This window comes from Antennarius striatus, chromosome 5 (genome assembly GCF_040054535.1).
Source record: "Antennarius striatus isolate MH-2024 chromosome 5, ASM4005453v1, whole genome shotgun sequence".
NCBI lineage: Eukaryota > Metazoa > Chordata > Actinopteri > Lophiiformes > Antennariidae > Antennarius > Antennarius striatus.
Window position 1 is genome coordinate 16046148 of NC_090780.1, and position 72089 is coordinate 16118236.

Genomic DNA, 72089 nt, shown 5'->3' on the forward strand with positions numbered 1-72089 from the left:
GTAGACAGAACTAGAAATATGACTAAGGTCAAGTCTGTTACATCAAATAGGACACAAATCCAGACAGTAACCATTAGTGAAACACAAGCAGCACTAGCCCTTCTTATTCTGGTTAATGTACAAGTTAAAATAACTGGGAATGATGGCTTCTGCATTGCTACTTTACCTGTTTGTTGTCACAGGCGCTGATGTAATCAGTCTGAGATTGTAGATCCAAGGGTACCAATTTCAGGTGCGGCTGGTGGAATGGGAGGCTGCTTGTTTATCACCTGTGAATTCAGATCAAAACAATCGTTTGCAAGCTGGTAAAGATAAAACCTGCTATTTGTAGATATTTCTGTGTTAAAAGCACTAGTTCGAGTGAAAGCAGCTTCTGAAATGACATGTGAACTCAAAAATAACAGCATTGTTCAGTCTATGCTAGAGGAACAAGGAAATAAAACAACAAATGAAAGAGTAACATGGGTTACATTCAACATAGCCATGTCAAACCTCTAATACTTAATAAAGTGCTATTTTATGACAGTAATGACTTGACTTGGTTGTTGACAGGTGTTGCCAATTGTTTATAAAGTAATATATTATAAGTTACAGACGGAAGGGCCCCACAAGGATAAGACTAGAAACGGAGTGTGTAAAGTTAACTGGCTGCAACAAAAGAGAAAACTGTGTGTCCAGGATTTCAAGACCCCACAAGGACAAGACCAGGGACACATGAGTGTGTAAATGCATAGAGGTGAATGTAGACAGAACTAGAAATATGACTAAGGTCAAGTCTGTTACTTCAAATAGGACACAAATCCAGGCAGTAACCATTAGTGAAACACAAGCAGCACTAGCCCTTCTTATTCTGGTTAATGTACAAGTTAAAATAACTGGGAATGATGGCTTCAGCATTGCTACTTTACCTGTATGCTGTCACAGGCGCTGATGTAATCAGTCTGAGATTGTAGATCCAAGGGTACCATCTCTGGTGCGGATGTTGGAATGGGAGGCTGCTTATTTATCACCTGTGAATTCAGATCAAAACAATCGTTTGCAAGCTGGTAAACATAAAACCTGCTATTTGTAGATATTTCTGTCTTAAAAGCACTAGTTCAAGTGAAAGCAGCTTCTGAAATGACATGTAAACTCAAAAATAACAGCATTGTTCAGTCTATGCTAGAGGAACAAGAAAATAAAACAACAAATGAAAGAGTAACATGGGTTACATTCAACATAGCCATGTCAAACCTCTAATACTTAATAAAGTGCTATTTTATGACAGTAATGACTTGACTTGGTTGTTGACAGGTGTTGCCAATTGTTTATAAAGTAATATATTATAAGTTACAGACGGAAGGGCCCCACAAGGATAAGACTAGAAACGGAGTGTGTAAAGTTAACTGGCTGCAACAAAAGAGAAAACTGTGTGTCCAGGATTTCAAGACCCCACAAGGACAAGACCAGGGACACATGAGTGTGTAAATGCATAGAGGTGAATGTAGACAGAACTAGAAATATGACTAAGGTCAAGTCTGTTACTTCAAATAGGACACAAATCCAGGCAGTAACCATTAGTGAAACACAAGCAGCACTAGCCCTTCTTATTCTGGTTAATGTACAAGTTAAAATAACTGGGAATGATGGCTTCAGCATTGCTACTTTACCTGTATGCTGTCACAGGCGCTGATGTAATCAGTCTGAGATTGTAGATCCAAGGGTACCATCTCTGGTGCGGATGTTGGAATGGGAGGCTGCTTGTTTATCACCTGTGAATTCAGATCAAAACAATCGTTTGCAAGCTGGTAAACATAAAACCTGCTATTTGTAGATATTTCTGTCTTAAAAGCACTAGTTCAAGTGAAAGCAGCTTCTGAAATGACATGTAAACTCAAAAATAACAGCATTGTTCAGTCTATACTAGTGGAACAAGGATATAAAACAACAAATGAAGGAGTAACATGGGTTACATTCAACATAGCCATGTCAAATCTCTAATACTTAATAAAGTGCTATTTTATGACAGTAATGACTTGACTTGGTTGTTGACAGGTGTTGCCAATTGTTTATAAAGTAATATATTATAAGTTACAGACGGAAGGGCCCCACAAGGATAAGACTAGAAACGGAGTGTGTAAAGTTAACTGGCTGCAACAAAAGAGAAAACTGTGTGACCAGGATTTCAAGACCCCACAAGGACAAGACCAGGGACACATGAGTGTGTAAATACATAGAGGTGAATGTAGACAGAACTAGAAATATGACTAAGGTCAAGTCTGTTACATCAAATAGGACACAAATCCAGACAGTAACCATTAGTGAAACACAAGCAGCACTAGCCCTTCTTATTCTGGTTAATGTACAAGTTAAAATAACTGGGAATGATGGCTTCTGCATTGCTACTTTACCTGTTTGTTGTCACAGGCGCTGATGTAATCAGTCTGAGATTGTAGATCCAAGGGTACCAATTTCAGGTGCGGCTGGTGGAATGGGAGGCTGCTTGTTTATCACCTGTGAATTCAGATCAAAACAATCGTTTGCAAGCTGGTAAAGATAAAACCTGCTATTTGTAGATATTTCTGTGTTAAAAGCACTAGTTCGAGTGAAAGCAGCTTCTGAAATGACATGTGAACTCAAAAATAACAGCATTGTTCAGTCTATGCTAGAGGAACAAGGAAATAAAACAACAAATGAAAGAGTAACATGGGTTACATTCAACATAGCCATGTCAAACCTCTAATACTTAATAAAGTGCTATTTTATGACAGTAATGACTTGACTTGGTTGTTGACAGGTGTTGCCAATTGTTTATAAAGTAATATATTATAAGTTACAGACGGAAGGGCCCCACAAGGATAAGACTAGAAACGGAGTGTGTAAAGTTAACTGGCTGCAACAAAAGAGAAAACTGTGTGTCCAGGATTTCAAGACCCCACAAGGACAAGACCAGGGACACATGAGTGTGTAAATGCATAGAGGTGAATGTAGACAGAACTAGAAATATGACTAAGGTCAAGTCTGTTACTTCAAATAGGACACAAATCCAGGCAGTAACCATTAGTGAAACACAAGCAGCACTAGCCCTTCTTATTCTGGTTAATGTACAAGTTAAAATAACTGGGAATGATGGCTTCAGCATTGCTACTTTACCTGTATGCTGTCACAGGCGCTGATGTAATCAGTCTGAGATTGTAGATCCAAGGGTACCATCTCTGGTGCGGATGTTGGAATGGGAGGCTGCTTGTTTATCACCTGTGAATTCAGATCAAAACAATCGTTTGCAAGCTGGTAAACATAAAACCTGCTATTTGTAGATATTTCTGTCTTAAAAGCACTAGTTCAAGTGAAAGCAGCTTCTGAAATGACATGTAAACTCAAAAATAACAGCATTGTTCAGTCTATACTAGTGGAACAAGGAAATAAAACAACAAATGAAGGAGTAACATGGGTTACATTCAACATAGCCATGTCAAACCTCTAATACTTAATAAAGTGCTATTTTATGACAGTAATGACTTGACTTGGTTGTTGACAGGTGTTGCCAATTGTTTATAAAGTAATATATTATAAGTTACAGACGGAAGGGCCCCACAAGGATAAGACTAGAAACGGAGTGTGTAAAGTTAACTGGCTGCAACAAAAGAGAAAACTGTGTGTCCAGGATTTCAAGACCCCACAAGGACAAGACCAGGGACACATGAGTGTGTAAATGCATAGAGGTGAGTGTAGACAGAACTAGAAATATGACTGTAAGGTAAAGAACTTAATTATTTTACATTGAATAATTAGCAGTTGAAATGAAGTTTGTTCCCAAAGATATGTTTTTGCTATGCATCCTAAATATCAACTTTATAACAGTGTATTGTGCACCCAAATAATGCCCTGTACCTTTATTGGCGTCAATATGTCATTCAATAAATGCTGGTTTGTCCCTCGCAGACAGAATGTATGATTTTGCATCATCTGCAGGCCCTAATCCTGGTTCTCCTTGTTGACATTAGGCCTCTGTGAAAATATTGTTAAATTGTTTCAAATGTATCCAACAACACAAACAACATCCTTCCAAACTAATAACTGATTTAAAGACATATTCATAATCATAGTTCATAATCATCTGGAATAGTCATGTTGATGTATACTTGGAAGTTGCACAAATTTTAAGGTACTGTGATAGAGCCAGCCTGTCCTTACCACAATTTTTTCCAATCTCCTACATTCATTACTATTAGTTTAGTGTATTCTAATTCATTTGAACATTTTTTATATCAACATGACCTTGTATTACAACGCGTACACTACAACATCCAATTTAAGTCCTAATTATTTCAGTAGGTTGCTCCACATGGTCAGCACCTCACCAAACATTTGTTTGCTCCACATGGCACACCCTGAACATTTGATGCTGCTAGGCCAGTTATGTATTACATTTTTTTCAGTTTGTCCCAATTTTTATTATGTTACAGGTATACCAAAGTATACCTGGCCCTCATCAAAAGAACTTTACAGGCACTGTCCTTTATAATGGTTAAATATCTGTTTTGTCAAGGTGCACACACAGGGAGACACAAATGTAAACACATTCCAGCTTCAATAGATCAATATTCAGAACTGGATTCACTCAACCCATAACCAGATATAGTACATTCCCTGATAAACATTTCTACTTATCCCCCAAAAGAGAAGGCAATACATGTTCTTGTTGATTGCTCATATCCATTTTGTCAAGCAAAGATCAATATACTTTTATAGGAATTTCCACCTCAATGCTTCTCACAAGCAAAATGCCACATCATCTACAAATTCTATTGTTGTCACCAGAGCATCTGTATTCACCCAAAACCACAATTTAAAGCAAAATGAATATTTTATTTTTTCCCAAAACTGCACTGTAACTCAAAGTACAGTTAGAGAAAAGTCAGCTATATATATAATCAAATGATGTCATTCAAAAAGCATTCGTAAGTTGAGAAGTGCTCCTTTGGGGTAAAAACATGCATGTAGAAGGGTTGCTGAATCAACCATTCTGAAATCACCACAAACTCAAATTTACATTTCTGCAGTTTGTATGATGGGCTGTATCACACACAAATGGACAGTATCCAAACACCCTGAATGCATCACTAACATTGCATACGGCCTCAAGTCAGTAAATTAAATTACTACAATCACTTTCTGCATATCTCCAAGAAACTACAGATGTATCCAGTAGGATCAGTCACCTGAACATCAGCCTCAGACTCTGGATGAGTGTGAACTACGTTGACACGCCTTCCAAAACGAGCGTTACATGCATGCTAGCATATACGTGCACGACACGTGCACGCAGGTTAAATATATAAAAATAGCATTAATATTTGTATTATTCTGGCTATCAGTCAAAAATAATGTGTAATTACACACATATACGACCAAATACCACACACAAAAACTTTTAAAACGTGATTTACGCACACGGGTACATACACTCATCGCGCACAAAAACTAGCATCAGTACTGGTTATTATTCTTGCTGTCAAAAACCGTGCAGTGACGCATCGCCTGTCTGACAACTTTCTGTTAAAGCCATGTTAGATTCGTGACGTATTAACACACTTACCTCGGATTTCACCACAGGAATGTGCTTTCAGCCACAACAGAAACAGAACTTCCGTGTCCGCTGCTCTTCATCCAACTTCTCTCCGTGACTCTAATGAGATGCGGACGTCTGAGGAGTTGACTGGCAGCGCCGGCAGTCGCGCGCGTCTGAGCGTCACGTGCCTGTCACGTGTCAGGGGACTGTCTCCCTGCAGCCACACTGATCACGTGACAGCGGACTGGCTCCCTGCAGCCACACTGATCACGTGACAGCGGACTGGCTCTCTGCAGCCACACTGATCACGTGACAGCGGACTGGCTCTCTGCAGCCACACTGATCACGTGACAGCGGACCGGCTCCCTGCAGCCACACTGACGCCTTGAATACATGAAGGAGTTCAGGAGGGAAACCAGGTCTGGTAGCCCAACAGCTACATGACCTCTGAATGTATGCTCACAAGTTAAACGCGGTCTTGTGGTCTGTGTAATATTGTAAATTCTGTGATTGTATGACAGCAGATAGTAGATAATTTCTGCCCAGGATTAATAAAGTAAATTTATATACTTTATTAATCCCTGTAGGAAAATTATTAGTAGCACAGTATAGACCCCACTATTAGTTCTGGTGTTATGCATACAGGCCCGTAACACTCAGAGACACACAAGGGGCCTTCCTGCATTCAGTGACATCTCCCGCTGTCAGCTCACACTCAGAAGTGACCGCCAGTCTCTCACAGCGGAGGGGGGGGAGCGGGGGTGGGGGAGGGGCGGCGGCAGCTCCACACCGCAGGTCAGGACAGCAGAGTCAGGGGAGGCCAGACAGAGGAGCAACAGGGAGGGACAAGGATATTCCTAAACACGGTAAAAAGTAGTGCTGTCAGGCGATTACAAAAATAATCTCATTAATACCAGGATTTGTAATTAATCTAATTAATCACATTTTAATCTCATACCTGCTAAAGGCCCCCAAATAAAGAATTTGAATTCTAGGACATTACAAAATTGTAGCGCATGACTAATCAATAGAATACACCAAGAAGAGATCACGTGTACAACATTCCAAGCATGAAAACCCTCTCTCAAAAAAATCATCCCTGCAAGAGAGGGTTAATAAAGCCCTCTCTAACAACCAACAGCTGGACATCCTGAACCCCCACATCCTTCTCGTCAGTTACCTGTCATTTTATTGAAGACGATAAAATGGTGTCCTGCCTTCTGAATTGTTTTGAGTTCAGTGACAGACACACATCTGAGAACTTAGCAGGGGAACTGCTCAGAGTGGCAAAAGAGTGGAATGTTATAAACAAAGTAGGTGGTTGTGTTATTGACAATGCAGCGAACATAACCAAAGCAGTTAAAACCCTGAAATGAACCCAGCACAATTATGAAATGTCTTGCACACACAATTAACCTGATTGTGAGAGATGCTCTGAAGGTGATGAAGCCTGCTGTGGAGAAAGTCAATAGTGGAATATTTCCACAGGAGCACAACAGCCACACACAGGCTCAAAATAACACAACGACAGATGGACATGCCTGAGCTGAAGCTCAGAGAAGATTGTATGATAAGGTGGAACTCCACCTTTCATATGATAAAACGGATTCTGGAGTCCAAGGATGCAGTCATCTCTAACCTAGCTGTTATCAATGTACCGGTCGATCCTCCGAGCCAAGAGGAATGGGAGGTACTGCAGGAGGCATGCACTGTTCTGGAGCAATTTGAGGAGGTCGCTGTGGAGATCAGTGCAGACAGGTGCAGTATACAAATGTTGTTACATTATTATTAGTATTATTATTATTAGTAGTAGTAATTGTTGTTGCATTACTGGAATAAAAGGCTGAGTATACATGAAATAATTTTAATACACCTGCACATAAAACAAAGCGTAATATTAACACCCATTGTTTATTCTTTTTCAGCTATGTTACAGCCTCCAAAATGTTAATCCTGCGCAGGGTTCTGCAGAGAGTGACAGCTCAGAACCAGACCAGCGTAACCACAGCATGTGAAAGAGCTAGTAGAGGCTCCCTGTGCATCCATGGACAGAAAGTTCCATAGAATGGAATATAACACTGTTCTGTCAGAAACCAACATTCTTTATCCAAGATTCAAGAAACTGACCTTCAATGACACTAAAGCAGTTGATGAAGCTATTCAGAGAATAACTGCAGCAGCAGCAAGGTTCAACCAGCCAGCTCCACTTCCAGGGGGCCAAGATGGAGCAGAGGATGAGCAAGAGGGGCCACAAGCATCTGCTGTTTGGAGATTCTTTGAAGAAAGAGCAAGTGAAGACACTACAAGAAGGAAGCCTTCAGCAGATGCAATACTGGAAGTGAGACCCTACCTTGAGGAGCCCCTTTGCCAGTTACGTGCAGATCCACTAAACTGGTGGGAAAACAAGGCTTCACTTTGCCCACACCTCACACACGTGATGACATGGAGACTGTGCATTGGTGCAACGTCATTTCCCTCCCAGAGAATTTTCTCCAAAACCAGGCAGATCATGACTGACAGAAGAAGCCGAATCAGTCCCTCAAAGCGGACACACATGGTGTTTCTGAATGCCAATCTTCACTAAACACATTATTTGGATGCTGATCTTTTTCTTTTGTTTTACATATTTTCATTTATATTTTGTTGTGTTACGAGTTTTTAAGGGATTCTGTGTTGTTTGACTGTCGATTTGTTTTATATAAAATAAGTTTTAAGTTTAAATTCATTTAAAGTGCACTGTAGAGTGAAAAAAATAAAGGCATACTTATATAATAAACATATATAAATAAAAAGTATAACGAGATTTTTACATTATTAATTCATTTGTACATAATTTTACATTATAATTTTATATTATTGGTATAATATATTGATGAAAGCAACAAAAAAAAGAGCTGGAATTCCCATCACTTAAAGGGACAGTAAAGTTAATTTTAAGTGACATATATGTTATTCATCATTATGAAAAATAGAAGAACATTTTTTATATCTGTATCATCATCCGTTTGGTCAAAAAAAGCTTAAAATCTGCACTGCAGCAGCTTCCGCATTCAGTGGTCACGTGGGCGTCATACGTCACTGGGGCCAAACATAGCTTAGCAGCCATAAGAAACAATGCAATCCACGTCGCGATTAACTCCAAAAATATCATGGTTACCTGCATGGTGAACGGTTGTGTCAACAGACTTGACACAACAGACGCGACTTTCGAATAAATTCACTGTGGAATGAATAACAACTAGAGTTGTTATTCATTCCACACAGTCCAATAGTAATAAATGCAGTTAGCTCAATGCTATCATAATATGTACAATCTCATTGATGGGCTAGCGCATTAGCATTTTTAGCGCGATACCTTCCCAGAAGGTATTCTAAAGAACGACAGGTCCTTGTCTTCGCGTCTTTTTGCTGTTCTGTTGACACAACTGTTCACTGCGCAGGTAATCATGATATTTTTGGAGTTAACCGCGACGTGGATTGTATTGTTTCTTATGGCCGCTAAGCTATGTTCGGCCCCAGTGACGCCCACGTGACCACTGAATGCGGAAGCTGCTGCGGTGCAGATTTTAAGCTTTTTTGACCAAACTGATGATGCTACACATTTAAAATTTATTTTTTCTTCTATTTTTCATTATGATAAATAACATATATGTCATTTAAAATTAACTTTACTGTCCTTTAATAACTTTCATTTTCTGGCGCTGGTTGTGAGCTCTTATAAGTTGACACTAGTTTAACAAGTTAAGAAAGTTTTAAATATTGAAACAGCAAAATTATAACTTCTAACCATTAATGTACCTGCAGCGTTTGTCTTTCTCCCCATGTCCCCTCTCGCGTTGCCCGACTGACTTTCTGTAACACCACTTTAGGGAGACAGATAGGCTGCGCGCGGTTCACAGATAGGCTGTGCGCCTATTTACAATCAGGTCCTTTCGAAACTCCAAAAAAGATTGTCTCAGCAGATTAACCCAGGTGATGTGTCTCATGCTAATGACCCTCAATAGCATACAAAGGCTCGGTGAAACTAGCATTTCAACATTTTTGTTTATTTATCATCTATCTATCCATCTATCCATCCATTGGTCTGTGTCTGTTTCAACAATGTCTGCATTTTATATAAAACCACTGCGGAGGATTTATTATTAGACAACAGTTGTCCTGGCAACATTAACAATTATCGAGCAAATGAAGACCGGTCTGTGAAAATATTGTCTTAGATGAAACCGGTCAGTGGCGCAAAAAAGGTTGGGGACCGCTGCTCTAAAGCATAAGCAAGAGATCCATGTATTGTGGTTTTGGGGCAGCAGTTGCTCAGTGGTAAAGCAAGCGGTAGAGCGGGTCGTCCAATGTTCTGAGATGGGGGTTCAGATTCCCGCTCGTGCCCAAAAACACCCAAAGTGTGAGCTGATGGTGGGAGGTGTTAGCTCACGTCTGGAGCACTGCTGAGGTGCCTTTGAGCAAGGCGCCATCATCTTAGAAGTTGCGCATTGGATGCGCACCACGACGGAGCTGCCCGCCACTCTACCTCCCTCTCACCTGCATGCCCAAAGGCCCCTTGTGTGTGTTACAGGCCTGTACACACTATTTAGATGCATGTAACTACTAACCTGTGTGTAGAGTGGAGTCTTAATTTCCCTTTGGGGATTAATACACTTAATAAAAACTTTTTTTTTTAAATTAAAATGAAAACCTTTTCATGAGAGTTCTAATGAAACATTCAACCAGCTATCCACCCATCTATCTATCATCTGCCCATTTATCTATAATCCATTCATCCATCCATGTATGTGTTTTAAAAATCATGATCATCATGCCCGGCAGTTAACAAAAGAAAGCGAGCCAACCTTAGCTTGTAGCTAGCTAAAAAGCTCTGAAGCACAGGCAATAGATCCATTTGAAGTTGTGGTTAAACATGTGCTGCAGAGGTTTATTGAAATATCCATCCATCAATCCATCCATCTGTCTATCATTGTCATTTAACAATCATCATCATGACCAGCAGTTAGCAATACAAGCTAATGCTAACGCTAGCTAACGTTAGTTAACATTAGCTAACATTAACATTTGCTTCAGAGTTGGATTAAACACAATGGCATAGAAAAACTATCAATGTACAAATGTCATCCATCCATTCATCCATCTTCTGTTTATCTATCATCCATCCATCTATCAATCCATCCATCCATCCATCCAATGATCATCAAGACCAGCAGTTAACAATAGAGTGCTAACACTAGCTTGTAGCTAGCTAACATAAAGCATAAACAAGAGATCCATGTATTGTGGTTAAAACATTTGCATGAGCGTTCCATTGAAATGTCCATCCATCTTTCCACCCATCCATCTCTACATTTCTACTGAAATATCCATCCATCCATCTGTTTATTTTTATGTCATTTAACTATCATCATTATGACCAGCAGTTAGCAATAAAAGCTAATACTAATGTTAGCTATTTCTAGCTAACGCTAACGCTAGCTAACGCTAACGCTAGCTAACGTTATTTAACGCTAACGCTAGCGCTAGCTAACGCTCGTTAGCTAGCGTTAGCATTAATGTTGGCGTTAGCTACCGTTAGCATTAGCTAACATTATCTAACATTAACATTTGCTGTAGAGTTGGATTAAACACAATGGCATTGAAAAAATATGTCCATATATGCAGCTCAGCAGCACTTCCTGCTTTTCCTGCTCTTGCAGGAAGTTGGGATACACACTTCCTGGAGTGTGTGTGCGATGCAGTACCATTTCCTACCACCAGGGTGAAAATGCACACACACCTGTACCCAACTTTTGCTACCTTATGGGACATGTCAAAAAAAAGGCAGGGGGCATATCAGGAGTGTCCCCTGAGCCTTTTGCAATGAAAAACCTTGTGGGGCCCACCATTTTGGGGTGCCTAAGGTCTTTGGGCCCCACAACGTTGGTCTAATCCAGGTCTGAAATCACCCTAAGGTAATATAAGTTAGTTCACACACACACACACACACACACACACACACACACACACACACACACACACACACACACACACACACACACACACACACACATCCCCATTAATTTAGTCCCAATTTGTGTTGTCTTCAGCTGCTTTGATGCATGGCACACACTCTTGGATTCACGTTCACAAATGCTCAGCAGTACACACACTAAAAACACTCTCACACTCCCTCACTGAGTCCATGCCTTTGCTTTAAACATCTGATGGAGCAAAATGCACAATCAAGATCTCATGCGATATATTACATCCACATGGCCTCTATGTCTCCTACATAAGGTTCTTGCAGAATGCTAACCTGACAGAAGCTAAGCCCTGCAGCACCCAGAGAAGGAAAGGCAAATTAACCAACTTCACTCTAACACTGAGGGACCATTAAAGTGGAAACGCCTGATCTCCCTGGCTGGTTTTTCCTCTCTATCCTCTCCCTTGTTCCTTTCTGATTTCCTCATCTCCAGCTGGAAAGGCTAACCGTGAGAGGCTCTCAGAGACACTCGAGCAGACACACAAGTGATCTCTCCTTTAATTGGCTTTTCCACTCCCCTTCTCCTCCTCTCCTTTCCCTTGCAGGTCAGCACCGTCCACTGCAGGGTCCAGCTGAGCCAACACAGACACACACACACACACACACACACACACACACACACACACACACACACACACACACACACACACACACACACACACACACGTACACGTACACGTACACACATATGCAACGACACAGAGGCGGTGAGGCTGAACTGTGGACTTGATGCTTTGGGTAAGGTGTGTGTGTGTGTGTGTGTGTGTGTGTGTGTGTGTGTGTGTGTGTGTGTGTGTGTGTGTGTGTGTGTGTGTGTGTGTGTGTCTGTACCCTTTAAATATCTCCATCCGACCAGTCACATCTGTTGTTAGTAGTACAGGAGCAGTGAAGCTGTGTAATTGAGCTATCTAGCTTTCGGGCCATCATGATGTTCTCATCCATGAAGCAGCTGACAAGGCAGTCCTGCCTCTCACTGTCACCGACAGGACACACAGGAAATTCATAATGTGAACACTGACAGGTGTGCAACCATTATCAGCCACAACACTAACCTCTGGTAGACCTCCTAAAATTAAAAAAAAAAAAAAAAATCTGTAAACTGGAAGTTGAGAAGCACAGATTTAAAAAGCAAAAATATTAGTTTTTTTTAAAAAAGGTAATAATTTTGCTTTCTGGACACTGTTGTCTCTGACCTATATTTGAGGCTGAGTTGATCTTGTGCTATTGAAAACACATTGTGGAAAAGTTACCTAGTCCTATAATTTCTCATGACACTAGGAAAAATACTTAATTATGTTCCTCTAAACTCAATCTGGCAGTGAGCAGATCTTGATAGGAGAAAGAGAATTGCAGTGCGAAATGAGCTACACGCCACCCCGACATCCTTAGTAGCTTCGAATCAGACCAGATGACTAGACAAGGCAGTTCAGATGATTGCACCCTGGACTCAGTTACTCCAACTATTCTGCTTCATCTCGCTCGGGTTTTGCCACAGCTATTATCCACAGGGTGAGGTGTGTGAGAGGACATCATTAAAGGCTGTCTGTGGAGCTGCCTCCCAGCCCTATCTCTGCAGAGACCATCTATTGCTTGGTCTGAGGAGAAGCACAGTGGGTCTCGTGACTGAGAACGGTTTCATTCCCACCTGCCACAAAAAGAGATAGGACCCTGAGATAGCTGAAGACTGCTGGTTGGTTCTCCATACTCTGTTAGGTCGATAATGGATTCGTCATGATTCGTCAGGTCAAAAAATTCAGTTCCCTTTACTGTCATCAGACTCTCTGAGTTTAATCACAACACAACCAGAACCACTATGGTGCGTGAAACAGGAGACCAGTCAAAAGCCATCGAATACTGTCTCCGTTCATCCCCTCAAAGTCTCATGAAGACAGTTAGATTTTATATACCCCGACTTTGACATATGCATTCTTGAGACTTTTCCCTTATGTTAAATTGGTTTTTGGTTGGATAGACCACCATTAAAGATTAGGCTGGATTACATGATAGGAGCTAGCAATATTTTCCCTGCAATATATAAAACTTCAACCATATACCCTCTTAATTTGTTTCTCTCTACTACTGAATATGATCTTACCTGCCCTCTTAATTCACCATTAAAACAAATTGAATTTACATTAAATAAACCCACACCCATCCTGATTTGTCCTTCATGAATCACCTTAGTTCTGGTTGGAATAAACCTCAATTAATAAAGCAAGATATAGGAACATATCAGTTACACGTGTAACCTGTTGGTGATGCCCAAATCGTCCTCACTTTATGGCTCGCCCTATCCCTTCCTTTTTTGGTCATGGTTGCCAGAAGTCACCTCCACACTATTCATTGTGGTTAAACTGGCCTCCACCAGCCCCTGAGGCCATGGTGATCCCAGTCTTGCAGTATATCTGGCTGTTTTCACAAGGAGTTTACTAAACCTGTTCGAGCTGAGCGTCTTCGTCCATGGTGACTCCCCTAGTCATGGTCCAGGCGGGTTCAGGGCCATTATCTCCAAGGCTAACTGCTTTGGGCGGTAACTTTGGTCATAAAGACAGCATAATGAGCAACAGTTGATGGTGGCTCAGGTGATTTTCTGCTTCCTAGATTTTTGGAGATACCTTCAAATTCTGGTCATATTTTACAAAGTGGCACTTTCATTGTTTTCTGAATTGGTTATGACTCATCTTAATCATCATTCAGGGGAACGTAAAAGTCAGTTTCAAATCACATGGTAATCCATTCAGTAGTTTTGGGTGTATTTCAGTTGGTACCCAACGACTGACCTTTCTTTGAGACATACACACTTGCTTCATTTCAGTCAGGAGAGACAAAGCAATGGAGTAAAGATAATTGTATCTGACATCAGATGAAATGTGGCACTTTATCTGTCAGAAAGGCTTCGGCATTTAGACATTTACAAATTGTAGTTCAGACACTGGTGGTGGCGGCGGCTGATGAATCTGCTGAGGCTGATGAGACTGATGAAATGATGAAGTAGGCCTCGAAAGGTAGGCAGACACTCATAGCAGCAATTAGAAGCCCAGAGAAAACAGCAGCAAGATGGGCCTAGTCTATAACAGCAGAAATTCGGGCAGAACATGTATGAGGTGTGAATTATTGCATGGTATGAGAGATAATTATGGCCAAATAACAAACTACAAAAGACATACCAGAATTTGTCCTTTAAAATCGATACAAACAAGTCAAACCCATTGAAGGAAACTGCAGCCATAAAATACAAAATTTAATTTTTCACTATTATTTCTTTCACATGAATGAAAACACAGAAGAAGTCTGTGATCTCGCCTTGGGAAAGACAGATTCTGATTGTAGGATACAGGGTTTGATAGAGTGCTGGGTTTGATAGAGTGCTGCAGTCCCACCGTGTTTGAAAGCTGCCTTTTCTCCGGTGGACGTGTGACAGCAGGTGGGCAACTACACAAAAGCAGCAGGCGCCAAAAGGAAATGGACTTTGAGGTTGCCATGGTAACGAAAGCGTTATGACCCAAACAGGCTCTGGGCCCCAACCCACACTGCTGCCCGTCACCTGACCCCAACCTCCTACCGCCTCAACCAGACACACACAAACACTCGTGCACACATCTCACTTCTCACTTTGTTGAGGTGAGGGACTCGTGTCAAGGACAACTGGACCAGATCTTTTTATGATTACTTGCAGCCACCCTTTCTGTAAGTGATCTGTTAGCGTGTTCCTTTTTTTTTTACTCACATGTACACAGACAATAGTCCAAGCCACTCTGTCTGACACAAAACAGGAAGTACTTGTTTATGGGGATGAGGCGCCCCTTCCTGTGCAAACCCTGAGGGCTACCAAACCCCTAATCCAGGCTTTATGTGTGTTTCAGGGTTTTACCTTCCCCAAAATACACTAAAACTGGATATAATCCTGTCTGAAAGCTCGCTTCACACTTGATTTTCCATATTTTCCTTCCTTTCAAACTTCACTATTTCACTCCATCCTGCCCTCCACTGGCTGTGGAAAACAATTGGGTTTTGTTAGTGGGTTTTACCTATAAGAGCAGAGTGTTTTCATATAATTTTTTTCCTCCCAGTGACCCAATAACCGTGTTCACATTGGGGTTTTCATCTGACAACACTGGGCTCCAGTTCTGCAGTTGGTCTCTGGTGAAGTATAGGGAACTGTGTGTGTCAAAGCCCTATGAGATGAGATGTTGACTTGTTACCATTTCATTCTGTGCGTGTGTGTGTGTGTGTGTGTGTGTGTGTGTGTGTGTGTGTGTGTGTGTGTGTGTGTGTGTGTCAGGACAAGGCTCTGGTCTGTGCTCCCTGCTTGCTTAAGGCGGCATGAGTCAGCTTGACTCGAAAACAGGAGCCTGTTTTTGTGAGGCCTGCCAACTGCCTGTCTGACATTTAGCAAACTCGCTCTTTCTCTTTCTCTCTCTCTCTCTCTCTCTCTCTCTCTCTCTCTCTCTCTCTCTCTCTCTCTCTCTCTCTCTCTCTCTCTCTCTCTCTCTCTCACACACACACACACACACACACACACACACACACACACACACACACACACACACACACACACACACACACACACACACACACACACACACACACACACACCAATTTAGCTGCATGTCAACATCAGTCTGGACAAAACTGTCCCTTGGCTCGTCTTCTACCAACTGTTAACTTTTCAGCTCTGTATTTTCTGAGCTCGTGTTTGCACGAAAAGAAAAAGGCAGTAAATATATTCTGCATAGATTCACATTTTTCATTATTGTTTAAAAAAAATCGGTGGCATTTGAACTGTTTTTCATGGCTTGACGGTACATTTGCAAGCTTAAGCAGGAATGGATAGAGCTGAGTTTGGGCTGATGAGGAGGTGTGGGATCAGGGATGGGACAGCATGGATGTGTGAGGGGGTGAGTCTCTCTGTCTCCTCCCCCCATGCCCCTCAGAGCCACATTGCAGAGGTTATGAGCAGCCAAAGGCGTGCGGCTGAAGGCCAGACGTTGCATAATCATGCCCTTAAACCAGTGGGATGCCATGCCTCTCCTTCCTTCTCTATCCTCCTCTCTTCTCACTCTTATCACCTCAGCTTTCAATCCCTTCCTGTTGCTACATTCCTCCTGCCAGACATTCCATTTCATCTTCTCACACCGTCTGTGATAATCATACGTATTGACACATGTGTTCATCTGTCAAATATCATACTGACTGGTTTATCAAAGGCAATTTTATCTCATGATAATTCTTTCACGTTGTTAACAACAAATTAAAAGCGCAGTTAACACATATCTATATACAAAGTATATACATTTAATGAAACACAACCTCTTTGTTTTATTGTAAAAATAACTATTTGACTCATCTGAACAGGAAACTTAAGACAAATGATCATTGTTTGAAATTGCCAAGACTTTCTGTGGTTGCAAACTCACAAACCTGTGAGTGCTGACCCAGCCTGAGACGAACCAACTGGAGCTCTGGAACAAAATCAAAATAGGGAGTTATCATGGTACTCCCTGATGGATGTACTTATTTGCTGAAAACAGGCAATGCACTCATGACTCATTTTCTTTCTTTCTCTTTTTTTTATGCTTTAAATGAGTCCTTCTCAGCTTCCTCTCAGGTTTGCATAACACCACTTTTTGCCACATTTCATTCCCTCCAAAGCCTCATGACATTCCTCCAATGGCGTCCGCACGCTGCAATATGTCACTCTAACATTTGGCTGTGGGCTATCACTGCGCCACTTGGTTGAATGTGAAAACAAGCTCAGAAAATTAGCGCTGATTAATTATGCATTATTAAAATAAATTATTACGTTGGTAGAACTGTTTTCACAAGGCCAATGGTGAGTCACCGGGCCAAAAATACATGACTGAAAGAACACTGCTGGTGAATGGAGAGCCAGCATTTAGGCAGGGCTTTATTGTTGCAGTGCCAGCTCTGGGTATCTGGCATCTCCCACCCACACAGATGAAAGCCAACTCTTAAGTGGCAGTGTCTGCTCTGTATGCACCTCCCCTGTCTGACACAGGGACTCTGCTCTGAGAGGGAGAGTGCCAACACTGTGATGGAGCTGATTGCATGTGTGTTTGCTAACATGGCACTCATTATGTATTCATGTCAGAGTTGTGTTTTTCCATTTTCAATTTCTACCTTTTTATTGTTTGCTTTCCTCTCCCTTTATGCTGAATTCACAAGCAGCTGCGATGGATAAAGACATTTAATGATCCCTAACTGATTTCTGCACTCGCTTTAAACTTGCCTTCAAGCTGAGGCAAGACTAAAGTGTGGTTGAAATCTGCATGAGTGGTTGTGGCCAGTGGAGTGGGAATGGATTATTATCCCAGATCTTCCTCCAAAGTCCTGTTATTTACATTGTCCCTGCGCTGCACTCTGGAGGCTCTTTCACTGAAAATGGCTCGGTTTTCCTAAAAGTCAGCAGTGATAATATTTGTATACAAATGGCTGCAGAGAACGATCACTCGCCACGGTCAAACTGTATCTGTTTTAATGGTTTGACTGAGACGCTGATGTGAGAGGAAATAAACCTTAAGTCGACCCAAGCGACACCAGATCAGTGCACCAGATTGACCCGTAAGCCTATGCAGGCATGCATAGCCATTAGACCAAATATCTTCATGCTACAGAGGGAGATCTTTTATGTGATTCATCAGTAATTTGTTATTGAATGGACTGTTGCGGTAGAAGGATCTAGCTCATTATATTAATCTGTCATTATCTTATAAATGAAGATGTATGGTCATTGTTCAGAGAGGATCCAGCAAAGAAGCAGCTTTGTACCAGCACTGAGTGTAGATTGTTGATCGTCACTCTGAGATAAGTCCAGGAATCAGATCTATTGTGTCTTTGTTCTACAGTATATGGAGTCATACGTCCCTCCCCCTTTATAAAGCAGTTCTATCATAGCTTTAGCTGCTGCAGAATGCATTTCCTCGCCTCGTCTCTCTCACACTAACTGACGTCAAAACGTATATCAGGTGGTCTGGGATTGTTTTTAAGGCTCACACGTGCAAACGGTCATCTATATTCTGCCAAGGCTGTGTTCCACCCACTCTTACTGCTAAGGCCCACTGCTCTGCTGCTTCTGCTGCTTCCGTGAGACTGAAGGAGAAACAAATGTCTTAGCCCTGCCAGCTCCGTGTGCATATGTGTTTGTGTGAGTGCGCATGTGTGCGACTGTGTATTCCTTCAAAGCCTGGGCTGTGGTTCCATCAGTAGTCCTGCAGCGGCAGTAACTTGATACAGCACACACAAATTTTTGTTGCTGATCCAAGTTTGTCTGTGTGCCATGATTTTGGTGCAGTTCAACTTGTTGTCAAACACTGCTGTGCTTGGTTATGGAGTACAAAATGTATTCAGCAACTCATGAACAATGTCTGCCATGTTATGAAGAATGGTTATACGCATTTAATGAAGTTGATTTGTTGCTGTGGAGGTTGATATAGACTTTTAATGACTGTAACTCACTTTTTAATGCAGCTTTTGGAAAGTTTCAGAAAAAGGGGGCGCCGAAAATATCTGAAAGCCGTCATAACTTCAGTCCAAAAGTTGGAGTATATGATATCAATAATTAGGGGTATTATAAACTTCAGGTTGTTTATCAAAGTATTTTCTGGCACCTTCAAATTATTCATCTGTCCTGCCTCAGTGAATGCAGACACATTATTTTCTATTCAGATGTTTGGAGAACTATTGTTGACATATGCAAATGGAATTATGAGGAAAGAAGAAAAAGGATTGTCCTAAGCCTACAGTTAAAGAGCTCAGTGCATTTCACTGCCGTGGTACTGAGCTGGGCAGCATGGCGGCACAGTAAGTAGTGCTATTGCTTCACAGCAGGAAGGTTTCTGGTTCGATTTCTTTCTGTGCCGAGATACGTATGTTCTTTGCATGGGTTCTCTCCAGGTTTTCTGGCTTCCTCCCATCTCTAAAAACATGCGGCTTAGGGGAATTGATCCCAACATATTGCCTGTATGTATGTGTTTGTGAGTGGTTGTTTGTCTTACATGTGGCTTCACGATGGACTGGCAACATCTGGGGAATCACCCTGCCTCTTAACCCTGGAGCCAACTGTAATAGGCTCCAACAGACCCGTGACACCTCAAGGTAGATATGAGACTGTAGATGAGACAATTGTGATTGTGATTTTCTCATCTACAAGAGCTGACATTTCTTTACAGAAGAAGTACAATCTAGAACTTCTTTTAGGAAAATGATTTGATATCACTTTTTTCAGATCTAACGACAGGAGATTTTTCCATTGTATCTTGCTACAGTTTTAATGAGCAGTGACAGATAATGATGCTACAAACTTTATTTAACTTTGACTTTATTTAATTCTCTTCTAAGTATCAAATTTTTCTGGGCTAGATCCTGCTGAAAAACTGTTAGTCAAAAACTAGCTAACAGTGACAATTTCAGATGTAGGTTTTCATGAGAAAAATTTAGTTTTTATGAAAGTCTCCTTTAGAATCACTGGGTTACAAAACAAGTCATGAACATATTTGAGTGTAATAGAATATAGTGTCCTTTCCTTTGTGAGACTTGCATTTTTCATTCAGCATCATCACAAAATATGCTTGCAAAGAACATATGAAAGGGACAGATGGATTGCAAAGGATGCTAAATAGCAGATATTCTAATAGAGGTCCCTTACAAACTCTTTAACAATAACCCCAATAAATGTAGCCATACATGAAGGTCACATGGTGTTTGTCTCATACAATAGTCACAAAAGTAAGTACCGGGCATATTCTATGAGTTCTATGCCTGTTGTGGCATTCCTTTGACCCACAATTAATAATAAATCAAATATTTTCTCCTCTAGGTGTTTTTCTGACTCCAGTGATGGAGGAGCGAGCTGTGTTTGGTGGTAGCCAAGGGCGAGCAGCTTGTCATGTCAGCGGTATTAATTTATGATTTCCATCCCAGCTTCTGACCTCATCACCTCCATTAGAATGCAGCCTTTGTAATTTCATGGTTAATATTCAATAGCCACTTGTCTCCTACGCCCGCTTTGTGCATGCAAAATTTCTGGGGGGGTGGAGTGCAACATTTTTGATTTGTGAATATTGTGCATGTGTATTTGTGCATGTGTGCGTACATGGAAAAGGAAATGAGGGTCGACCACAGCGTGGCTTCCTGCAAAACAGTTGCAGATGTTCAGAGATGTCCTGTGTCTACCACTGAGGAGCTTGAATTGCGTCTCTGTCTGACCCTGAGTCATTCCTATCACCCCCGTCATGTGCGCACTAAGGAAGAGATAGATACACATACTCTCTCTCACACACACACAAACACACACACACACACACACAAGCGCGCACACATACACACAGTAGCTGATTTTACAGCCACTTGCTTCTGGGTCAAGTTCTAAAACTGTTATCGACAAGAATCTGTGCTGTACTGTACATGAAACACACAGTATGGCACACAGATTCTTGTGTGAGATTTCTACGCTGATGACAGAGTTGTGTTTAACTGCTGCATTCAAAAGCACGGATGAAAGTGAATGAAGAAAGAGCAAAGCTTAAAGGAACAGAGGCAAAAACTTGAAAGATTAAATGTCCCTTACTCTCCACACACTGCTGTATTGGCCTGAAGAACCGGCCCTGCTGAACGACTTTGGCAAACCTTTCAAAAAACCCATTAAAGGGCGCCGTTCTGCATGAGCCCAGTTGTTGCTCTGCTTTCCCTGTATTTTCTCCCACCTTCTCTTTGCTCAGAGACGGCTAATCTGGTAGGATTATGGGAAATTCTGCAAATGTTAAAAGAAGGTTTGACAGTATATTAATGGAGAAATAATGAAACACAGCAGGGGAAAAACACTATGCCACCACCAGCAGCTGTAAACACTGCACATGCTGGACATACATGCTAATGGCTGCCTTTACAAACACAACCCGATTTTATACTGCTTGACATTCTGTTCAGTATTTTCATGCATCCTCATCCAATTATTTTTCCTAAGATAACTATCGATATTATTATTTATTCATCTTCTAAAATATTCAGTTTATGCTAAATTGTTGAGTTGATGTTAATCTAAACAGGGCTGCTAACCTTCTATTGGCCATAACTAATCTGAATGTTTTCAGGGCTCGACAACGTTTGATATGGATGAACCAGCTTCCTTTATTTTTATAAAACAGATCATGTGTGACCTTGTGTGAAGTTACTATATGCAGGGAGTTCATTATAAAATGTTTGGGGAGAGAATGAAAATTTTGCTCATCATATCCTGAATGTTAATGTGATGAGTATTTGGTTGCTGTGCCAAAATGAAAAACTATAACTTTTAACCTTCAAATGTCGTGATCTCTTCAACACAGTTGTCGGTGAGAGTGCATTTGTACATTCAAACCAACCAGGTTAAGTATGGAAATACATACTTTTAGAGCTAGCATCAGTCCTAGCCTTTCATTAGCAGTTTCATCCATTTTGTCTTTAACTCTACCCCCAGGTAGCATGTGATCAAATTCATCTAAAACACCCACCACAATCCAAATATCTTTCATTAGAATCATACATGTTATTCATCTCATTTATTACATAAATGTTGAAATTTTCACATGCCAGTAAACTCTTGTTTTCCATGTGTTTTTCACATGTATATTATATTGTACACTGTTTGGCGCCTACGGTGGATGGTCAGCCATAGGTTTGTGGAATATGATAGTAACAATTCCAGTTTGACATTAAAGCCATCTTCATCCAGGTTTATGGGAGAATATGTGACAATATTTGGATGAAATAATGACACTGGGAAGGACACATATTAACATCATCCTGTCCTGACTGGATGAAGGACTGAGAACTGACTTATCAATCAAAAGGTAGCCAAAAGAAATTACGATTTATGTTACTCCAAATATGGCCAAGTTAACTTTACACCAGCAGCTAAGACCATTAAAGTATTAGGAACCTGTTTACCGAGGTAATAAATCAAGAGAAAGCTACATGGAGTTTAATTACTTTGAAAAACCCATGCACATAAAAGTTAAGCACATGCACATAATACGAAGAACATTTCCGTTCTATGAGCCTAGAGCTGTGACGCATGCATGCTTGACCCTCCTTCACAGGGGTTGGAGCAATTGTTTTCAGCAGCTGCCTCGTTAAAATAAATTTAGAGAACTAAAGATGGATTATGATGCAGCTCAGAGCAACAATACATTGATTACCTGCTAAATTCTGTAAATGGACATTATGAGGACGTAATCTAACAGGTTTGGAGACTATATGAAAATTAAGAAAAACTGACACATGGAGTTCACATTGTTTATTCAGTATTCAACAAGGAGATTTTAATGTGACTTCCAGGACAGCAATTGAAATTAACATTAAATGGGGGTAGTGTAAACAAAATGACATTGTATTGATTACAGTCTAATAAAATCCAGCTGGGCAAGGAATACAAGCTGATGTGGCCAGCCCTTCAAATAAAATAAAAAAATTCCTTCTCCTAATAACAACAATGAAAGTCAAAGTTTCATTTCTGTGGTCAAGGAAATTCAAACAAAAATTACTAATAATATTGAGTATGTTAAAAAAATACAAAAAAAACTTTCTTCCAGTATTGAAAAACATCAAAATAGACAATGACAATATTTGACAAAGAGATAATGAGATGTTCAAATCCACATCTCCAAATCATTTCTAAATTCAGAGACTTTTATAGACAACACTGGTGTTCATTTGGGGACTCAAGAAAAATAAATTATTCATCTTTTCCTCAAGAGTACCCTCATTTTCCATAAATTGTGAAGCACTAAAATAGTATTATTACTAAGTCATAAAAGATTTTGACATCATTAAATTAAACTTGAATGTGTTCACTTCATTTACACCCAGCCATTATTAAATGTTGTTTCGTATGATTTATGTTGTATAGCAAACTGCTGGTGGTATTGAAAGACGTAGAACTCTTCACTTTACAGCCTAACATGAGAATTTTTTACCTCTTCAAAAAACAAAACAAAACACCACACACACAGCTTGCGTTCTTGGACCATTGCTGAGCCCGGAGAGAAACAGACTGTTTTGAACATTAATTCGTGTGATGGAGCAAGGTTCTGGACAGTCAGAGTCAAAAATGACAGGAAACAACACATTCATTGGGTTGGTTAAAAAGCAATGAACTTACTGTGTTAGGTTGGCATGAAGACGAGCCAGTGGAAAACATGATGTGAAGATCTCACCCCAGTCATGGCAATCCTAAATTCTTTCATAGATGTGAGCTAAACTTCTGTTTGGTTTTGAAGACATCCAACCGTAACAGCTCAGATTGGTGCTGGGTAGTCAATAGTACACGTGACCTATGAGGGTCTGAATGACCTTACTGGGATGTTCAAACCTGGAACTCCCCATCAGTCGGTTCCACCGAGCAGCATCAGCTCTGCTCAGTACCACATAGTGGAAAAAAACGGACAGTCTCGTAGATGTGAGGTCTTCCAAACAACAAGTCCAGCTACCCTCTATTCAAACCGTTATGAAACATAAAGTGATATTAAGTGAACATTATGCTTAACAAAGCACAAACGCCATATCCATGGCAACAGTTGAGACCAGTTATTCAGAATTTGTTGACTTTGTAGTTATTTGGCATTTTAGGCTCACAATAAGCAACTTCCAGTGGTACAAAACCATTACTGTTGTTTGTAATGATTGGCTCTGCTGTTAACCAATCATTTGTTAAAAAAAAAAAAAAAAAAAAAAGCACTCCTATTCTACATGTCCCCAGTTAAAGCACCAGTACCAGGATCTATACTTTGGAACATCTTGTAAATCCAAATAAATGACGCTGTTACCACTGCTATACTCAGCATCATATAGTCTATGTGTGCATTGTTTTCGAGGGCTCTCTAGGGTTTTGTCTGAACATAAAAAAAATGTCCAAAACAACATCAAGTTGCATTATTTGTTTTCAAAAACTTGCATTTTCTGCTTTGGTGTTGTCAGGTTGATGTACAGCCTAAGCGTTTATTCATAATCAACAGTGTTATATCAGCCCTTAAAATAGGGTTTAATCCACAGCCACGTTAGCATAACAAAGGTCTACAAACTCACTGTATGTCCAGTAAGATGGAAGCTATTTCAAAGTTAAAAAAAAAAAGGATTGCACAAATAGTTTTTGATCAGACAGGAGAAATATTTGTATCAAGTCAGGTTTTATGGTATAACAGATCTAGGTGACAGAGGTACTGGGTTCGTGAAGGTGTGGGTTTATGAATGCAGGGGCTTGCTATGAAAAGCATACCTTTCACACAACGAGCATGAAGATTTAACTGAACATAGTGCTGTGAGATTTTCATTGAAGAAATTAAATTAGATGTTAAACAATGTCTGCTTTACAGAGAGGCCAGCAAAACCCGATAAGACGGAAATGTGATTTTCACATTGGAGGAGAAATGCAAATGTCTAAACTAAAATCTGCAAGACAAGGATTAATAGAGATTTGGTAAAGGCAATTTTGTACTTGAAAATCCAGGCCTTAAACTATGCCAAGGCCATTTGTTCACATAGCAAGAATTATAAAGAAGAACGACATGTATTTATTTTTTATTTTTTGTAAATAAGAGATGATGTCTTCCTACGCACTACCAGTCCAGTTCTGACCATTCGGACAGGGAGGAATAATCTGAATACAGCTAAAGCTTTGGTCAAAATAAGACCAAAAACAAAAATGTATGAGTAAACACAACATTAAATGAGGAGAGACTTTTGTTTTGTGACTCTCTCCCTTCACATGCTAGAGAAAGTGTCCATGACAAGTGCTATCAAGTCGCCCCGTGATGTCTGTCACTGACAGCACTCGTTTAATGGGAGTCATCTTCCAGCTGATGAATGGTGCTCTCATGGTTCGTCTCTGAGTAAGTCCCTTAAGTGAGATGCATATTAAAGAAATTTGTCTGTTATATTGCCACAAGCCAACATTAATGTTTTCTCTCTCTTGCACATTGCAACAAGGACAAAGACAGCAGTGGATTCAACATCATCCACTTTAGGTGTGTGTGTGTGTGTGTGTGTGTGTGTGTGTGTGTGTGTGTGTGTGTGTGTGTGTGTGTGTGTGTGTGTGTGTGTGTGTGTGTGTGTGTGTGTGTGTGTGTACATGTGCGTGCAAAAGACACTGTATGCAATCAAACTGGAAGACTTTAACCTTGCAAAGGACAGGAGGACAGACTACTTCTCTTCTGAGATCGGAGTGTCCATTTTTCCATTACGCTGCTGCTCTTATCTACAGAAACACTAAAATCTGGTTAAATGGAGCAATTTTCTCATTTGCCTTTGGAGGTCATTTTTCATGCTTGAAGAACTCCAGTCATTCAGATGGCACAAGGGGCTACATTGTATTAAACCTGTTCTGTGACCTGTGGCAGTGCAGACCTGTCCAGAGGCCTGGTCTGCACAACCTGGCAGAGCCTCAAGGACCACAGCTGGAATTCACTCTGTACCATACATCCAGCTGTGTAACGACGGGCTGACAGCCAAGACAAGACTACTGTCCCGTTATTTGATAGATGAATAAAGGAGGATTTCACCAGTGACTGCTCCCAGCATTAGGCTGCATATTTTGCTTGGCAAACCCCGTAAGAACATTGGACATACTGTGGGACCAACTAGGGCAGCCAATAGAGTGCAAACCACAGCACCCAGGCTAAAAAGACTGGGTGTAGCAACTCTCAGCCCTGATCTGATAAGACACTGCTTGCAGTTTTTCCTGGATTTGTGGGAATGTGCAGTAGGCATATACTTTTTCTCTGCATTGTGGTGGCTGGGACCCTCAGGAGGAGAAGCAGAGGCTGCAGCACTCCATACAAATCTCCAGGCAGTCTGCAGACTCACAGCATGCGTCGATGATGCCACAGTCCATGTCACAAGGCAGGTCGCAGTCGCCGCACTCCTCTGAAGCACAACAGCAGCAGAAACACGACTCTTCCCCCGCACAGGAGCCGCAGGTGGCACAGTCCAGCACGATGTTACACAGAGTGAGGAACTCACAAAACAGGCAGGCCAGGATACAGTGAACGCAGCAGTCTGCAGACAAACAGAGACACCAGCACGGGTCTTAACATTCACCGGCAGTGATTCTTATCTTTTTCACACTCTTTAAGCAGTTTGTATCCATATGGGCTTTGGCAGTGTTACAAGTCATGTCAATTTAGAAAGCAAATGTAAAAATCAGGATTGGGTGATTGTTTTCAAAGAAAATATTTTTCTTCAGCGTTAGGCCAGAAACTGAAAACTGCCATGAGCTATCATAGCTCTGGTGGAATTAGAAAACTGATGATTTATGACAATTGGCCTTTAAAGTAACTTAAAAAAAAGTGCAAAACAAAACAAAATCTCATGTTACCAAATTGCCCCTGGCAGTAAACCTGTTATCTTTACTTCTCTGCTCGACCACTAAGCAGCTCCGCTCTTTGAGTTTCTCATGATCAGATGATGAGTCATGATTAGTCATGCAGAAAACATGACAATGTGTATTTTTCAGTATTACAGAAAATGAGAGGGCATCTTTATCATAATACCTTGAGTACAATGACATGAGGTGATTGACCAATGTTTTGAAAGCAGCCAACAGAGGATTGCTCCCCAGGAGTGAATATATGACTTTCTTTTCCTCACAATCTTTGCTGAATTCCATCCATCCTTATTTATGGACAAAACCTACAAAAACCCCCCACATGCATTTAACAGCAGTTTTTAACTCTAAAAAAATGTGCCAGAGTAAAGAAGATATCTAATCCTCTGTTCTGGCCAGACGTGAATCCAACTCATACTGAACCCCCCTCCTCAGCGTCTCCTACAGCCCCAGCAGCTCTACTCATTTCTGAAGCTCACCATCTTGTGCCTCTGTGGGGATCTGGGAGCTGTTACTCTTGGAGCTGCTCTTGCTTCTTTTGCTGCTTTGGGAAGTGATGGAGGGATTGGACTGCAATTTCTTAGTGTGTTTGGGTCCCGCTGAAGAGGACGAGGAGGTGGACGAGCCGCCTCTCGGGAGGGAGCCCAGCTTCGGGTGCTCGTGAGGACCACCGTTCTTCACCCCGTTGGACTGGAGGGTGTGCGTGTGAGGTGTGTGATGAGGACAGTGTGTGTGAGGGGACTGTGTTTGAGTGTGGTGCTTGGCTCCATTGCGCAGTTGGCTGCTAGGCTGTGTCCGACATGGTTGGGTGTGGTGGACAGGCGTGGATCTGGCCGCAGGCTGAGCTGCAGAGGGACAAAAAGCACATTCATTTACAATAATGAGAATCAGGCAATGCATAGTGTAAATAAATTTAAGTTGCTTTTCTATCCAGTGACAGAATGGGAAATTGAGCTAAAAAGCTGAAAGCACTAGTCCCACGATAGTTGGATCCACATAATGTGACTCATAGTCCATGGAATCCCCCCCAAGATTTGGAATCATATTGTCGTCATTTGTGGTTTCGTCAAATATGACACCTGAATGACCTGATCTGAGTCTGTGGCGTCATTAATTGTTATCTCAAATCAAGAATAGGATGGGATGTCATCACGCCAGTTGACCGTCGTGGAGATGTTGGAACATTAAGACATTTTTATGGCAATCACCAATGAACAGCAAACAGATGTGAATAAACGTTCACTTTACAGCCAATGCAGATGTAGAAATATGAACCTATCCTTAAAGTATTTCAACAAAATGCATTAATGGGACTAAAATATGTATGTAGTGTGTTTCTTGGGGTGTTTCTGTAAAGCCTATGTATGCAGAGTTTTGCTGATGTTAGCACCATGGAGCGAGAGGCTCAGGAAAACTGGGTCCAATTACAAAAGCCACCCCAAAGGCAATGGCTCATTTACTGAACTGACCCCCGATCTTACTTGTCTAGACTTTTACACAACTACAAAGAAACTGCGGGGGGAAAAAACAAGATAAATGAAAAGACAGCGAGAGATGAAGAGAGGAGATTTCGTCCCTGGAAAAGTCATCCCTCAATACTGGATTTTTTAAAAGAATGCCGTTTTGATACAGCATAGCACATGCACAATGTTATTTTTGGCTAAGTATACAACTTGGTATATTTTACCTTCAAGAGAAACAGAATTACTCAGTTAGAGGGAAGGAGGCTGAAAAGTACACCTCTGCTGCCAAACCAAACACACACCCTGAAAAGAAGAATAAAATGGAAGTCTGGTTTTCATATTATTATGGTAGTATTTAATACCATCCTATTGAGGCTCTAAATATTTTCTTGACCTGAACGCATATGTTGCTGCAAGGTGTGGTGAGAATTAACAGGGCAGGGTAGATTACAATGGAAATCAAAGCAGAAACTCTGTCCCTCTCTTTTACATGCCGCCACACACACAGACACTGTTTCTCTAACCGACGCCAAAGTGTGATCCTGAACGCTGAAACACGACAAGTAATAAAAGCATCGATAGATAAGATAACCCTTGAGATAACCCATGCAGGCTCGTTTTGATTGGCTGACTGCCCTGGTCGCACAATCAGTAGTGTTATTAAAGATTCTTTCATTCAGCGTTTTCTAACTTTGCTCCAGATGTTTGGCAAGCAGCAGGGTCACTGTGTGTGTGTGTGTGTGTGTGTGTGTATGTGTGTGTGTCTCTGCGTGTGTGTGCCTGTGTGTGTGTGAAGCTACTGAGAAGAAGTCTTAGTTTTTACTTTAAAAAAATGTCAGAAGCCAATTGTTGCTGTCCTGAGCTCTGCCTCTTTGTTCCTCCTGTGCATCAGCTCATCCATTTTTCTCTCTTTCTCTCTTTATTCTCTCTCTCTCTCTCTCTCTCTCTCTCTCTCTCTCTCTTTCTCTCTCGCTCTCTGTCTCTCTCTCTCTCTCTCACTGTCTCTCTCTCTCTCTCTCTGTCTCTCTCTCACGCTCACTCTTCTTCTCTTTGGACCTATTTTATTTCTCCCTTCTAGCCTTTTGGACAATACTGTATTTTATACAGTGCTGGGATGAAGGTCAATATGTAGGGGGTGGGGTGGGGGGTAGTGATGTGGGATGGATGTGGGGTGGAGGCTATGCATAGTGCTTGAGTATTCTTATTTCAACATTTTATTTATAGGACTTTTTCTTCCCAGGGGATTATGATTTGTTGAGAAATTTATACATGTTGTGAGTCTGTGGTGTGTGTGAACAAAGCACATAGGCATCCACACACACACACACACACACACACACACACACACACACACACACACACACACACACACACACACACACACACACACACACACACACACACACACCTTGGTCTGAAATAAGAGGTAGGTAAGTAGAAGAAATGGGTTCCTGCATGTCCGTGATATTTGGACCAGTAGGATGCATGGGTGTGACTCATAAACAAAGTGAATCATCAGGGGGAAATTTTAACAAATAAAGATCCAGATGTCTCTGATTCAAATGATGAGACATGGAAGCCTCAGGGAGTGTGTCTGTGATCCTGACACAGCAGTGTTGGCCATTGGGGGTCCGACTATCACAGGTATGATGTCAGAACGCACAGTCATGAGTAAGGTTATCTGTATGTTAGGTTAATTGGTAGCATATACTTTTTGTCAGCTGTTTAAAATAACCAAATCAAAAATTGAAGCCTCATTTTTACTTCACCCTGTAATAACACTCATCTCCCGCAGTTTGTAAAGCACCGTTTTGATGCTATGACCTTCAGAAAGTGTGATGCATAGCCAAAAAACAGCTTCTGGCTTTGATTCTGAGAAATCTTAGCCATTCCTCATGGGAAAAAGTTCTCTAAAATTCCTGGATTTAAGTGCTGAAACTGTCTTCTTCAAATCCTACCAGATATTTTCTACGGGATTCATGTCAGGCGGCTGTGACAGCCTCTCCACAATAATCCAGAACTTCTGAAACCAAGCCATGGTGGACTGTGGGGTATGCTTGGGATCACTGTCCTTTAGGAATGTCTCCAGGTTTATCACAGAGGGTAAGATCTTTTCTTCTACGACTTCGTGATAACTGATGGAATCCATCTTACCTCTGTAGGTTTCCAGCAAAACATCCCCAGAGGAAAACAGAGTCCCCACCATGTTTTAGTTGTCCAGGGTGTCCTTTTCAGCATAATACTTCATTCTTCCCTCACCAGACATCCATAGGCTTGAAAAGTTCTTCTTTTGCTTCATCACACCATACACTATCCTCCTAAAACGTCTGTGGCTTATTAAATAGCTTTGATGGTAATTGAGCTGACTTTTCTTCTGCCTTTGGGTCAACAGTGCCGTACATCTTACAGGTCAGGCATGGAGCTCCCATGTAAATTTAGAACTTGACAGAACAGGCTTCAGGACTCCTGCTAAAGTGAGTTTATTAAGGTCGGTTATAGTGTTTTAAAAGTATCGTCTTGTGTTGATTTAAAGTTTGCTGCACCGAGCTACGCTGCTCTTGTGTGTTTAGGTTACTGCAAACAGCTGATGAATGGAGTATTTTGCTGATGAAGCTAAAATACAATACGTGTTGAATAATTGTGCGTCAAACTAAGTCTGCACAGATCTGTTTGGCCGTTAGGTGAGAAAAGGTGAGTAAGTATCAGATGAATGCAACAGCACCCTCTACATGCCCCCACTCACACATTCTCCAACTCTTCCTCTCCTGGCATCTCTCAGCTACTCTGTACTTACACACCTCCGTCCCAAACCAAAGGAACTGCTGTTCATCTCTCTACTTATCCTCTGCTGGAATGAAGTGAAGACTGTCTGACTGGGTTCCACATGCTTTATCCTACAGTCTCCTCTGGCACAGTTTGTCTATGTAGGTTTAAGTGTTGAAAAGTTCTACTACAGCACATACACATTATATGAAAGTACAGAATTGCAGGACTGTGTTTGAAAGCAACACTATATATGTCCAAAAAAAAGCTGGGTGGCTTCATGATGCATGCACCCTCAATTCTACCTCCTTACTAACAACACACACAAGTGGACATTAATTCTATTTCACAATTTAAACAACAGAAGAAGCGAAGTTTCTGAGCAAAACAATTTCTTATGACTCTGAACACTGCAAAGACCATGGACAACAGTGAAGTTTTATATAATAAATTACTACAAAAGGAATAGGTGTATAAATATAAAATGGTGTGGGCAGCAACAAAGAGTAGTTCACAATAATCACAATAAAACTCTTCATGAACCATTAAATATTTAAAACCATCTCCTGATCTCCCAAGGACATACTCACTGACACCTCAGGTGTTTCCCTTGCTTAGGTGGAGTTTTAAACAGTTGGTTTAAGCTTAAGTGTATATATTAATAATGCAAGAATGAGATAATTAGCTGGTTCTGTATATTAAAATATATGCTTCAATGAAATGCCCTGACATTTCTGGCTATTGCACAGCACTCCCAGCAGCATTACAGCATTAAAGAGGCACGTTTAGCTGCACCCAGTCGCTACACCTCTGACTACAGAGTCACATGAACAAGAATGCTATTCAAAGTTAGGTGTGACTGCAAGACAAATGTGTTCTTCGACCGTGGTGAGAAGATAAAAAGACAACACAATAAAAGGTTGTGTGTTACAGGCAGCATTGGAAAGTTAAAAAGAAATATTTTGATGATTTCTTAGCTTTAGCTGTATGAGGTTTTATAGGTCCTCATGGTGAAAGAGAGAGCCACAATCAATATAGTGGTAAAAAAAAGCAACTTTGTGAGATATTCCCATCCGTCAATTAAGTATTAAAATCTATAATCCTTAATATGATCAAGTGACTTCTGTTCTAAAGGCTCAACTGACAGAATATTCATTGATGTTTTAACCCCTACACATGTCTGCACAGAAGCCTGCAAAAAATAAAATCACATCTGAACATGGACGTTCTCTTTGTGTGTGAATTAAAATTTGATTTACGACTTTACCTCATGTAAAGCCACATTGACAACTTGAATAAAAAAAACCCAAAAAACCCAAACTATTCTGAAAAAAGTTATTGTTTTTTACATTAAGACTACAACTTTGTTTGAATTGAAGAATTAAAAAAATGGAATAATAATAGTTCCAGAGGAGGATTAGATCATATTTTCTGAAGGAAGGAAGAAAAGGCAGGTAACACTTCTTGCGCTGACATTGACATTCAATCACGTGACCACTCACACAGCTGGACTTTCTTACACTTGCATCTGAGAGCAAATGAAAGACAAAAACAAGCAAGAATTAAAAAAAACCCGAAACAGACTGAGTGAGGCCCCGTCCAAATGATGTCGGATTTTTTTAAAAACGCAACTTTTTAAAAACGCATCGAAAACAGTTTGCGTCCACACGACAGCGTTTCTAAAAAAATCTCCGTCCACACATTAACGCACCAGTGCGTTTTCGAAGACGGCTATATGCATGCCAAACCATGTGGTGGCAGTATTGAGTCAAATTTTAAACCAATAGGAATCCTCCATGTTTTGTTGTCACAACACACGGGCCCATATATATGACGTCACAGCGGTTTTCATTGCAAGCAAGACGTCAGCGATTTTAAAAAGTCCCGGGGATACGCCGTCCACACGACAACGCAGACCCAGCGTTAATAAAAATATCTACCTCGGCCAGCGTTTTTAAAAAGTTGGGTTTTCGTTCTGGATATCTGCGTTGTCGTGTGGACGGAAGGCGTAAACGCAACAAAAGAGTTGCGTTTTTAAAAAATACGTTATCATGTGGACGGGGCCTGAAGAACTGAGGCCCGACAGAGACAAACAACAGCTTTATTTTTATGCGACAAATCTATTAAAAGTTGTATCAGAGCTGTTAGATTTCCCACCGACAACACAATGCCGACTCCCTCCCTCTGATGACAAGATAACACCAAACACTCTCACTCACCGTTTCCCCAACACACAGTTTCAAGGTCTCGTCACAGTCACAAAAATCCTCCTTTATGTTATTTTTATTTTCATCATGCAGACATGATGATGTCATCCCTCATAAATCCCTTCACTGAAGGGCCTCTTGTCAGAGGGGTCAAACATACGCAGCCTTTCGCTAATCACAAATCCAGTCATACTACATTTAAGCTAACTTAATTTAGAGACTCAACCTCTCACCGCAAATTTGCGAGAAAGTAAAACTGCTTTCAGGAAAAAGGCACTTACTAGACTTATCATACTAACTGCTGACAGTAAGTAAGAGTTCTGTACTTAATGCAGAAAATTCCCACCCCTAACTATTTCACCTTATTTAATTCAGTCATGAAATAAGTGAAGTATTTGTGGGGTCATACGGACTGGTATCATCCGGAAATTCTGAAATACAGCAGATAAAAATAAACACCGTGGAGGACTTATAAACTTTAACTTCAGCACTGATGGATTCAATTCACCATTGTTTCCTTGAGCCCCAGAGACTAAAAACAGTTACCGGTAAACATCTGTGAACATGTGTGTCATGGTGCAGGTGTGACGTCACAGACCGCTGTGTGCTGATTACATCACAGATGGAAGTGAGTCTTTGCATGTACAGACACGCTCACACATGTTAACAGCTCACTGCACATTGTTCTCAGACAGCTTGTCATCGGCGCATACTGCAGCTCTGATGTCATTAGTGCAAGACAGAGGAATCATATGTTGGTTTTTTTTTGTCTCTCTTCTCACCTTCTCGCTCACAAACTCAGCCATGATCTCACCGTGGACCTGAGTCACAGCCATTCTCTTTTGTTTTGACTCTTTATGAAACCAGAGAACACAGGATGATTGATTGACTGTAGATGATGCAGACCATATTTAATCTGCATTCAGGCTGACAGAGGCATATGAGGCTCACTAAATGCGACAAACACATTATGCCAACAAACGGGCCCAATCTGTTAACCTGGGAAGTCAAAAGTTCAGCCTTGTGTGGTTTAAGGCCCCTGACCACCCGTGTCATTGTATAAGATAGAGTGTGGAAGCTAAAGATGAAGGGAAGAGCCACATAAAACAAATGGACGGGCACTGAGGACCGGTGCGCATGACGGTACATTTTGTCCAGCCTACAGTAGTTGCATAACTCTTGAACAGCATATGGAAATGGTGGGTTTTATAACTTTTATCGGGATGTTAAATAAAGCAGGGAGGGAGGGAGACAGCGGCAGAAAGGAAATCTAACTCAAACTTCTTAGCCTACCAGCCTGGGCCTGAATTAAACTCAAGGGTCAGACGAGACAGGTAGAAGCCCACATCTAGACAACGGACATTCACTCACCTGCCAGAGTCAGAACAGTCTGAGTTCACCTACTTGTTCGTTTCCTGACTGAGCTGACTGCTTGTTATTCACTTACCGCACACTGGCTATTATAAGGAGCAGGTTTGTGTGTTTGTGCTTGTCACCCACGGCTTGCCTCTGATTCCAGGAAAATGTAGCTTTCTAAGGCATGCTCGGATGTCAGCTTTCTAAACAATCCACCGATCCCTCAATCCCTCCTTTCATTCATCCCTCTTTCAATTACGCCATCCCTCATTTTCTCTGAATAGCAGGAAGGACAGATTTAAACCACTGCAGGCTATTTTAAAAGTTTTACTGTTTCAGCATTGAAACAATTTGCTGGAGTTTTGTGGGTGTTGTCACTGCATTGTCTTCTTCAAGAAAGTAAATGACACAGTCGAACCACTCTGAGTACTAGATGGAAATACGACTTATTTGAAAATGGAGTGAAAACTACAGAAATATGTGCAGTGGGTTAGTGACAAATCAGAATTGCGTAACCGTTGGCTCTGCTGCAAGGTGTTGAAGCGACTACGAATCTACAGGAGTGAGAGAGAGGCTCCTCCTGGGTGAGACATAGCTGTGAGACCTGTAATATAAGGGAGGTATAGGCGCTGGCGTGCAGCGCTTTGACTCTGGAAGAGGAACTCCCAGGTGTTCCAGGTGTTTTGACACCTCACCAGATGATTGAGACGGAGAGGTGATGATGTAGCAAGTTGTCGATGTCATGACTGAACAGATTTTGGGGGAAGTAATTTAAACTTCAAAAGCTGAGTGAAAATAAGCACACACAATGTGAGACACCTTCATCTCTACTCCTGTAATTTTCTGTAATCAGGGAAACCGCTGTGTACAGTAGCTATTTTGAGAAATGCTGCAGTGCCCTGTGAGTAGGGTGGGTTGGTCAAAAACAGTTTCCGAGATTGCAGAGTTGAAGTGGGGTCTGTTCCTGAAGTCACAAAACCCAACTTAAAATCACACTGACAACTATAATAATGCAAATTACTAAAATGCACTCCAGGAACAAAACCATGCCCAGATGTGTGCTGTGGGCTTGAACTCATGCGACCAGACACATTTTTTTTATCCCTTCTTGCCATTGTCTTTAAAAGTTCTCCTTTGTTTTGAAGAAGACAGGAAGAAGTGACACAAAAGCAACAGAACCACAACTGGGCTTGAACTGCTAATGTTGTAAGAGTCTTCAAACACTCGGGTAACAGGACTGAAGAACTACGATTCCAGTTAAAGTGTTTGTAGATATGGTGACATGAGTGTGGGTGGATTTCATTGACAAGTTTGCCAGAAACCATGCATCAATAATTGGTAAAATGCACACAACCACTTTATCTTCAGATATGGACAAACGTCAGATCATCTAAAATAAAAATACCCTGGATGTAATTTTCAGACTATCCATTGATCAAAACCGACACCTAGGATTGAGATTTCTAATGAACCCTGAATAATTAAAGAGGCCTTGGGAATATGAGTAAATTCCATGACGCGTGTCACACTCAGCATGGGTTGTAATGGTGATATCTTAACAACTCCATTCTCAAGTGACAGACAGAGAAGAAAAAACGACTAGCAGGAGAATGGAGCAGAAGCAAGTAGAAAAGAGGAGGAAATGTGTTTCATTTCAAGTGTGAAGATTTGGATGCAGACAGGCTTGTGTTTCAGAAATCAGAAAATTCACTCATGAGTGAGAAATGCAGGTATTTCTGTCTGTGCGTGTATGTGATTACCTGACCTATTTCTTCAGGGTGTGTAAAATTTATTTGTTAAAGGTCAGGATAATGTGACTCATCAGACCAGTGATCGGTAATGGAAATAAACCTCTCACTAGTCTCTCTGAACGTTTGTCTCTATGTGTGAATTTGTGCTTGAAGCTGCTATTTACTCACATGTGAGACTCTTGTTGGGTGTTGTGAGCTCCGTATGCGAGAGGCTGCCGTTCCACCTGTCTCCATCATCACCTCGCAACCGTTCTGGAGTGCCATTTACCCTCAATATGAGGGGCTCAGTATAGGTGTGGGCCTCATCTAAAAAAAACAACAACAAAAAAAAAAGACACAATATATGTATAATCCTGTCAGACAAACTCTGCAAATTTTTGTGACATTAATGTAAAAGGTTTGAACTTTAGTGGTGGCTTTTCATGTGAACATTATCAGGTAACAGCAACACAAGTAGTTTCCCGTGTGGAATAAACTCGTCAACCCCCGGTGTCATTTCCCATTCACTGGCACTTAATTAAAACTGAATAGTTCTGCTGACTTCAACAAAGCAGAAGATTTTGTCTCTATGTATTGGTGTGTGATCTGTCCTGAACGCACATCTGGAAGCAGTTAAATTAAAACCCCTTGGGAGTGTTTAGGGGTCTATGTGCATGCTTGTGAAACCTGAAATCTGTGTGGGTCTATGGTTGTGATGGGATGGCTGTTTGTGTTTTTGAGTAGGACGTGCGTGTGTGTGTGTGTGTGTGTGTGTGTGTGTGTGTGTGTGTGTGTGTGTGTGTGTGTGTGTGTGTGTGTGTGTTTGTATGTGAGTGTGCCTTTCAAGTGAACACAAGAGAGGATGTCCACAAAATATGCATACAGTAAATACATGTCTGGGACTTTTATGCATTCACCGGTACCATGCAGTGCTTTAATGAAGCTACTTTTTCTGCACACACACACACACACACACACACACACACACACACACACACACACACACACACACACACACACACACTCACACACACACGCACACACACACTACCACACAACACAGAAGCCTTCAAAGCAGGGCAGGCTTGGGCCTCTGAGAGGTGCAGACTCATTCCTGGGCAAATGGGAGCCAGCTGGGTTTGATAAATACATACATATACACACGAACACACAAACCAAACCACGTCCTGTGCATGGACTCAACCCTTCCCGGTTATGTTTATTTACTCTATCCGCTCTCCCTCACTTCTATCTGTCCTCTCTTTCCTGTCCCCTACCTCTCACACTATTTGTTTTCAGTTTACATTCCGTCTCCACATTTACGGATTAATGATTTCACATATTTGCCATAATTATAGATTTATTGCCACCTTTGCTGCCAGATATACACAGTGTTGAGGTATCCCAGTTGCAGGAAGTTGAATGCAAAAGTAGATAGGGTGCTTTGAGTCAAGAGACAGAGAAGATGTCCCAGATGATGCTCAGCTGCTGAGAGGATACTTTGAACTCTTAAGTGGTGGCAGCATTTTTATTGCTTAATGCATAAAGGAAAGAAACTGTTGTCCAAATACAGAGACCAGACAGAAACACAGAGCCATGAGTATCAGCTGATGCATCAACAACATCAAGAGTCAAACAACGATGCAAAAACAAATCAGTTCAAATGGAATAAGGTTACCACTTTATACCTTTTTAAATAAAGCTGAAATGGAGTTAAATGCATGTTGTTTACAAATTAATGGCTTGTCCTAGGATGCTTCTTCAAATCTCGCAAAATTGTCCCCTTGGACTCAAATGTTCTACAATTAGATTGCAAAAAAACAACATAATTTTACTTCTCACAAATGTTGTAGGTATTCCATTCTGCTGGGTCGAAGATGTGAGGCATCCATGTTTTAGAAAACCCATCTTCTTTGTAGCAACAGCCACATCTGAAGCATTGCAGCCAAACTCTGTGTTGGCTGCGTTTCCTGTTGCACCATGGGATGTCCTTATCAGTCACTGCACAGTCAGACATGGATTAAACTGTAACTTAATGATGTACAGAGGTACATAAACCAGTTCTGATTAATGTACTTTTCTAGAGTATATAGATTCATCCTGTACTTATTTGGTATAATAAAGAAAATTTGTCATACTATTCATTGTTGTTACTTGTCAGTTTTTAAACAAAAAATGTCAATTTCCTCTGGTTTGTACTGGTGCCAGCAGCAGATGTCGTCTTGTATTTTTATCAAACCAAAGACTCATTGATACAGTGAGGACATTATGAAATAATCTGTAATGTCAATTACCAGCAGCTGCAGCCATTTTGTCCATTGTTTTTAGTGGTTCCAGTAATTTTAATTCTAAACAGGATGACTCTACAATATAACCCACCTGTAGACTTCCTCAGACCTCAGGCAGGCTGAGGGTGGCTGAAATCGACTATCTTTATTTTCTCAGAAAACGTGTTACATAAAGCTCAAGGCCTGAATCACTTGGTTATGTGAGGTGGTCTAACCTTGATGAAGAGGAACACTGTTTTAAGGGTTGGAGGATTTGTTTTTGCCTTTACTTTCATGAGTGTGTGTACTTAGTTATTTTTATATGTTGTGGGACATTATGTGCGTGTAAAGTCAGAGACGTAAACAGGACCTCATGGAATGGGAAGCACTTCCTGTTCTTCAATTGAATTGGACAGTGCTACGCAAACAACACATACCTGTAATAAAAACACACATAAAACACATACGCTCACACTCGTATGTTCCCACTACCAGCTCTCTCCACTCACACGTTTGTCTTCTGCATGTGGTAGCCATTTCTAAAGCCCATGTTGTATCCATTAGTCTCAATCAGCCGGCTTCAGATATGAAAGCCTCTAGTGAGAACTGCTGCCCTCCATACTGCCAAATATCTAGTTTAGAAATATGTGTGTGTGTGTGCGTGTGTGTGTGTGAGTGTGTGCGTCTGCATATAACAGGCTCTGTATGTTCCTGTGTGTTATATTTATTTATATTATATTACTTTGGATGACATTCTGCATTAATAGGATATCAAAGGCAATATTTACATCCATCCATACATCTGCTTATACATTAAGCCAGTCGTACATGTGCATGTCTTTACACATTACGTGTGATAACTCTATAAACAGTCATCAAATAATACACAATCTTTCCACTGTAATCAGCCACTGTTCTTTGCAGCGGGTAAATATATCGAAATATATTGGAAAATATATCGGATAAATTGCAAAATATTTACTCAAATGACTGCAAAAGGTTGGCAGGTTTGTAAGAATGTCTGGAGTCACATCAGTTTTACAAGAAAACCTTTAGGCGGCACTTATCAGTTATACTCATTTCTCTTTCTCTTGTTGTTTTGTTCTCATTCCTTGGAAGCTGGATTTGGTGGCATTTATGTCTTTATCAAAGCCACATGAGAAACCGACATGAGCAAACATCTACCGTAAGAAGGAAAGCGCAGTCTCTCTCCTTCAGAGAAACAACGATGAGTCCGCAGACATAACGCATGAGAAAGACGGATTTAGCTAAGCTAGCAAGACAACTAGGAAGTATCGTCGCTGACTGAACATCACAGATATGCAGTATGTGAATGTCTGTTTAGCACCTGGACATTGTTATTGAGCGTCCAATCATCTGCTTGTCTGAGTTGTCCATACATCAGTACAGTAGTCTGCACTACGTGCTCCCATTCAGACTCCTGTTGCCAATGGAGTACTATGAGTTAAAAGTATGTGGGTCTTGTAACTGAGTCAAAGCTCTCTCTCTCTGTAAACATTGAAAACCACGATTGTTGGAGCTAAACACATCCCCACCAAACCCCTAATGCCATCCAAGCAGGCCTTCAACCAATTGTGTGCTGGCATCAGCATCAAACCACTAAACCGCACAACCTCGAGACATTTCTGAGATCTGAGAAAGATGAGCCTCTAATTCAAATCAGCCAGAGCAATCAAGAGCTGCTGAGCAGATCTGGCTGTGTGTTTACATGTGCGGGCGAGTACGTGTGTGTGTGTGCGTTTGTTTGTGCATGCTTCGTCGTGTATCTATGCCTGTTCTTGTGCACGCGTGTTTGTTATTTGGTGTACGAACACGTGTTACTGACTCTCAAGGGGCGATACAAAGGAATTTTAGTTTCCTAGTAAACAAACAGTTAACTGGTAAAACAAACACATATGGATCACATAGTGTAATGGTTAGTATGAAGACACACAAATACATGCATGTTGTATAGTAAATCATGGGACATGTCCTGGGTCACCTGATGCGAAGCCCAACCGGCTGTTCTAGGTGTGATCGCTGAGGGCATCAGACAACTGTAGGGGTTTAAATGCTGCGATTAAACTCTTCAAGCGCTGATACAAGGCAAATAAAATAAATAGTCTCACCTAGGCAGATAAAATAAATATATGAACACAGTGAATGGTAAAAGAAACGACCCCTTTACATCTGTTTACCTCGACTGCATGAATAAATGGGACAAGCCTTGGAGTCTACTAACACATATGCAATCAAGTATGCAAGTATTTTTTTAGAACAAATGGCTTCATTTCTCACATATAGTAAATATAATATAATGAAACTGGTTCTCTGTGTTCAGCCCCCTCCCTGAGGGAGAGTTGGCAGCTACTGTGTGGCGTCCAGGGACCGGTTGCAAATGGAAGCCAGTACCTGGGTCAAGGGCGTTGAGTGAAAAAAGGAAACTACATAATTTTTTTTCTTCTCAACACCAGGGACACATGCTGACTCCAAACAGAAAGACCTAGAGCCATGCAATATCTAAATCTACATGGAAGTGGAATTACACAACTATGAAGGTATATATAATATATTAGAAGACTGTACAATGATATACAGTAATACATAAATATATAAAAGCACATCAGAGAAGTATTGATATATACCGATTTTAGTTTTGCGAAATAGGATAAATATTTAAATAGATATTATAAATAGCTTATCTGCCCTAGTTCTATCAGTGCTATTCAACACAGAATGTATGTACAGATCACATCATGCTGACCCATCTCTGAACACATTGTGAAAGAGATCGACAAAACTGAGATTGGATCAAGAAAACTGGGTAGAAGACAGAATAAGATGAGCTGAAGAGCAGCTGAGCTACAGTAACGACTTACGTTGGCACTGACGCCGGGCGCTTACTGAAACAAGGCACCACACTGGGACTCCAAGCAGGACACACAAGATTAAAAAGACAGGAACACAAAACAGTGTTTATGTTTGTATCCCTGAACAAACGTACCTATAGATGTACAAAGAAGGAAATTGTTTAGCTGTAATCCAGCCAAAATTCGAAAGCACCCAGAAGGCATCACCCGCCCTTTATGCACACACACATTGCATATAGGGCCTGTGTGAGTGCATAACTGGAACTTGTTCAAAATGAGAGATTAAGCTGCTGAGAGAATGAAGCCGTGTAAGCTCATTAAAGACAAAAACTGTCTGCTATATAACAAGCTTAAGGGGAATTTAATTGTATTACATTGTCTCTGAGATTCTTCTGGATCCTGGGAAAACCCTGCGCAGCTGCTTCACTGACTGAGTGCGATGATAATACATTTAATACCAAGAGCTTGAAAGACGGATGCCGCCACCAGATAAAACACACAAACACACTGTACAGTGGTACTTCTACTTACGAAATTAATTGGTTCCGGAAGAAATTACGTAAGTAGAAAATTATGTTAAGTAGAGACGCGTTTTCCATGCAAATGCCCTAATCCTTTCCAAGCCCCAAAAAATTCCAACATAAATGTTTTATAAAGCATAAAAATGCTTCAAAACATGTAACAAATACATGTTACGATTTGATTATTACATAATAAATGAGAGTTGTGCATAATGTAAAAAACAAAGAATAGAGTAAAGAGTAATAATGACGGTCATTTACCTTTTAACAGCTGTCCCCATTGTTTTTTTGCCCTCTTTGGTTCATGCACTCTTGCCTCACCATGCCGAACAACAAAGTGAATTCCAGTCCTCCTTTTGAACTTCTCCAACCACCCACGCAATGCCTTTAACTCCTTAAACTTCCTTTTGTTTTAATAACGTGGCGATTGTAGATGCATTACGGCCATATTCTTTGGCGAGATCAACCAAACGCATCCCTTTCTCATGCTTTTCTATTATCTCTTGCTTTGTTTGTATGGACAAAAAAACTCTTTTCTTCGTCTTTTCTTTTCTTCTTTTCTCCGTCACTTTCTTGGGGTCCATAGCAAATACTCTAAAAGTCAATATATTTCCGTAAAACTATCAGAACACCTCATGGGTTGAGAGCCGACTGACGAGGACCCTGCATAAACACCGATCTAGGTCCACACAGAGGTCCCTCTTAGCCAATGGGGTGCAACGAAGATACTAGGTAATAGCCAATGGCAGAGCAGCTATGAGAATGTTGCATTCAGGAACCTGTGGGAGCTGCGAGTATCAGCCCATTCTGTATTTTTACCATTCGTAACTCGAAATTTCTTTCATGACTAGGGATAATATTTTCCTGCTGAGAAGTTTCGTAAGTAGAACATTTCGTGTGTGGAGACATTCGTAAGTAGAGTTACCACTATAATTGCACAGCACATGGAAAGAGTGGTTATTAACAGCAGAGGAATAAGGAAAATGCTGTTATATTTTTATCAGAATGCTGTTTTGATGCTGAAAATCATTTGCTCTTGTTCAGTTTGTGGTATGCCACATCTCCAGATACGTGATCATACCTTGGATAAACAAGGTTTCACATAGAGACAGAGAGATAAATATTGAAGTGGCAAACACACACTATGGAGTTGGAATGAATGGTCTCACAATAAGCATTTAATGCTTTAGAACTATGTAAATATCATTTAGTCAGTTTTAAGTATTTTTTGGAGACTTTGTAGTTCAACTGCAGATGTCCTAACTTCGACATATGACCAACTTGCATAGGTCAAAGATCACAGCTAGTGCTCTGACCCACTGTCATTCTTCAAAACACTAGCTTTGATCTATGGTCTTACTCACACTGGCCTTCTCCCTCATCTTTCTATCTTATCCGGTTCCTGAATGTACAAAAGTTGAAATTTGACCTTGACATATTTTTCTCAAGGTCAAAGTCATCATCTCATTTTTATCCCCTTTGCCGTCCGAGTAATGTGCGTTTGGTTTCATCTGTCTGTCTGCAACGTTTGTGAAGATATTTGGTGGACAAACTAACGGACGAACGAACGAACACACAAACACTGACAATTACAATGTATCACCGCTTTAGTGGGATGTAATTAGCACATACCTGGACAGGTATTAATCAAAACTGCATCTATCCTCTACTTGCATCATTATGATTGATAATGAGGGTTTTGAGACTCTACTCAAGTCAGGGGTGGGGGTGGGGGTGGGGGGGGCACCAAAAGCAGAAGCAGCTTCTCAAATGTTTGCGAAGTGGTGAAGAGAAAAAGCACACTCATTTTCAAACTTCAAATATGCTGTAAAAATGCCCCAAATTGCTCCTGGTTTATTTCAATCTCACTGAGACACCAAATTAGACCCAAGCTTCAACAACCCTCAAGTACTAAAATGGAACCAGTAGGCAAATAGAAGCAGGAGTGAAGAGAGAGATAAAATAAACAGGGTTTAGACTGTGATGTAGACAGAGCAATTATTCTATATACGCGAGCATCGGGACGAACAAAGTGATGCTAACCAATGACTGAAAATGAAGTCAGGCTGGCAGCTATGTGAAAATAAGCTACTGCTCTATCTTATACATGTTAAAAGAAGTGCTTGTTGTTCAAGTTAAGACAAATATATCTATTGAGAAGCCTTCCGTCTGAAAAGGTCAAAAGAATTAGCTGACTTAGATAATACAACTCTGAACTTTAGCTGCCGGAGGTAAAGCAGGAAATAATCTAAGACGCTTTATATACTGATGATTTAGAGCTCCATAGATGAAAAGTTAAAATACACTGAACGTAACAACAGTTCCCTAATCATACAGGATAACACTGGGTTATTTATCCAAAGACAGACTCACTGATTTTTTAAAAAATCTTTTCAAGCAGTAAACAGAAGACACATTGGTGTTTTTTTTTATATATTTGACAAATCATTCTGTAGCTGAGTGAAAACTGCACAGAGCAGGTTTCCAGGAATCATCCGAGCATTAATTAGCAACAGCCGGCTAAACATGTTGGCAGAAGTTGTCTTACAGCTATCAACAGCAACAAGACCTGATGGAGACCTTTGACTCTTAGAATTTTAGAATATTAACAAAAAACAAAACAAACTAATAAAAAAAGGTGATGATGATTCAATCAGAGTTAAAACCATTGGTGCAGTCATAGGAAATGTCCTTTCAAATTAAAATAAAATAAAATAAAAAAAAATCATACGCAGGCCTAATACAAAGACAGAAAGAAATATTAACTTTGAAAAATGCAGAGGTGGGCTAAAAAAAAAGAGGAACAGAAAAAAATAGAGGGAGAGATGCCACTGGTGAGAGAATGTGGGAATCTAGCATGTGGTGGTAAAAACCTCCTCTATAAACAGACAGCCTCATTGCATCTTCATGGCTGAGTGAGAGCAACACTGAAAGCAGCGAGAGGCACACATCTGTCAATACACACCCACACATGCACACAGACACAGACACAGACAAACACACACATACACACACGCACGCGCGCACGCACGCACGCACACACACACACACACACACACACACACCACTACACCTCTATTCAATGCTGTGGTAATGAATGAATGCTCAATTAAAGCAAAAAAGACTACAACCCAAGTATCAAGCACCACAACGGATAAACCTCTCTTCTAGTGCTTGGTGATTGGCTGGTCTTTTTGCTGACGCTGCCAGGTCATTGCAACAATGGCTTCAAAAAACACAAATGTGAATCTCATAGCCCTGTGATGAGCTGGCATTTTATGTGGGATTTACCCTGCCTTTTGCCCGCAGTGAGCTGGGATAGACTCCAGCAGACCTGTGACCCGCAAGGTAAATAAGCGACAATTGTGATCAACTCATCTCAATCACATAATTCCTTTAGCATAAGTACAACATTTTCACAGTAACATTATTTGCTGTGGGCGATGGCATTGGAACATGCTTTGATTGCATTGGAAAAATAAAACAGAAAAGCATTAACAAGCATAACGTAGTAAAAATCCTACATTATGCTTGTTACAATAAAGGCTTTCTATTCTAAATATCAATTTGGAGAGGTCGGCACTGTGCACAGAGGTAATGCCAATTTAATCCAGAGTCCAAACAGAAAGCATTTTCCTCATATAAGGTTGTGAAAAGAGTCGAATTGATGTTACATGCTCTATAAAAAACCTTGAAAAAGTTTCAACTTGACCATGATGGTATTTTAATGTTGACTCGTACATTCATTTGGAGTGCTACCCTTATTTGACATTTTTTCAAGTAGGTCTACCAATTAGGCAAGACTGACTAATCAGAACTGGTGTGTCATCTTCCAGTTGATATCAAGCTACATCCATGGAAAAATACCACAGGAACAGGTGAGAATGACTTTAATGTAAGTTTCAATAAATGAAACAAGTGCTTCTGAAAAAAGCTGGCAAGTCTGATAACTGATTGGATGGACCAAATACAACGACTGTTCTTGTAAATACTATAATCTACATCATACATATTCAGAATTGTTAAAATAGAAGTCAAAATTATGTTAGATCTGATGTCACACCTGTTTATAAACTAAAGATAGCATCATGTTTAATTGCAAACATATGAGCATTCTGTGAAGCATCACACTGGGGACTGGATTACACTGTACGCTTCAGTAGAATCCATAATGCTGGTGGCCCTTATAATATCACCAGAGGACACACAATAGCAGCATGAATGTGATTGATTTACAAATAAGATATGCTAATTCCAACCCATGGAATTATTTTTGTATTATTTGAAACATAGCTTCTTAATTTGCGTTAATGATAACCTAATTTTGTGCTGATAAACCATATTAGTAAAAAAAATGTCAGGGTGATATTTAATGTTTTTCAAACCTGCTGTATGTTAAGCATGTATAAGTAAAGCCTTCACATAACATGACACGTTAAATGTTAATGTTAAATGTTAATGTTAATGTTAAATGTTAATGTTAAATGTTAATGTTAAATGTTAGGAGGTTGACAGGGTTTGCAGGGTTATTGATGAAGCAACCAAACAAAGCAAGCAAGAATACATCCCGTCTCAATGACTACCACTGAAATGCACAAAAATAGCAGCACATTTAATTTTGAACACACAGCGTTTTCTGGTAGCAGGTTGGAAGGGTGGCAGAGTTTTTCTTGATGAAACAACCAAGCAACCAAGGGGCCACCAGACCAAGTTCCAAGAAACCAAGTTCCAAGGATAGATCCCATCTGAGTGCATTTTTGGTGAAATGCAAAAAAAAAAAAAAAGGAATGTAGAAAAACCTAAACTATATAGCAAAGATACAGTGATATAATGGCATATTGGGCAGAGAATGAGGTCATAGTCACTGTGTGCATGTTGTAATCTGAGCTTCTCTGTTCTTTGTTTTGGTAGCTGGGCTGGCCGTGCTTGCATGTGAGTCAGTTAGTGTGCACATTTTAGTGCATGGGTTCTGATTTTTTTTGGGAGTAGTTTGCATTCAGATGATTCAGACTAAAAATTTAAGAAGTAAAAACACATTAATTGTGGTCTGAGATGCCGGCACCCTAGTCTGATGCTCGTGGACTGTGGATGTTTTGCATTTCAGTTCATCACTCAAAGCTACTGTACCACTCTGGCTGGAATAAAGAGTCATCTTGAAAGCTTTTATCTAGTTCTGATGAATGATTGATGGGCAAAGATTTGACTGAGTTACTCAGATCTACTGTAATTATTCACTGTGTACCTGTTGTGCTCTCTTTAAGCCCTAAGCTCCAGAAGTGGAGAGGAGTGCTGTTGTAGCACAGTGCTGAAAGCAAGGCCTTGTTGCCCTCAATTACACACACACACACGCACACACACACACACACACACACACACGCACACACACACACACACGCACGCACATCAGACCAGGCCAGACAAGCAGTCTAACTTGAGTGGGAGAAGCCACAGATATACTTCATGTTTGCTTCCTGAGGAGTGTGTGCAGGTAAAGTCAGCTAAGCTCCAGGAACGTGTTCAGGCACAAACATGCTTTTTAATAACTGTAAAACTCCCCCAGACACATTATTATTACTGTAAATCTTATTCTAGACTAACGCTTTTCTTGTTAAAACGCATTATAGCACAGGACAATTCTACATGTGTGACGTTAAAAAACTCCATCAACCACTGCAGAGGCAGGTTCCCATAGCAACAAGCCATTTAAATTTCTGCACACTTCCCCAACTGTTTACCTCACCACACCTACGCCAATTATCCTGTAGGACCTGCAGTCTGGTCAGCACTGACAGTTTCTCACTGAATCTAAGGGAAACATGAATCATTTTCGGATGACTCACTCAGGCACAATATTGTCCTGAGTGTGTCTGCATCCCCTCTTTCCTGCCTAGCGTCAGTCGACCCACACCGTGACCAATCACATAAAGGGAAAGGGTCATGGGTTCATTCCCAAACTCTCAGGAGTCCCATTGTGGCCTTTCAGCATTCCAATGGTGCTGAATTGGCCTCAGATCATCCAAGGTGGCACGTCCACCGCACAGACAGATTTCACCTCATTGCAAACCAGAAATTACTTTGTATATCATAAATCTGGAAAAGCAGCAACATTTTAAATGAAACATATCATTGACCAATTAAATTTTCTCTCGGCAAAACATAGAATTGTTTAATTACAAGGGCCCACATATCTCCAAATATCGAATATTAAACTAAACTTAAAGGATTCATGGTAAGGTTTCAAGTAGTTTGTGAGTAATTGCTGTAATTTAAAAAAAAAAAGGCATATTATCTTGCTTCTTAAATGGTATATGTGACACCTTCGAACCAGTTTCCATCCGTCTAGTTTTTGTGTAAATGACAAAAATGTAGAAATTGAAACGTAAAAATAATGACAAATAAAGGAATTTTTGGATTGGCATGTTTATCTGGATTCACGTCAAAATTAATTGGGTTCTTTTCTGCCTTTTACCCAACTGTTCATAAAAGTTTCAAGAAAATCTACGTTTGAAATTAAGATTAAACACTAAAATTAACTTTATTGATCCGAGACGGGAAATTATTTGTCCACTCTCGTGTTAGCTTATGCTGTTAATCACATGCCTAGTATGCATGTGTACAGGACCGTGACACACACACACACACACACACACACACACACACACACACGGGGCCTGTAAGTATGCAGATGAGAGATACAGCAGCGGGCAGTTCCTTCACAGTGCGCCCAATGAGCGACGTACAATGGGGACGATGCCTTGCTCAAAGGCAGTAGTTGGGAGGTGAGCTGGCACCTCCCCACTGCCAGTTCACACTCTGAAATGTTTTGTCCCAAATGTGTTCCGGTCCCCAGCCCAAGACTTAAGGGACTGAGCTCCTGCTGCCCCATTCTGCAGATTTCGCATAATACAAACCATCCAACATGCAGGCAACTGTGAAAACATCACAGGACATTAAAATTCAGTACATTGAATTTTAGAAACACATTGCTATCAAACATATGAATGAATAATCACCAAAGAAGAAATTAATTTTCTTACACGAACGCTAAACTGAAAAGTAATTCTTCACAAACCTATGCCAAATTGCATTTCTTGCCTAAAAGTAGCCAAAAACTCAATCTTTTCCTGTTCTTAACCAGGATTAGCTTTTGTTACCTAAACCTAACCACAAGCCTGAGTCTGGATTCAAACTGAGTCAGACTGTCATTCTGGTGTCACAGCCCTGCACTGTGTTTACATGCCATTCACCCACAACCTCCCTGCAACTCCAGTGTGGCACATAAATGCAGTTTTTCATTTTGTCAAATAAACACTGTCTCTGAAAGTAGTTCAGGGAGCCATTATGTTTCTCCTAAGTGTAATGGCTATTGTGTATGAGCTTCTCATCGAGCAGACAGTTGTAAAGTAGAACTGGTGTATCTTTCAGTGAAGACTCCTTTGACCTAATGACCCACTGAAGCCTTTCTGACACCTAAAGAACGTAAAAGGTAGGTATAAGTCAACACTGAGACAGGTGACAAGGCGAGGACGTGTACAATTTTATGTCTTTTATTACGGTCTTAAACTGAATGCTTACTAAATGATGTTTGCACAATTTTTAGCAGAGATGATTGTAACATAATTCACACCCCCGAAACACAAGTTTAAACAAGCCTCAAACCAAAAGAGAGCTCAAATTTAACATATCCATCTGGATGTCAGGATTCTGTTAAAGCTGACTGAAACTGGTGCTGATATGTTGACAACTGCATCATTATTTCACATGGAAAAGAATGCCAGCTCTTGTTTTTCCCATTGAAGACAAGACAGGTGGGCGTTAGACAGCGTTTTTTATCAAGTATGAAAGAATTACAAGACACCAACCAAAGACGCATGATCATTTTTCCGGGAATTACTTCATCACGCCCTCTGAGGCTACCATTAGTGATTGATAATTACTGGTTTTAAAGTACTAATCATGGTTTACCACTTTGAAATGCTCATGCCAACCTTTACATGTTTTCACAAAGGTGAATAAGTCATTACGCTCTTGTACTGAGGTTTAGGAGGCCTCACACAGCTTGTTAACACAGGAAGATGTGTTTCACAATCACTCAACAAACATGCTGTCGTTCTGATCAAACCTCTTCCTTACCTGCTGCAGGTTGGGGCTTTGGTTTGGGGCAGCTGTTGGTTCTCTCTGTGGTCAGAGATGCGTGCGAACTGGATTGTGGAGCTGGTAGACTGGGGTCCCCATCATCGGGGGGCTCTGGGGAAATGGTAGGAGCACTCCTCTCCTGATCCATGGGTGAGCCTAGCTCTCGTGAGAGGAGATGAAGAGGCCAAGGAGTGAGCCTAGAGCACAGACAGGAGCCTATCACTGAGATGTTTTTTCTGAGATGACTGTATGATTCACATGGAAGAGCAGTTATGACTAATTACACTGAGCAACAGCCCAACAGGACAGGCTTTGCTGTGTGCGTTAAATCACCATGAATGACTTTCAGCTAGAAAATCACAACACAACGATCACATGACATTATCATCAAAGTAAAGCCCGGTTTTAAGTTTTTCCACATATTTTTCATATAAATTATAATGGCTAAATAATGATAACATAAGTAGATTTTACCAAGCCAATGCAGAATTACAAGTTTTAATGTGATTAATTAGAGCAAATAAGAATGAAGATGAACAATTTCAGCACAAAACACAAAATAAAAACACAGTAACACAGCAAAAATCACATAGGAAAATTGTAATTTAATTACACACACAAAAAACATCCACAGCTTCCAAAATTTGGAAACAGTACATGTCAACCTAATTCACAAAAACACACACTAAAGTTTTTGAAATGTGTCTTTTACTTTGTTGAACACATGACATCTCGAGTCATAGCCTAGTGTGGGAGGTGTAAAAGAATTTTAACGTCATTTTGAGGGCTTTATAATATGTTTAATAGAAGTGATATTTAATTGGCATAAAAAACAAAGTACAACAATTCAATTGTAGTTGAATATTATTTTTGGCACAAGGTAAAATCTTAGGATATGCTGAAACAGCAGGTAAAAGTGGGTCAAATCTAGCTTGCTTTTTTTTTTTTTTGCTCATGTCACTCAGCGGTTGTTTTCTTCTTCATAGTAGTTTGAACAGTGCAAATAAGGCGGATTCTGATTTGGGCCTATTCCATATGTGTTTCTAGATCAGTATCTGCTTCTGGCTGATGACAGCAGTGTGAAGCCTCCTGGCTTTCCTCCCACTGAACTCACAGCAGTGACAAAAGTCAGGGTCAAACAGTATATTTGTCTACGCTTCAGTCAAATCCTGCTTGACCTCCTCTTAAAAGGTGACGGACCGTAATCACACAAGGGATGAAGCGGATGTTTGCATTTATATCTTATGAAGTTTTATAACCAACTTTCCAGTACATACATACCAAATTGCATTTGCAGGAGTTCTTATCTTTTTTTTCATCTTTTTTTAAAACAAATAAATAAATAAATAGGTTCATGACACAAATCTTTTCACACAGATATTCCTTAAGGGTCAAATACAAAGATAACTTAATAATCAAGGCAAAAGAGCAAATTTCAGGGGAAAAAAAGCCAATCTGAGGAAAATCATAAAAAATTTTCTTTCTTTCTTTTTTTAACCGGTGTGAACGAAGTTCTTTCTAAAAAGGTGTCATGACACAAAAACAGTTGCTCGTTGAGCCTTCTTCTCATATCTGATCAAATGCATGAAATCCGATCGCAAGTTGATCGAAGAAATTATCGATATTTTACCTTGTGTCTCGTGCCAACGTGTGTTCGGCGCGCGTCTTCTCTGCCCAAGCAGCCCGAGCGGACAGCTGTTTGCGCGCTCCCGTCATTTTTCTCCGATGCTGCCCAAAAGTTTTGACAACCGATACCAAAAGTTCCTTTTCGTTAAACGCTTTTTTTTTTTTAATCATCGTGGTTCACCGAATTCACGTTAGATCCAAAAGATGTTTTGTTTTTTGTTTGTTTGTTTTTTTTAAATAAAAGACCCAAAACTTCAGAAGCGGTTTAAAGTTACAAGAAGTTTCTGGAAAGCGCAAAAAGACGCTCCTCCAGTACTTCACACGAGTACGAGGAGCGTCAAATATTCCTAAAAAAAATTAAAAAAATTAAAAAAAAATCAAAGAAAACTTTTGATAATAAATATGCGCATGCAGTTTTGAGTAACAATTCTGGGTGGTGGTGCTGCTTGATAACGGGCGTATTCTGTTTACCTTTATTGCATGTCTGTGCCATGCTCCCCCCCCCCCCCGTAAAAAAACGAGTTTCTACATGCTCTGACCGAGTTTAGCTGCAGCGAGGGGATCCTTTACGTGGCTGAATTCATATTGCACAATAAGATGATCTGACATACGATATCAGTGCAAAGAAAATCACCTCTTACCTTCTCTCCGGCTTGGACACGGCGCACTCAAACTCTGGTTAATTCATTTTCTGCTCACTCCAGGTTGGACTTGTTGCCCTCCGAGAGCTTTCTCTGTCCTCTGTCCCTCCACTATTGTCACTTTACACCGCCACCTAAGCGGGTTAAAGCAGTCTTCAGAAAGTGTCCCAAAATCCCAATTCAATGCATTTTCTTCCAGCGAAGTTTAGTTTTCTCTCCGCCTCCAAAAGTTTGTGTCTCCGGCTCGCCCCGTCCTCCAGCGCACCAGATGTTGTGGAGTTTGTGTGTCTCTGCAGGCAGCTCGGAGCTGCTCTGCACGTTTCTTCACTTTTCTATTATTGCCACAAAGTCCCAGCACACCAGCTCTCCCAATCTCGTTTGAAATGCTCAAAAAGGAGCAGTATCCGTTTGGTGCATTCGGCCTCTCCTCTCTCTTTACTCCCAATGAACTCTTCTCAGACTTGGTGCTGCAGCTTTTTGGACAGGAAACTACAGTCAGCAGTGCTTTTGTTTCCTCCAGGCTACAAACTAGTTGGGCTGAACTATACTGTCATATAATTACCGCTTAACCCGAACCAGACAAAGCACTAACACAGGGCAGCTTTGCTCTAGATTTATAAGCCCAGGAGCCACGTTTTGTCGTCATATTATATATCTTAGAATATATATAAAAATTACAACTTTTTATGAAAATAACCTTTTATGCACATGTAATAATATGATATTCCTTTACTATTCTGTAGTCATACACGCAGGAAATCTCAGGACCTGTCAGCCAATGCTATTCTGAACTCCACATTGAAGAGACTAAAAACATTAATTCCCATTGAAACAGTTGAAATGATGGTGTTTCGCAATTTTGTTAAATTATTTGACTAGTTTTACAATGCACACATTTTGTTTTGCATGGCAAGAAGTACACGTATTGTCCTCTAACGGTATGAGTCACTGATTTCCCTTCAGATGCTGTTAGGACTCAGTGTGGGAATTTTCTTGATTCAGTCATGAGGCCTTTTTACGATGCCCCACTGCCCCTGGAGACCAGACTGGGGTATTTTGTTAGTGACTCATCCTCATGATAGTAATAACACACTCCTACAAGTAACTCCTTACATGCATGAGTGCATATGCCTAACAGTGACCTGCTGTAAACTGACAGGATCACAATTCAATCTGTGCAAAATGACGGTTCATAAATAGATGGAGAAACTAAAGTTTGTAGTTGTGCAAAGGATCATCTGATATTCATTTCTATTTTATGACCCAGCGAATAGAAAAGAAGACTCACATTAGCATTTTAGTAAAGGCAAGAAGTTCTTTACTTTGCGACAAGACAAATTCATTTGCAGAAATCCAGGAATAATGAGCAGTCATTTTCAACGTTACTTTATTTTCTTTCTTTTTTGCTAGAACCACAGCTGTAAAACCTTAACTAATCCTCAAATTTTATTGAGGGTCTTACTAAGGATTATCTTTTTTTTTTTATTAGCAGATGAATAGTAATAGTAGGGTGTACTCAAATAAATAGACCATATTTTAGAAAGTGTGTTTGATAACATATGAGGTAGAGAAACCCAGCAGATGTTCATCCCATGTTGACACCTGGACACTGTGGACGGGGGTCTTCCCTGTGATTGACAGTTTGAGTGCATGGCAGGAACATATTTATGTTTCACAGCAACAAATCTCTGGACATGCATCAATTTTACTAACAACTTGATAACCCAGTGTTCAATTGGTGCATAATCACTCATTTGTGTCACTCAGGCTTTGAAGCTTAAGTATTTCTAGAATTTGTACTCTGTGTGGGCTTCAAGTCTGTCTGGGCACAAGGTCAGAGCTTGTGTGGGCAGTGGCAGTACTGGAGATCTAGTTGTAGCAGGATTTTTGTGTTTGTGGAAAAAATCCAGATATTCTGCATTTTACCGCACCGCTGGACACTGACAGTTCACCATACATGACTCACTGTACACACAATCTAAACTGAACATATGCAAAATGAAGACATACCACATAGCAAAGATATCCCAGTAAAACCAATGCAAGATTTTTAACAAAACCTGCGTCAGAAAGGAAGTACAGTCACAACTGATATCGACATTCCAGAGTCTCATTTCGTTAACATCAACATATTTCAAATAGCTGCCTTCCCTGCTGCTTTACATGCATAACTTGCCAATTTTGTCATCTGCTGCAGGGGATTTTTAACAAAGTTGGACAAGAGTACTCTCCAAATTTATCAAATTAAAATTCACACTTTGAAACAAATTCACAGGATCACAATATGTTAAATATGTAAATGAGGACATTCTCATCTTCGCTGTGATATTATCACACCAACCTCAAATGATACAGGACAGATACAGTGTAATCAGAAAAGACCAAGATAAATACACCCAATTCAGGCTTCAAAAGAGCCCGAAGTTTGTTGACATTACATTGTGGTTACATTAAAGTCTTGTGTGTTTGTACAAGAGTCAGTCCCACCATCTATTCCAGCTCTGAACAATGAGATTGGAGGTGTTTTCATGTCTTCGACTTCCTGAAAATCCCTATCCTCTCTATCCTCTCACTTCCGGTCATGACTCACACCCCTGTCCACCAGTCACAAAAGACTCTCTGCAGCTCGATCCCATAGCAGCCTTTTCATCTTCTTATTGGTATTTACAGAATTATTTAAATGACCCATCGTCTATAAAAGTTACTTAGTGAAGCTATATTCAATTTAATGCTCATATAATTATGTTTTCAACACATTTGTCACAGATTAAGTGGTAGAATTTGTTGCTTTCTGAAGTAGTGCTGGGACGTCAGCAGCTCAGTCCACTAGGTCTGTGGCTGGGGACCGGAGGGTGGCTCAAGACCCATATGGAATAAAAAGCTTGGAGTGTGAACTGGCAGTGTGAACTGGCAGTGGCAACTTATGACGTCCCGTTATAAGTTGCTCATTTCGTATACCCCATGTGACAGCTTCCCACTGCACTGCTTCCATTCATCTGGATGCTACAAGCCCCTTGTGGGTGTACAGCCTTGTTCACTCACAAATGGAAAAAAAATCGTCAATCGTCAATCATGTTTCTATCATCAACTAGCTGCTGTCGATGATGCATACACATATGGAAGACCACATATATGAACAACCACACGCCGCCATATGTTACAACTGTAGTTCTCCTTTTTGCCATAACCCAACTTGAGCACCATAACATTTTCACCCCATAGATTAAGATTTCACATCATGTCAAAATCTCTGCAAATTTAAGACTAAGTGAACAGTTTGCTCTGATGTCGTGCTTCACGTGGCTTTGCTCTCGACACGTCGTCTGCAGTATATCGTCCTCCTTTCATTCACATCTCTGCAAATGTCTGAGTAGGAAATAAACTCACAATGTATTTATGTGCATGAGGACCTTCATGAGCATTGAGCCTGATGACAATTCGAGTCAGGTTGAAAGCATGAACCACTAAACGCTGAATTCTTAATAGATAGATAGATAGATACTTAATTAATCCCGGAGGAAATTGTAATGTTATGCTATTTGATGTTAACTATTGGTTGAGTTAACTGAGAAATTTAATGGAAATAAAACGGAATAAGAATAAGTGGTGTGTTGGACTTTTGATTACCAGGAAGTGCATCAGCACATCATTCATGTAAGTGTGGTGGAATACCTCAGTGGCTTAAACCTTGGCTTGGCCTCTACACCCTCGAGGATAAAATTAATTCAGCAGAGGTGGAGATTAAAACATTACATTATGGTACTACAATATTTTATTCCATCTATGTGTTGTTTTTATGTCCTGTAATTGTTTCTGGTAAGTTTTAGGGAAAAGTACTTTTGTGTAAATGTGGTAATGACATTTAAATGACCTCAAATGGCAATTGTAGAATAAAATTTAACAAATAACAAGTTACAAACAGTTCACCTTTGAACAGCCTCTCAAAACCAATCGTGTTCATAGGGTGAGGACTACCTGTAAGGTGAAACTCTCACAACCCTCTATGTTTATGTATTTACTTTATTTATAAGGAAATGTAATTGTAGCTGAAGAGTGCACTGAAGGACTGTATAGTGTATGGTTAGAAAATTCTGCTATATGCTTTCATCTGTCTCACAGCTATCGACCCATTTTCTGTGTGGCTTTGGCCTTTGAGACTTTAGAGGATTTCTAGTCTACTGAAATCCAGGAGAGAAAGAACAGGTTGCCTTCTTTAGCTCACCATCACTGTAGGACTGAATGGATGACTGCTCTACCGCTCCATGTTGTGGGACCAGACTGCATGAGATGTCACCTCCGGATCATACCCAGCATCAGATTGGTGGGTGGAGGGAGAGGGCCATGCAGAGGAAATGTGGAGACTGAAAAATGGAGAGATTCCAGACAAAGGCAAAGTGACAAAATGAGAGAGAGAGAGAGAGAGAGAGAGAGAGAGAGAGAGAGAGAGAGAGAGAGAGAGAGAGAGAGAGAGAGAGAGAGAGAGAGATTGTGTATGTAAGTATATGTGTGTTTGTACAGGAGTGAAACTAGAGCACACAGACGGTATCTGCTGAGACCTGTCTCCAAGTATTATTTTAAACTTCTGACGTTGATTTTTTTCAGTGCTTTGGAACAGTCTGGTGTGACTGGGAAATTGAGTGTGTGTGTGTGTGTGTGTGTGTGTGTGTGTGTGTGTGTGTGTGTGTGTGTGTGTGTGTGTGTGTGTGTGTGTGTGTGTGTGTGTGTGTGTGTGTGTGAGAGAGAGAGAGAGAGAGAGAGAGAGAGAGAGAGAGAGAAGAGAGAGAGAGAGAGAGAGAGAGAGAGAGAGAGAGAGAGAGAGAGAGAGAGAGAGAGAGAGAGAGAGAGAGAGAGAGAGAGAGAGAGAGGAGGTTGAAAATGTGGTTCCAATCACTCACAAAGATGCTTTTGTTCTGGAGCTGAGGCCCTCTCTCTCGCTCTCTCTCTCTCTCTCTCTCTCTCTCTCTCTCTCTCTCTCTCTCTTCTCTCCCCCTCTCGCTCACTCGCTCTCTCCTTTTCTTTTCTCTGTGGATCTCCTCCATCTCTCTTTTTCTCTTTCTCTGTCTATCTCTCTCTCGCCCTCAGTCCCTCTCTTCCCCTCCTCTCTCTCTGTCTCTCTTTCTCTGCCACACATGGAGTTTCATCCACTTCCTCATCACACACAGGAGTAATCTTTGGAGGAAAAAGCTTTCATTTAAAACAATCTGAAGCCGATCCTTTAACAATCTGATCACTGACACAGCATCTGTGCAGTTTGAATGATCTAAGCAATTTTGGTCGGGCGCACCCAGGATTTGTCTTTCAATTTAATATAATGTGATTTTTCACATTTTCTAAGGCAGTAATGTGTTGATTGTGCATGTTTGGGGGGAATGGTTATCTATGTGTGTGTGTAATTTGGTGCTGTTTCAAAAAAAGATCTGGATCCGCCAAATTTAAACGTTTGGCTGTTACAAATACAGTAACCTTAAATTATGGTTTAAGGATATGAGTGTGATTTTGGATATGGCTTGACTGAATTAAAGGGGACCGCGGGCCTTGGTGGAGGTATGCTTTATATTGAGTGACACTGTGTATTACTTTAAATCACATCAGGGCTTCATTGTCCACTTTCTGGGAATGTTGCATAATGTCTGTCAGAGAAGAAACGTGTTTTATCCACTTCTGTTAGATAGATGGATGGATGGATGGATGGATGGATGGATGGATGGATGGATGGATGGATGGATGGATGGATGGATGGATAGACAGACAGGCAGGCAGACAGACAGACAGACAGACAGACAGACAGGCAGGCAGGCAGACAGATAGATAGATAAATGAGTTGCATAAGTCTAAGGCAAAAAAACCCATTGGAAAAGTCAGAATTAACTAAACTTATGTAAAGTTGAAAAAAGTCTGGAGTGACACAAGAATCAACAACATCCTGACACAGAATATAGAAACAATGACTATGGACGAGATAATGAAATGCAGCTAACAACAAAATACAGGCAACAAGACAATGCCGGTAAAACCAACATGCAATCAAAAAGGAAGGAAATGCAGAGTTGACTTTTTGGAGGAAAGCATATGGGAGGCTTTAAAGAAGAGCAGGTGTCTGACAACATGGAAACAAGGGAGAAGGAGCAGTAAATGAACAGATGCAGCAAGGAAGAAAGCATAGAAGTGAAAACACAGAACACCCCTTGGAGACAGGAAGGGTGAAGAGACAGTCATGGCACAGAAAAATAAAAGAAGAAGATGAAGAAGGAGAAGAAGATCAACTTTATTAATACCCTTAACGGGGAAATTACTCTTCTCACTCTATACATGACTATTTTGTGTTACATCCAGGATACATTTGTGCAGGTCACTGAAACACACAACACACAAGGGGCCTGCGAGCATGCAGTCAGTCAGCAGAACACAACACGACACGACACGACACGACACAACACGACACAACACAACACAACACAACACAACACAAAACAACAGTACATGGGGAGGCAGAGTGGATGGCAGCCACTTCTGGTAGCGCCCCAATTGAGCAACTTGTAAGGGGACGGCGCCTTGCTCAAGGGTGCCTCGGCAGTGGCCGGGAAGGGAGCTGACAGTTGGATGTCGAACAGCCAATGTCTGGGCGATGTCTGATTGGAAGACGTCCGCTCTACCGCTGAGCCACTGCCGCAATAATAAATCAAAATACGTAAAACAGCAAAATAAGCTAAGCCCAAAAATGAGGGAAAGAACTTTGAAGGTCAACCTAAGACCAAACCACAATGCACACGAGTATTGTTTCATCAACATTATATTGATTGGTTTCACTATGTTATATGCAAATCATAAAAAGTTATCTTTTTTCAGACATGTTGTTTCATGTATTTTACCACCTTTAACAAACGCACAATTCCATTTATGCCAAAGAGTGACCTCTTCATCATGGTTGTACGTGTTTGACATAAATGTAATTATAACAGCAGTTGGTGTGTAGGGAGAAAATGAAGACATCCTCACTCAAACATGTGCATGTGGACACATGCAGCAGCAGATGAACTGTGTGTTGTGTTGTTTGAGTCAGTCAATAAAAAATTTTTGGGGGGTGGCCCGTTCATTGAACCACATATCGAGGAAGGGCAGGAGGGGCAGTAGAGCAAGGAGGGAGATGACAGTGAGTGACACGGGAGAGGAGAGATGCCAGCATGACTCTCCCTAAATTTATTTTGTGACTCACAGGGTCTGCCTGGACCTCAGTGCTCTCCATGCTACTGCGACTAGCAGCCCTCCTCACCTACCCAATTATGCACACGTGTATTGATTTAGCATTGCCATGTCTATGTCAGGAATGCAAGCAAATGCATAAACAGGTACACAAAACTTTGTCTGGACACACAAACTGGCTTGCAAATTGACAGTGCATGGTCTCGTGTGCACACACCGATCTCTACTGCTGTTCAGATGAGCACTAAGAAATATATCAAGAGTTTCAGGCATTGGTTTCTGCCAAACATTACTGTGCCTCACTAAGAATAACCTCTTTGTGTGTTACTCTGCACCCTGGCTCACCTCGTACAAGTATAAGGTTCTATGTTTCTACTTAGTATTCATGATGTGTTCCTATATGTGAGTGTGTGTTTGTGTGTGCAATGGGCTTAAGATGGGGTCTCTACCAAAACCAAATGTCAAAGGGGATTTGAGCGCCAAGTGTCAGTTTCCTCCCAGTCGACTAAAAGGAGTTCACTAAAAGCAGAAGATTAAACAAAGTTTCAACTTTCCAAAAAACACAAGCCAGTTTCCATTTTTTTCTCCCTGTGGCAGCACATCCACAATGCAGTGCAGAAGTTAAAAGATAAGCTGTAGGGCATGCACCAAACGGAGGAGGCAGAGGGAGATGCAGGCAGGGAAGGAGAAGTAAAAAGGAAGTTTTAAAAATTACGCAAAATAGGTTGTACTCATATGCTGCATCTACTCTACCGTCTCAGAGGACTTCAGTCACACACATTACAGGTAGTGTCCACAAATGCTCTTTCCTGTTGCACACTCTCTGGCCCACCCTGTTGGTCGATCTATGTCAGTGGAGCTCAGTGATGTTTGTTGCTGGGTTTGTGTTTATGAGATGCTGCTTGTGTTGTCCGGTTTGTTTACTCCTCCTGGTGGCCAGTCTCTGCATCACAACACAGCCTGACCTCTGACGGGCCCGATGCACAAGCCCAAACCTCTACCCTCTGAAAGTTCATAACTGCTTGCTGTCAAATGGGATTTACGCATGAGGAAGGAATAAATAATGACTTTAAAGGCTTTATGACATGATTTCTGCAAGGTGTATTTTCTGTATTCCGAGCTTACACTATTAAAATAAAACTGTTCTCAACCCTGTTTTGAATGAATCCTGCAACAGCAAATAGTTTAGGAGTCACCACCAATGTTGTCAAAAGGTAGATAATTAATTTGATTTAATGCAGTTCAAAGGTTTTAAGACAGACAAATAATTTTTTCTCTTAAAACGACCAATTTGTGGACTTTATGGCGTGAGTGTTTTCCAAAATAAGTCTTAGATGTGTTTCAGATACACATGATCTTAACAGGAATGCTCGTTCCAGCACCAGTGATTTAGTAGATGAAAATTAATCCCTTCAGAATACTGTAAATGTATAATATAACACAACAGGATTCTAATTCATGTTTCTTCTTTTTCGGGGTCTGATTAGTTTCATTACAGTAATGCGTGACTAAGGCATCTACAGTAATCTGGCAAAGTTCACAGTTAATACTATTTAATTTTAAAGTCTTGCATTGCACTTTCAGTTTGTGTTTGCATGTGTGATCTCCTGTTTGGGTGTGAGGGTGTCCAAGTACAAAGTAAAATACAGGCTCAAAAAATGGTGGCAAAGTTGATTAGTCCTGTTTGATAGTTTCATCACAAAGGAACCAACAGATTTATTTTACAGTTAATTTCACCTACAGATTTTTGAGTAATTATCCATAAAGTGTTCATTTTAGCATAGAAAGTAAAATAAAACTGTAAAATCAAGTACTTAACTATTGTAAACAGTCTCAAGGTATGTTTTAGTTTAAATGAACCATTAAAACCATCAGCGTCATGGCTTGCTGCAAATGTGAGTAAATCTTTGTATTTGGATGTTTTTCAAAGCCTGACTAGGTATAAAAAGGTCATTTTATGTAATCAAACATCTAAGAGCATTTATTATAGTGCGAAAAATAAATTTAACGTTGTAGTACAATAATTTTTTCTGCCTTCTCATTCCCTCAAATTGGGAGCTACCGCTCAGCACTTCAGGAGAAGAAACAAAGATGCAGTATAGGACAGTGTAATAAGTATTTTATTGCATTTTATAATGCCATTGTCAATAATTAGTACAGATTACATGCAACTAGACCTACTGTACAGTTTTTTATTGTCTGCATGGACAGACACAAGAAGATTCAGGTTACAAATACACAGATATATGTGTGTGTGTTTTTATACAGCATGAAGGAAAGGGCAGTGACTGGCATTACATGGCTACCCGGGGTGGAGGGTCAGAGCGCTGGGTTCCACTGTCTGTCTGAAGCCACCACCCAGTCCCTGTCCCTGCCTCGTCCTCGGGTCACACTTTCAAATAACAAGAAATAAAAGAAAAACCAAAGGATAAAGAGAGGTAAACAGGTAAACTGAAACTAAGAAACAATTCAGAGAGTCACTGCTGAAAATGTACACACATTCCTAAGGTTTAACCAGAGGAGAGCTGAAGTGGTAGTTCCATCAGATTCTGGCTTTCTACTTGATAATACCATCAGGCAAAGCTCCACTTTGAGAGCCCCTTCCCCCTCACAAGACACCTCAGAACTGTCCAATCACACATCAGGATTTGGGCTCCCTGTATCCTAAGAGTCAGTCTCAAGCCAATAGGATGCAGGCTGGATCTGGAACGCTATAACATGGATGTACAGGATAACGTCATTAAAGGTGATCAGTGGAGTGGAGTTTTGGAAGTAGCTTGATTTTTGTTTGGTTAAGTGTGTGGTATTGGTTTGGTTACAGTTTGGTTACAGTTCAGGAATTTGGACTAAGCAAACGGTTTCTTGCAATAGCTTTGGTAGTCAGAGGATGAGCTGCATCTCTGAGAGCCATTCCACATTTTGGTATTGATACGCAAGAGGTGGAGTATCAAAAATGGAAAAGTATCAGTGTTTGATCTGCTCTTGTGGGATTGGGAGATGAGTGGTTTGTGACCAGTCACGGCCGGCCAGGTTCGGCTTGGTGACGCCGCCATAGCGCCTGCTGATGATTGACAGCTCTGTGGGGTTGGAGTTCAGCACAGGAATGACAGGGGTCAGGGTCAGAGGGAAGGGTCACAGGGAGCTGGACACATATTGGCACCTGAGAGGACCAACTGCAATACCATTTTGGAGCTCCGCATTTTTAAAGCAAGAGAGGGGCTACATATTACGTTTTTTTTTTTCTCTTTCGCTTTTTCTGTTTTCAGAGGTTTTGGTCCTGTCTTTGAGAAAAAAGTTCTTCTGAGGTATCAATACATAATGAAGAAACTTTTTAGTTTGTTTTCCATTAGTTTTTTCTTTCCTTAAAAATGCATAAATGCAGTACAGAGACAAAAAAGTATCAAAATAGACCTAGCTAAGATAAATATACAAACAGGTGTTACCTAAACCACTGATCTAACGTTTATTCTTTTAATTTTTTTTAGAGATAATACACTTTTTAAAAAAAAATCAGCGTCCCAGACGTTTTATGAAGAACTGAAAAAGTGAAAACAAATGAAACAATAAAAACAGAACTAATAAACCAAGATACCTGCAGCACTTATGATAAATACATATACTTCAGCATTAGCAGTACAGTATAGGAATCAGAGCTGAAAGCTTTACAATAGCTAAACAGGTGCAGAAAAAAAATAAATCAAAGAAATCAAAGGAAAATTTAGGAAAGAATGCCCTGGAGAGATAAGTCAAGCATTAATATACAAGAATACATCATGTTATGCCAAGCTGGAGAAAAAAAAACAGAAGTGTTACATGGCGACCTGTGAACAATTTACAGCTTCATAAAACAGCTTTGTTTACAGGTGTACCTTAAAGCACGAGTCAGAGATCATCTATGTACTGTATGCAGCAGTTCCTCTTGGTCTGGATATTACTAGTACTAGTGATGAGTTTCCTTAAGTGTGTGTTCATCCTCTCAATGTCTCTGTGAGTGTTTTGGTGAAGTGTATGTGGCTGTGCCGTGGGTCTTTGGATATCTGAATGATCGGAGCCTCTGTTATGCTTCTGTACTGTCATGCTTCTAAGCGCCGGTTATGCTCCCGTGTGTGTGTGTGGGTGTGTCTGTTGTTGCACCAATATACTTGTCCATTGTTACGCCTGACTGACACAAACACCACACAGGTATTACCAACCTGGCTGCTTATTGGCTGATACGAATATGCACGCATACAGTCAAAGCACACCATCATTGATCGTTCACATAGCTCAGTGCGAACCGGGTTCAGTCAGTACTACACAGTTAGAATAACGTACTGTATAGTGAGTGCTTCACAACACACTCTGAGACATAGAGTGCTTTCAATGCAGTTTAAGGAGAGGTAGTCATTTTAAAATTCCACGGAACGTAAAATGTCTCTATGTTTTTGGGCTTAAGCAGATGTGTTAGGGAGTCCGGATCACCAAATACCTTTTTTTTTTTTTGTCAGTCATACAGTAAGTGTAACAACAATTTTGGCATTCATTATTATTATCCAGGCAGAGTGGAGAAAAAAATATTTAAGAGAGTTCAGTCTCCCTTTGGCTATGAGTTGAACCACTTTGAAAAGGAGGTAGTGTTATTTTTGGTTTTTATCTCATTTCAAGAATATGCCCGTCTATCACTTTGTACTTTGTTAGAAATCAGTCTCTAATGTGACAGGAAACAGTCCCGTTTGAACACAAAGTCACCAGAAAGGTTCTTTCATCAAAGAAGAAAAATCTTTTGAAGTGCAAGAGAAAAAGTATGAAAATATGAACCCAACTTTTAATCACATGATGTCCCTTGGTTGTTTTCATCTTACATTGGTATATGGTTTTAAACTTTTTTTTGTGTCTTGCTTCCTCTTAATTGTAACATATATGTAACTCCTGACTCTTCAAAGAGTTTTGTGACCACCTAAGAGTGCATTTGCAGAAAATAGATCAGGACCAGTTTGTTTCCTAGATTCAAATGTCCAATGTTCGTTACGAAACTAACACAGAAAGTAAGTCAGGTTAATGGTTGGGGCAGCCGATTATTCTAAATCTATATTAAGCCTCTTTTTTTTGTAGTTGGTAAAGGTATATAGATGTGTTGCGTTCAAGAGCCTCATCTGCTTGTACTGTAGCAGGGCCAGTCTGGGGGTTGTGTTTAGAACACAGTTCAGCCTTCGTGTGGGAGAGACAGGGTTTCACCTCTAAGTGCTTTTTTTTTCTTTTCTTTCCTTTAGTTTTTCAGAGGAACTGTGCAAGGGTTTAATAATGCTAGTTTTTTGGCCTCACACCTAATTTGAGCCATTCGTAACGGCTTATCTCGTACAAGCTTTGATGTCTCCAAATTCTAGTTTGCTTCACACACTTTGGTTTCTGGAATGGTCAGCACTGTAATTTTAACACAATAGCTTCACAAAGACAATAAGAAAAACTCAAACTCCTGGTTTGCTGTTTCTTTTGGCCAATTCTTTAAGAAGAAGAAGAAATAAATCTCAAAAAATACTAAATTCAAAATACAGGGTTTTTGGTTTTCTACATATTTCTTTGGTTACCTGTAACAAAAATAAAATGGGCACGAGCAAATAATAGATTAAATGAAATGTTAAATTTGGTATGGCACTGTAGAGAGGACTAATGCTCTTATGCTCATGGAAAACAAACAAAAACAAATCTCAGGTGCTATTCCTTTTACACAAACTCTCGTGTTAAAATGCAGATAGAATCTACACGGTAACTATTACACCCATAGAGCTTTGAATTGAAGTTGAGCAGAGTTGCCACATTTGGTGTCCCACGGAAAGAATTCCACCTTATTTATTTGTCAATTTGGACACAGTTCCAGGTGGAACCTATGTGGGATGAGGTATTCTCTGACTGCAGTAATAATATATTTATATATTTTAAAGCATTACTGTTATTTCTCAACTAAATACACAGCCAAACACAGGTGCATGAAAGAGATTAAAAGATTCAGCTGTTAAATAATCTGTCTGGGTAACGGCAAGTTTAAGTGCTATTTCCAAATTTCTTGACTGATACACATGGGCAGATAGGGAGAGGGGCAGGAGTTGGGGGCGTGAGGTGAGGGTGGATTGGGTATCACTGGGGCAATACTACGCTTTCTTTTTTAAAAATTTTTTCTTCTTTTTTTTTGCCAATACTCACTTTGAATGATGTTAACAGCCAGAGTAACTCAAACAATTACAATACGAAAAGAAAAACAGGGTACGTTGAAACGGAACGCCACTGTGGAAATATTGATCCTCAAAAATAAACAGTGAAAATAACATCAAATTATAAACAATGAAATGGAAAAAGCTACCACGTGCTTTTTTTCTTGTTATATTCCATAATCACCAACAGTCTTCTCTTTTAGTCACAATATTTCTTTAGATGCTTTCTCCCTCTCTTTTCTCTGCTTCATCTTTTTTCATCATGTTCTCAAAGTGTTTCAAGCTCATCCCTCCGTTTGGTGAAGGGAGGAGAGAAGGACAGCACCAAATGGTCCTAATCCTGCAGTTTGTTTTGGGGTATGCGGTTGTATGTGGGGTAGGAAAATGAATTTTTTTGTCAATTAAAAGCAAAAAGTTCATAAGACGTCCACCACTAAGTGTCTTTCTTGGGGCAAAATTTTGGACAGGGACCCAGGGCCATGCTGCCTCCTTCCGGTCAGCCTTGGTGTGGACTCACACGGGAGCCAGCTTGACAGAAGTGTTGGAGCGCTGTTGGAGGTAATCTTCAAAATTGTTCTTCCTGCCTTCCCATCTTGAAGCCCGACAGTTTCATTTCATTTAAAAATCAAATAAATTTAAAAAGCAAATGATTGGCTAAGAGAAGAGGGGGAAGAATGAGAGGTATATTTCACAGTTCCCGGTGACTGCTCCATGTCTATACAGTATACACATAATCCTGTGTGTGTGTGTGTGTGTGTGTGTGTGTGTGTGTTTGTGTGTGTGTCCTTGTCGCCTGACGCACACATGCCTGTAGGTCTGCTCAACTAACGAACAGATAAAAACAGCTAGCCAGGCAGCCCAAGACAACAGTAAGGAGAGTGTAGGCAGAGGGTTGAGGGAGGAGGGCGTGTCCAAACCTCTGAGGGGTCACTACACAGAGGTGGCTTCGACCAAGGAGGATGATGGGACGTGATTTGACAAAAGTGTGTGTGTGCATGTTTGTGTGAGCTTGTATGCATTGAGTGGTGTTACACCTCTAAGCCAAGTGCTGGAAAAGAAACTCATGGAGGTAAAGCAGTGCTCCACAGTCTTGTTTTTGCGTTGAAAAGTAACGGAGGTCATCTAACCCTGTTTGGAGTTTTTCAATGTTGTCCTTGGTAGCTTGCATGTTCTTGAAAACAAAAACAAAAAAAACATTCTATTTTCTCTCTCTTTTCTCTTAAGTGTACTGTAGCTATCTTTTCATCTTCACGCTCATGAGGGATTGGTCTCACTATGTCTTGTCCCTCTGGTCTCTTTTGGATATGTCCTACTCCAGCTCCTCGGTGGGAAGGTCTTCCTCGAGGTCACGCTCGTCGCTCGGCAATGGCAGGCTGTGTGTCACACCAGCCAGGAGGGAAACTGACCGAATGTCCTCCTCCACCTCAGTGGGCTCCTCCTTCACATGGACCGGGTGACTGGAGGACAGAGCAACAGTCAGTTAGCAAGTGGTTTAAAAGGAACAGAAGAATTTCTCATTTGCCATACATTTTCTGATATGTTGCTTTTCCTCTCATGTTAAGTAATTTCAATATTTCTTTGTTATGATAAATTATATGTTATTTTGGAGGCAAGTCTGTACTTCTTACTGGTAAAGTATATGTCTAGGTGTAATTTTAGTTTGAAGAGAGCTAAAGAGCTAAAAAATAGATTTTTAAAAATCAACAATATTGGCTCCTATGATTTCAGTCGGTAATAGTCGTTTCCTGTACTGTGTCCTGACAAGAAGCTAATAATGATATTAATAATAATAATAATAATAATAATAATAATAATAATAATAATAATAATAATAATAATAATAATAATAATAATAATAATAAAAATAATAAAAATAAAGCTTACGCGCGAGCGTGTGTGTGTGTGTGTGTGTGTGTGTGTCCATGCGTACCTATACTGTTGAGGGCTGAGTGTGGGGCTGCAGCTCCCGTTACTGTTGACCTGCTCCACAGTGGAGCTGACATCATCGTGGCCCACATGCAGCATGTTGAGGCTCGCCGCAGACGAAGGGGTCAGCAGGGAAGGGCTGTTCAGCAGGGACAGACTGCTCTCTGCCAGAGCCGCCTACACACACACACACACGCACGCACGCACACACACACACACACACACACACACACACACACGCACGCACGCACACACACACACACACACGCACGCACACAAACACAGTGGTCAATTTACTTTAAACAAAAACGTTTAGTTTCATTCAAAGATTTTGCTGCTCTGATATTTCTCAAAATAAAATGAATAAAACTACGATCTTTAATAAATGCCAGCATAAAAATGCCATTTGAAAATGATCATTTTGTGGACTAATCATTTTAGACATAATGGATACACAACATGTTGTTTAACACATGACGTCAACTGTTTTTCTTTAGAACTAGAGTTTTTCTAAAGCAAATTTAAATCCCACTAACTCATAGGTGAACTTGACAAACCACTAGGGGGCACTTATATACAATAGTTTCAATACAGTGGTTTGTGCTTGAATGTAGAAGTCCCTGCTATTAGTCTGCGTGCGATCATATGAATATGAATCTATAGGAATCTAAAGGGGGCTAACCTTAAGTTAAACACACATGCAAACACAATGACAATGCCTGCCGGGGAGAAAACACTAAATCATGCTTCTGCCACCTGTGTCAACACACGTCTGGCTGTACGTAGGTGAGACAGGTCACACTGGTGGACGAGTCTCACCCTCTAACAAGGGACAATTTCATGCAATAACTGTAACTGTCTACTACTTGATGCTGTAAATCAACTCACTATGTGTGCATGGTTTCAGCATGTACGTAATCGTAGGATTGGGGAGATGGGCTGTGTGTGTGTGTGCCTAGATGTAGAGGCGGTGAGTGTGTGAGGGAAGTGAGGTGGGAGGTTGAGGGAGTGTGTTGGTGTGGCAGAGAGAGGTGGTGCGAACGTCGTTAGGGAATCCGCTAATTATGAGAGGGAATTGATATTAGTGCCCTTGATTTCGATTGGCTGCTATATGTGTGTGTGTGTGTGTGTGTGTGTGTGTGTGTGTGTGTGTGTGTGTGTGTGTGTGTGTGTGTGTGTGTGTGTGTGTGTGTGTGTGTGTGTGTGTGTGTGTGTGTGTGTGTGTGTGTGTGTGTGTGTGTGTGAGAGAGAGTGAGGAGAAAAGGGTATTTCTTACCTGGTAGCTGGCGTTTAGGGATCCAAATCCCAGGCCTGAAATCATGTTTTTCACCAGAGTGGGACTTCTATAGACACACAAACACACACACACACACACACACATACACACACACATACACACACACACAAAGAATTTTTTTTTAACTCAGTCAAAGCACTTTGACAAATCTCACAGATCTGTTTATTACAAGACACACACCATTAACAGATGCTAAAACACACAGTATGAAAGCATCTAATATCTGGCGTGCAGGTGTCTGCTTGCCTGTGTGTGTGTGTGTGTGTGTGTGTGTGTGTGTGTGTGTATGTGTGTGTGTGTGTAATTATCCCTGCTTTCTGTGAGAGAGAACATCTGTTTACATACGCTAACAAGGTTTTTCCCTCTCCTGCATCTCACACAGCTGCTTAGTAATGGTGTCGACAAACAGAAACACACCACGGTGTGTGCATATTTAGCCGGCAGCCATTTTTTTTCCTGGTAATCATAGAGTCAATTCAAGCAATCATAGTGCCAGCATCCATAAGCTTACACTCACATCAACTTCAACTATTCAGCAAGAAAACAAATGTACAAGTACAGTGTGTGTGTGTGTGTGTGGGGGGGGTGCACGTGTGTGTGTCAATGCACTTACCCGGTCATCTTTGGTGGTCTCCTCTTTTGGTATTCAACTTCATCCACAGTCCACACAGCCCCCTTCACGTTCTCAACACGAACAAAACACTTGTGCAGACTCAGGTTGTGGCGCACAGCATTCTGGGTGATGGGGGAAAGACGGAGAGAGGGACACAGAGAGAGAGGAGAGTGGGCTTATTGGAACTTTCTTTTATGTTAAAGTGAGATTTTGTTTGTTTAATCTTTAAATTACGTTTCATTCTCCTTTCTGACTTGCAGTGGAGAAAAATAATTGAAACTACCAGGTTAAAAAAACCCAAAAACTTAAGAAATAACTGACACTAACCCTCCTTGATGACTTCAGATAATTTCAGAAACCTCCTGTCTAATTGTAGTCGGGCAACGCTTCTTGAATTTAATGACTCGCTCTGAAATATTTCTTCACCTAGTGAAGCTGCTATTTTGGTTCCTCGCTATCTGGAGGTAAAACAATAACCTCAGGTCAGGGTGTGTTCACAGTGCTTTCCAGTTTGACGCAATGTCCCCCTCTAAGAAGCATGACGTGAGAATAATCCTATTTTTACCCATCGCCTTATATTGGCGCACACACTACGGCTTCATGGACAGCACTGACACAAGGTAATCGTGGAGTGTAGCACCACTTCTTCCCCGAATTATTCTAATCAGTCATCGTCAGTACACACAAAACACACACACACACACATCCACTCAGACAGGCAAGCCGACAAGCACACTGCTATCTTCGTCTCACCCCCCAGGGACAGGCCTCCCTTTTCATCTGCTATTTGTAGTTTGTTCATGCCCAATTTCATTACCAATTTTAATTCGTCTATAATTAAATCCTGCATATTCTCTCTGACACGCTGTTCTAAGCCGAGAGGGAGGGACAGGCCAGGCATGCATCACTCCTCGCCGTAATTATACACGCAGATACGCACACATGCACGCACACACAAACACTCACACATAATTACACAAGCCATAATCAGCGGAGGAACCCTTTCTCCCCCCGCATCCCCTCAACCCCTGAGCTGTGATGCTACGTTTTGTAAATGAGTCTGACCCCAATCTGCGCCCACAACCCTGACAGTGCAAGCGCAGACACACACACACACACACACACACACACACACACACACACACACACACACACACACACACACACACACACACACACACACACACGGTGCTATTGGAGCGCTATTTGCATTCGTCTTCGTGATGAAAGTCTAATTCTCACAGTTAAAACATTAGCAGTCATTTACAGTGGGTCACAGCACATGTGCCACTCATCTGTGTTTCCTCCGGGCAACGTTGGTGATGGAGGTGATGACGGCAGCCGGGGGGGGGAGGGGCGACCGAAGTATTTTTTTGGAAGAAGGATTGAATGGTGTTTCACAAAAAAAGAATTTGTTTCAGGCTTCAGGTGTAGCTGGATGAGTGAATGTCTTGAACCAAATGAACTGTGTTGAACCAAATTAGAGTTAAATGTTTTTGGATGTTCCATTTAAATTTACCTGGAAATAAGGTTGTAATTATAAAGTCAATCACGTAATTTCAGTTTAAAAAAAGAACAAAAGAAAAATAAATAAGAAAGCATGTATCATATCTATAAGTCAACGCACCTGTGAAGCAAATGCCTCATTGAGTCTCACACTCATACGATGTTAATGGATCAAATATTACCAATACCTATTGATGAACCTTGAGCTAATTTGAAAAAATTGGAATTTATTTTACTGTCTGACAATGAAATCAGTAGCAAAATAACATTTTAGTTTATTAAAAACTATCTAACTCCCAGAACGACAGAGTAACTGTTTTCGGTAAAAAGTTTCCTGTGGATTGAAATGAAATGATAAAACAAAGTCTTAATTTGGTGCTTTTCTTGATTAGATGCACTTACTTGGAACGTAAGTTAATGCATCTGATCCCAGAAAAAAAAAAGATTGTGAGTTTAAAGTAAAATTAAAGCTTCTTCTAGGCCTCTGACGCACCATGCAGCACCTTGAAACAACACACCGTTCATTAATTACTCCTCCTCTCTCGGTCATCCTTTTATTTATCCCTCTCTTCTCGCTCCCTCATTCACAATTCCTTCATTTCTCTGATCAATGACTTCCACTCCCTGACACTGCCGCTGTCCTCATGAAATATAACAGCTTATTAAAGGACATACATCTCTATGGCCCTATTTGACTCACTGAGCTGCTATATAAATACATAAGGTCATGCTGAGCTATATTTAAAGGTCTGCAAGGCCAATGGTACAGGAAGCAGACACCAGACATTAATAGTTAAAATTCATAAAAGTCAGATGAGGAGGTAAAGATA

The 72089-nt window shown here is 40.7% G+C and overlaps 2 protein-coding genes and 1 long non-coding RNA gene across 8 annotated transcripts in view; 1 reads left to right on the forward strand and 2 right to left on the reverse strand.

Moving 5' to 3' along the window:
- Positions 1-6349: 6349 nt before the first annotated feature.
- On the forward strand, positions 6350-8358 carry LOC137595726 (uncharacterized). The gene is made up of 2 exons (XR_011035453.1): positions 6350-7309; positions 7477-8358. It is a non-coding gene; the product is annotated as an uncharacterized lncRNA (long non-coding RNA).
- A 14515-nt stretch (positions 8359-22873) lies between these two features.
- On the reverse strand, positions 22874-52962 carry mdfi (MyoD family inhibitor). 4 transcript variants are annotated; one of them, XM_068315325.1, is made up of 5 exons: positions 52533-52962; positions 50263-50462; positions 36661-36798; positions 27432-27797; positions 22874-26624 (listed from the first exon to the last, which is right to left on the reverse strand). In XM_068315325.1, exons 2-5 carry the CDS (start codon positions 50411-50413, stop codon positions 26371-26373), a joined length of 909 nt encoding a protein of 302 aa, XP_068171426.1. In that variant the 5' UTR covers positions 50414-50462; positions 52533-52962; the 3' UTR covers positions 22874-26370. The 4 variants fall into 4 exon arrangements, with proteins under 4 accessions (XP_068171426.1, XP_068171428.1, XP_068171425.1 ...); XM_068315327.1 differs by having other exon boundaries at positions 52526-52962; XM_068315324.1 differs by lacking the exon at positions 52533-52962 and adding an exon at positions 51896-51990.
- Positions 52963-61831: 8869 nt separating this feature from the next.
- The window catches only part of foxp4 (forkhead box P4), a 94979-nt gene continuing 84721 nt past the window's right edge, over positions 61832-72089 (reverse strand). For 2 of the 3 annotated variants that reach the window (XM_068314821.1, XM_068314819.1), the window contains exons 15-18: positions 69754-69875; positions 69120-69186; positions 67848-68020; positions 61832-67374 (exon numbers count right to left, since the gene is read on the reverse strand). In XM_068314821.1, the coding sequence (XP_068170922.1) occupies positions 67227-67374; positions 67848-68020; positions 69120-69186; positions 69754-69875 (510 nt within the window). In that variant the 3' untranslated portion in view covers positions 61832-67226. The remainder of the gene's footprint in view (positions 67375-67847; positions 68021-69119; positions 69187-69753; positions 69876-72089) is intronic. The other variant, XM_068314820.1, reaches the window with a different exon arrangement.

Coding starts and splice junctions, on each gene's coding strand:
- mdfi (XM_068315324.1), bottom strand. CDS start 51,981: ATGACGGGAGCGCGCAAACAGCTGTCCGCTCGGGCTGCTTGGGCAGAG. Junction 50,463..51,895: donor ACGTTGGCACGAGACACAAG/GTAAAATATCGA, acceptor TCTGTGCTCTAG/GCTCACTCCTTGGCCTCTTC. Junction 26,625..27,431: donor CCCCACAGAGGCACAAGATG/GTGAGCTTCAGA, acceptor GTTTGTCTGCAG/ACTGCTGCGTTCACTGTATC.